Source organism: Bubalus bubalis, chromosome X (assembly GCF_019923935.1).
Source record: "Bubalus bubalis isolate 160015118507 breed Murrah chromosome X, NDDB_SH_1, whole genome shotgun sequence".
NCBI classification, from domain to species: Eukaryota; Metazoa; Chordata; class Mammalia; order Artiodactyla; family Bovidae; genus Bubalus; species Bubalus bubalis.
In genome coordinates this window covers 89,599,607-89,671,695 of record NC_059181.1, presented here as the reverse complement: position 1 = coordinate 89,671,695, position 72,089 = coordinate 89,599,607, and the positions used below count along the sequence as shown (strand labels likewise).

Here is a 72,089-nt window from a genome sequence, read left to right as displayed (position 1 = left end):
TTGGCTTGAGCTGGCAGATGGCTTTCTCCAGAGCCCAACTGAGCTGACAGAGTTCTGCCCAGAGCCAAGCCCCTAACCTTTTAGAACGCAATTCCCAAGATTCTGAGTGCAAAACACCCAGCTCTTGATTCTGCCTTAAGATCCATGTGGAACTGTTAGTGGTAGTGTTCCCTATCCATGTGGAACACCCACTCCACAGTTCCCATTTGTTGAGATCTGCTTGGTCAATGCTTTCCCCAGTCCAAGGTTTCACAGGAAGCATTGGTGTTGTACCTAGGACCCTCTCTTGGCCAAGACCCAGTAACATCTCTCAGTTACTGCCAATACATTGAGGTGCACATGTTTGTCTTGTTCTGTGTAAATTTATCAGAGATGGGATTTTTCATTTCTAAGGAGTCAAGTTCACCACCTTCTGGCACACCTTATTTTATGACTAAGAACTATATTCTCAGAAGCTATAAATACCTACCAAAACAGCAAGACCTTACTAAAAACAACCTAACATTATAATTACCATTATAGGGATTGTTCCCAGTTCAACAAGATCATTCATTAAAAAGTACACTTGAAAGTAAGGGCTCTGAATTACACAAACAGAATGGGTTACCTATGCAAAAGCTTCCAAAAGGCTTCAGGATTCCAAAAATAGATTCATTGAAAGACCTGTTACAAAAGGCTAGTGAAAAATTAAAAACACAAGGGGTGCCGAAGACAAAAGACAATAAGACTGATATGGCTCCTACTGCTCCCCTCTAGCCACCTTTTCCTTCATATTCACATTTCACTAATTTTATACCTGAACTGCCTTTCCTCTCTGAAGAGACTATTAAAATCACCTTATAAAACTGCCCAAGGTTGCAGATAAACCTTCTCAGGTACCTTTCATTCCTTGGTCCAAAACTGAACTAAGGGCAATAGTTAGAGAATTCCCGAAACATAGGGAGGATCCCCAAAACATTTTTGAAGGATTTAACAATCATACTGGGGACTATGACCCCAGGATGCCAGATCTTTATCAGCTTGTTCACATGTTGGTAGGACCTGAAGAAGCCCCAAAGTGTATTCAGGAAACAAAATGGAAAATCTTGAAGGATAATATTTGACATCTTCAACCAGAGAAAGTTCACAAAATGGCAACTGACCTTTTACAAGCCATCTTTAGTCTTCCTTACTTGCACTGATTGGCCAATCCTTCAAACATGAAAACAAAAGAAGGATGAATATGTGGCTGATGTTAAAGCCCATTCAGAAACCCTCTTCTTTTGATAACCTGCCCTGGGGCTTCCCTGACAGCTTAATGGTAAAAGAATCTGCCTGCCAATGCAGGAGACACAGGTTCAATCCCTGGGTTGGGAAGATCCCCTGGAGAAGTAAATGGCAACCCACTGTAGTATTCTCACCAGGGAAATGTCATGGACAGAGGAGCCTGGCATGCTATAATCCATGGGGTCACAAGAGTCAGACACAATTTAGTGACTAAATGACCTGCTCTAACTGCCCAATTTGTAAAGGGATTATCTCCTGAGGTTAGCAGGTTGATATAAAGGCAGAAAATATGGTGGGAGGTCACCAGTTTGCCTGAACTTGTAACCATAGAGGAGAACTTTGAAAGGAAGATCCATTAAACTTATAACCTGCCTTCACTGATCAGGCTGCTTTAACTGTTACTACAAAAACTTGCATGTCCTCCAAGTATCATACAGCCTGAAAAAATAAGAGGTTTACTTATATCGATTTTCAAGAACTTGGAGTCAGCTATCAAACTGCTTAAGACTGGCTATGATCACCAATACTCCAACTGGGCATGCAACAGTATCCACTGAGTGACCTCTTGACACCAGAAGGCCAAAAATTCTACTTGCCAGGTCGCACAGTGGTAAAGAATCTGCCTGTCAATGCAGAAGACACAAGAGACACGAGTTAGATCCATGGGTCAGGAAGATCCCCTGGAAGAGGACATGGCAACCCACTCCAGTATTCTTCCCAAGAAAATTCCATGGAGAGAGGAGCCTGGTGGGCTCCAGTCCATGGGGTTGCAAAGAGTTGGACATGACTGAGTGACATGCACACAAATTTCTAAACATGCAGCCCATGAAGAAACCTGCAGTTTAGCTTGAGCAGAATGATTATCTGACCTTTTCCTTATTTCCAATCACCTTTCCCCACACTCTCCAGACTTCACCTTTATCACATAAATATTCCAAGCTCTTCTACTTGAAAGACACAGACTTGAGATTCATTCTCCCATCTCTTCACTTTGCTGAATAAACCCTATCTCTGCTGCAAACCTCAGTGTCTCAGCATTTGGCTGGCTGTACTTCTAGCAAATGGATCTGTTTCTGGAACACTTGGAGCAAGATGGTAAACAAAAATCTGCCTAGGCATTGGCTTTTCAGCTACAAGAGCTCCTAGGCTACAGACTTAAAATAACACCTGAGTCCCCCACAGGGCAGTATTCTAGGGGACCACTATGAAAACAATGACCCAAACATCAATGTTTCATTTGTAATCAACTGGGACACTTGATAAAATATTATTCTTAATGATCCTAAGTAAATTCCTCAGCTCAAGTGCCCCTATCCCTACCCACAAGGGGCCTATATGGAGCCCCTGTCAGAGCTGACAGGACTTGAAGGGATTCTCAGGTAAACTGACGCTAGCAATTTTCTTAAATAGCCAAGGGGAAATTAAAACTTGTTTTTAAATTACCTTGCCAAATTCTCTTTCAATTCTGATTTCCTTGGGATGTATGCCCAGCAGAGGGATTGCTGGGTTGTATGGTAGTTCTATTCCCAGTTTTTTAAGGAATCTCCACACTGTTCTTCATAGTGGCTGTACCAGTTTGCATTCGTGTAAGAGGGTTCCCTTTTCTCCACATCCTCTCCAACATTTGTCTGTAGACTTTTCGAAGATGACCATTCTGACCAGAGTGAGATGATACCTCATTGTGGTTGATTTGCCTTTCTCTAATAATGAGTGATATTGAGCATCTTTTCATGTGTTTATTAGTCATATGTATGTCTTCTTTGGAGAATTGTCTGTTTAAGTCTTCTGCCCAATTTTTGATTGGGTTTTTGTTTCTCTGGTATTGAGCTGCATGAGCTGCTTGTATATGTTGGAGCTTAATTCTTTGTCAGTTGTTTCATTTGCTATTATTTTCTCCCATTCTGAGGGTTGTCTTTTCACCTTGATTATAGTTTCCTTCATTGTGCAAAAGCTTTTAAGTAGGGCACCCAAGGCCAAATTTGCTGGTTACTCCAGGTATTTCTTGACATCCTACTTTTGTATTCCAGTCCCCTATGATGAAAAGGACATTTTTTTTGGTGTTAGTTCTAAAAGGACTTGTAGGTCTTCATAGTACTGTTCAACTTCAGCTTCTTCAGCTTTACTGGGCAGGGCATAAACTTGGATTACCGTGATACTGAAGGAGAGATAAGAAAGCCTTCCTCAGAGATCAGTGCAAAGATATAGAAGAAAACAATAGAATAGGAAAGACTAGAGATCACTTAAAGAAAATTAAAGATACCAAGGGAACATTTTATGCAAAGATGGGCTCAATAAAGGACAGAAATGGTATGGACCTAGCAGAAGCAGAAGATATTAAGAAGAGGTGGCAAGAATACACAGAACTGTACAAAAAAGATCTTCACGATCCAGATAATCATGATGGTGTAACCACACACCTAGAGCCAGACATCCTGGAATGTGAAGTCAAGTGAGCCTTAGGAAGCACTACTACAAACAAAGCTAGTGGAGGCGATGGAATTCTAGTTGAGCTATTTCAAATCCTGAACGATGATGCTGTAAAGTGCTGCACTCAATATGCCAGCAAATTTGGAAAACTCAGCAGTGGCCACAGGACTAGAAAAGGTCAGTTTTCATTCCAATCCCAAAGAAAGACAATGCCAAAGAATGCTCAAACTACTGCGCAATTGCACTCATCTCACACGCTAGTAAAGTAATGCTCAAAATTCTCCAAGCCAGGCTTCAGCAATACATGAACTGTGAACTTCAAGCCATTCAAGCTGGTTTTAGAAAAGGCAGAGGAACCAGAGATCAAATTTCCAACATTCACTGGATCATTTAAAAAGCAAGAGCGTTCCAGAAAAACATCTATTTCTGCTTTATTGACTATGCCAAAGCTTTTGCCTGTATGGATCACAATAAACTGTGGAAAATTCTGAAAGAGATGGGCATACCAGACCACCTGACCTGCCTCTTGAGAAACCTGTATGCAGGTCAGGAAGCAACAGTTAGAACTGGACATGGAACAACAGACTGGTTCCAAATAGGAAAAGGAGTACGTCAAGGCTGTATATTGTCACCCTACTTATTAAACTTATATGCAGAGTACATCATGAGAAACGCTGGACTGGAGGAAGCACAAGATGGAATCAAGATTGCGAGGAGAAATATCAATAACCTCAGATATGCAGATGAAACCACCCTATGCAGAAAGTGAAGAAGAACTAAAGAGCCTCTTGATGAAAGTGAAAGAGGAGAGTGAAAAAGTTGGCTTAAAGCTCAACATTCAGAAAACGAAGATCATGGCATCTGGTCCCATTACTTTATGGCCAATAGATGGGGAAACAGTGGAAACAGTGTCAGACTTTATTTTTTGGCTCCAAAATCACTGCAGATGGTGATTGCAGCCATGAAATTAAAAGACGCTTACACCTTGGAAGGAAATTTATGACCAACCCAGACACCATATTAAAAAGCAGAGACATTACTTTGTCAACAAAGGTCCATCTAGTCAAAGCTATGGTTTTTCCAGTAGTTATGTATGGATGTGAGAGTTGAACTATAAAGAAAGCTGAACACAGAAGAATTGATGCTTTTGAACTGTGGTGTTGGAGAAGAAACTTGTGAGTCCCTTGGACTGCAAGGAGAACCAACCAGTCCATCCTAAAGGAGATCAGTCCTGGGTGTTCATTGGAAGGACTGATGTTGAAGCTGAAACTCCAGTATTTGCGCCACCTGATGCGAAGAGCTGACTCACTTGAAAAGACTCTGATGCTGGAAAAAATTGAGGGCAGGAGGAGAAGGGGACGACAGAGGATGAGATGGCTGGATGGCATCACCGACTCAATGGACATGAGTTTGTGTAAACTCCAGGAGTTCGTGATGGACAGGGAAGTCTGGCGTGCTGTGGTTTATGGGGTTACAAAGAGTTGGACAAGACTGAGCGACTGAACTGAACTGATACATATATATGTATGTTGTTGATGTATACTATTTTCCACCTCCAGATGGTATTATTAAAATTAATTTGTAAAGAAACTTATTTAATTAACAAGCATTTATATAAATTTAGGATTCACAAAAATTCTTAAAAATATAATCAAAATGCCAAATGACTTTCAGGTTCACATAATCTAGGAAAATAATTGGCATTAAATATATTTTAAGCTTCCTGTTTGATAAAAACAGGTATGTTTTAAAGTTAGTAATTTTCAAACAGCATGCTGCTGGAGCGGCCATGAAGAGATAACCCACGTCCAAGGTCAGAGAAAGTCCAGTAATACAGTAGGCGCTGGAGCAGCTGTGAGGGGATTCCCCACAATGAAGGGCAAAGGAGAAGCCCCAGCAAGATGACAGGAGGGGCGAATTTGCATTTAGAATCAAACCCCATTCCTGCCAGAGACGTTCAAAGGGCTCAAACAAACCTAGTGCATACCACAACCCAGAGACCCCACAGAGACTGAGACAGAACTGTGTCTGACCATCTCCTATAGAGGTACGGATCAGCAGTGGACTACCACAGGGACAGGGGTTCTGGGTGCAGCAGACTCGGGTATGGCACAAGCCCTCTTGGAAGATGTCACCATTAACCCCATCACAGAGCTGCCAGAACATACACAGGACTGGGAAATAGATTCTTGGAGGGCACAAACAGAACCCTGTGCACCAGGACACAGGAGAAAGGAGCAGTGACCCCACAAACTGACCCAAACTTGCCTATGAGTGTCCAGGAGTCTCCAGCACAGGCATGGGTCAGTCAATGGTGGCCTGCTAGAGGGCTGGGGGCACTGAGTGTAGCAGTGGATGCATAGGATGTTTTGAAGGAGGTCACCATTATCTTTATTACCTCCACCATAGTTTGGCCCCAGGTAAATAGCAGGGACGGAACACAGCTCCACCCATCAACAGAAAATTGGATACAAGATTTACTGAGCCTGGCCCCATCCATCAGAACAAAACCGAGTTTCCCTCTCAGTCAGTCTCTCCCATCAGGAAGCTTCCATAAACCTCTTATCCTTCTCCATCAGAGGGCAGACAGACTGAAAACCACACAGAAAACTAACCAATCTGATCACATGGACCACAGCCTTGTCTAACTCATTGAAACTATGAGCCATACTGTGTAGGGCCACTCAAGACAGATGGGTCATGGTGGAGAGTTCTGACAAAATGTGGTCCACTGGAGAAGGGAATGGCAAACCACTTCAGTATTCTTGCCTTGAGAACCCCATGAACAGTATGAAAAGGCAAAAAGATGGGACACTGAAAGATGAACTCCTCAGGTTGGTAGGTGCCCAATATGTTACTGGAGATCAGTGGAGAAATAACTGCAGAAAGAATGAAGAGACAGAGCTAAAGCAAAAACAACACCCAGATGTGGACATGACTGGTGATGGACGTAAAGTCGGTTGCTGTAAAGAGCAATATTATATAAGAACCTGAAATGTTAGGTCCATGAATCAAGGCAAATTGGAAGTGGTCAAACAGGAGATGGCAAGAGTGAACGTTGACATTCTAGGAATCAGTGAACTAAAATGGACTGGAATGGGTGAATTTAACTCAGAAGACCATTTTATCTACTACTGTGGGCAGGAATCCCTTAGAAGACATGGAGTAGCCATCATGGTCAACAAAATAGTCCAAAATGCAGTACCAGGATGCAATCTCAAAAATGACAGAATGATCTCTGTTCATTTCCAATGCAAATCACTCAGTATCACGGTAATCCAAGTCTATGCCCTAACCAGTAATGCTGAAGAAGCTGAAGTTGAACGGTTCTATGAAGACCTACAAGACCTTTTAGAACTAACACCCAAAAAAGATGTCCTTTTCATTACAGGGACTGGAAAAAAAAGCAGGAAGTCAAGAAACACCTGGAGTAACAGGCAAACTTGGCCTTGGAGTACAGAATGAAGTAGGATAAAGGCCATAAGAGTTTTGCCAAGAGAACGCACTGGTCATTGCAAATGCCCTCTTCCAACAACATAAGAGAAGACTCTACACATGGACATCAACAGATGGTCGACGTCAAAATCAGATTGATTATATTCTTTGCAGCCAAAGATGGAGAAGCTCTATACAGTCAGCAAAAACAAGACGGGGAGCTGACTGTGGCTCAGATCATGAACTCCTTATTGCCAAATTCAGACGTAAATTGAAGAAAGTAGGGAAAACCACTAGACCATTCAGGTATGACCTGAATCAAATCCCTTACGATAATATACAGTGGAAGTGAAAAATAGATTTAAGGGACTGGATCAGATAGATAGAGTGCCTCATGAACTATGGATGGAGGTCGTGACATTGTACAGGAGACAGGGATCAAGACCATCACCAAGAAAAAGAAATGCAAACAAGCAAAATGGCTGTCTGGGGAGGCCTTACAAATAGCTGTGAAAGGAAGAGAAGTGAAAAGCAAAGGAGAAAAAGAAAGATATACCCATTTGTGCAGAGTTCCAAAGAATAGCAAGGAGAGAAAAGAAAGCCTTCCTCAGTGATCAGTGCAAAGAGATATGAAAAATAGAATACACCTCCCAGAATATTGGAAATAAAAGCAAAAATAAACAAATGGGACCTAATTAAACTTAAAAGCTTCTGCACATCAAAGGAAACTATTAGCAAGGTGAAAAGACAGCCTTCAGAATGGGAGAAGATAATAGCAAATGAAGCAACTGACAAACAACTAATCTCGAGAATATACAAGCAACTCCTACAGCTCAACTCCAGAAAAATAAATGACCCAATCAAAAAATGGGCCAAAGAACTAAATAGACATTTCTCCAAAGAAGACATACAGATGGCTAACAAACACATGAAAAGATGCTCAACATCACTCATTATCAGAGAAATGCAAATCAAAACCACTATGAGGTACCATTTCACACCAGTCAGAATGGCTGTGATCCAAAAGTCTACAAGTAATAAATGCTGGAGAGGGTGTGGAGCAAAGGGAACCCTCTTACACTGTTGGTGGGAATGCAAACTAGTACAGCCAGTATGGAGAACAGTGTGGAGATTCCTTAAAAAACTGGAAATAGAACTGCCTTATGATCCAGCAATCCCACTGCTGGGCATACACACTGAGGAAACCAGAAGGGAAAGAGACACATGTACCCCAATGTTCATCGCAGCACTGTTTATAATAGCCAGGACATGGAAGCAACCTAGATGTCCGTCAGCAGATGAATGGATAAGAAAGCTGTGGTACATATACACAATGGAGTATTATTCAGCCATTAAAAAGAATACATTTGAATCAGTTCTAATGAGGTGGATGAAACTGGAGCCTATTATACAGAGTGAAGTAAGCCAGAAAGAAAAACACCAATACAGTATACTAACGCATATATATGGAATTTAGAAAGATGGTAACAATAACCCTGTGTACGAGACAGCAAAAGAGACACTGATGTATAGAACAGTCTTATGGACTCTGTGGGAGAGGGAGAGGGTGGGAAGATTTGGGAGAATGGCATTGAAACATGTAAAATATCATGTATGAAATGAGTTGCCAGTCCAGGTTCGATGCACGATACTGGATGCTTGGGGCTAGTGCACTGGGACGACCCAGAGGGATGGAATGGGGAGGGAGGAGGGAGGAGGGTTCAGGATGGGGAACACATGTATACCTGTGGTGGATTCATTTTGATATTTGGCAAAACTAATACAGTTATGTAAAGTTTAAAAATAAAATAAAATTAAAAAAAAAAAAGAATGTAAAAGACTAGAGATCTCTTCAAGAAAATTAGAGATACCAAGGGAACATTTCATGCAAAGATGGGCTCAATAAAAGGACAGAAATGGTATGGACCTAGCAGAACCAGAAGATATTAAGAAGCGGTGGCAAGAACAAATATACAGAAGAACAATCAGAAAAGATCTTCATGACCCAGATAATCACCATGGTGTGATTACTCACCTAGAGACAGAAATCCTGGGATGCAAAGTCAAGTGGGCCTTAGGAAGCAGCACTACGGACAAAGCTAGTGGAGGTGATGGAATTCCAGTTGAGCTATTTCAAATCCTAAAAGATGATATTGTGAAAGTGCTGTACTCAATATGCCAGCAAATTTGGAAAACTCAGCAGTGGCCACAAGACTGAAAAAGGTCAGTTTTCATTCCAATCCCAAAGAAAGGCAATGCCAAAGAATGCTCAAACAACCGCACAATTGCACTCATCTCACATGCTAGTAAAGTAATGCTCAAAATTCTCCAAGCCAGGCTTCAGCAGTTTGTGAACTGTGAACTTCCAGATGTTCAATCTGGTTTTAGAGAAGGCAGAGGAGCCAGAGATCAAATTGCCAACATCTGTTGGATCATTGAAAAAATCAAGAGAATTCCAGAAAAACATCCACTTCTGCTTTATTGACTGTGCCAAAGGCTTTGACTGTATGAATCACAATAAACTGTGGAAAGTTCTTCAAGAGATGGGAATACCAGACCACCTGACCTGCCTCTTTATAAATTTGTATGCAGGTCAGGAAGCAACAGTTAGAACTGGACATGGTGAAGGTATCTTTGGGCCTAGAAAAGAAAACAATTGTCTCAAAGGCCCTTGATGAATCATCTAACTTCAGAGAAAACAAAACTAAACTTTAGGTCCCACCCTGATGTTCCAGGCCAGTTGCATCTACCTGGGACTTATCACCCCCTGTCTAGAAACCTTCCACCCACTCCATCTGCCAGGGACTTACCACCCCCTGCTCAGAGGACTTATCATCCCCTGCCCAAAACCTCCCATCCCCTGTTCAACTACAAATGCCATCTCAAGTAAAGAACACCCAAAACATCCCGCCTGACTAACTTTCCCTTATCGCTTCCACAAACTTCCCTTTAAATATGAAGCCTCCCTGATCCCTCTTGCACTCAGCCTGGTCGTCAGGCCGACTGTCGCCCCTCCTTGCCTGAATAAAGGTAACCTACCTCCATTGAGGTCGTCTCTCCTTTTTGCCTCAGCCCAAACTATACCTTACACATGGAAGAACAGACTTGTTCCAAATAGGAAAAGGAGTACGTCAAGGCTGTATATTGTCACCCTGCTTATGTAACCTATATGCAGAGTACATCATGAGAAACGCTGGGTTGGATGAAGCACAAGCTGGAATAAGGATTGCCAGGAGAAATATCAGTAACTTCAGATATGCAGATGATACCACCCTTATGGCAGAAAGCTAAGAAGATCTTAAGAACCTCTTAATGAAAGTGAAAGAGGAGAGTGAAAAAGGTGACTTAAAGCTCAACATTCAGAAAACTAAGATCATGGCATCTGGTCCCATCACTTCATGGTAAATAGACGGGGAAAGAGTGGAAACAGTGGCAGAGTTTATTTTGGGGGGCTCAAAAATCACTCCAGATGGTGAAAGCAGCCATGAAATTAAAAGACACTTACTCCTTGGAAGGAAATTTATGACCAACCTAGACAGCATATTAAAAAGCAGAGACGTTACTTTGCCAGCAAAGGTCCATCTAGTCAAAGCTATGTTTTTCCAGTAGCCATGTATGGATGTGAGAGTTGGAGTACATGTATACCTGTGGCGGATTCATTTTGATATTTGGCAAAACTAATACAGTTATGTAAAGTTTAAAAATAAAATAAAATTAAAAAAAATAAAGAAAGAAAGAAAGCTGAGTGCCAAAGAATTGATGCTTTTGAACTGTGGTTTTGGAGAAGACTCTTAAGAGTCCCTGGGACTGCAAGGAGACCCAACCAGTCCATCCTAAAGGAAATCAGTCCTGAATATACATTGGAAGGACTGATGTTAAAGCTAAAACTCCAATACTTTGGCCACCTGATGCAAAGAACTGACTCATTTGACAAGACCCTGATGCTGGGAAATATTGACAGCTGGAGGAGAAGGGGACAACAGAGGATGAGATGGTTGGATGGCATCACCGAATCAATGGACATGAGTTTGAGTAAACTCTGGGAGTTGGTGATAGACAGGGAGGCCTGGAGTGCTGCAGTCCATGGGGTTGCAAAGAATTGGACATGACTGGGAGACTGAACTGAACTGAACTGAAAGTTAGTAACACTGAATATAATGCAAACCTAAAACTTTTATTCTATCTGATGAAAAATTTTGTGTGTAGTCAAGATTGGCTAAGATTAGAATGAATTTAATTCAGTACATGAGTTTTGTCAAAAATAAGCTGCTGCAAAATTAGAATTTGATTTTTCTCTCTGGTATCAAAACAAACTTTTTTTGGACTATTGATCTTCTATGATGATAAACAATTGTTAAAGGTTTCTCTTTACCTCTTAAGTAATCTGTCTAGAAATAACAAAGATCTTGTCTCTTGTCAAAATAACCACCTATGGGGCTTCACTGGTGATTCAGTGGTTAAGAATCCAACTGCCAATGTAGAGGACACAGGTTTAACCCCTGGTCAGGGAAGATCCCACATGTCATGGAACAACTAAGCCCATGCGCCACAACTACTGAGCCTGTACTCTGGAGCCCACAAGCTTCAGTGACTGAAGCCCCTGTGACCTACCGCCTGTGCTCTGCAACAAGAGACGCCACTGCAATGAGAAGCCCATGTACCACAACTAGAGAAAGCTCATTCACAGAAACCAAGACCTAGCACAGACAAAAATAAATAATCACCTATGTTCTATGTTGTCTCTATAAGGCCTTTGATTATTTAAATCTGATACTCTCAATATTAAAAGAGCTAATTTTGCTCAAAACTGTGTGATTCTAGTTATTACCTTAAAATATTGTGCTACTGCTGCTGCTGCTGCTAAGTCGCTTCAGTTGTATCCAACTCTGTGCGGCCCCATAGACGGCAGCCCACCAGGCTCCCCCGTCCCTGGGATTCTCCAGGCAAGAACACTGGAGTGGGTTGCCACTGCCTTCTTCAATACATGAAAGTGAAAAGTGAAAATGAAGTCGCTCAGTCGTGTCCGACTCTTAGCGACCCCATGGACTGCAGCCCACCAGGCTCCTCCGTCCATGGGATTTTCCAGGCAAGAGTACTGGAGTGGGGTGCCATTGCCTTCTCCTATTGTGCTATAGAAATAACCAAATTTCTCTGTCAGTTCCATTAGTGAATTCTCATCAGATCTTTAACAATGGGCATTTTTAAAGTCACTTATCATTTACACTGAGTTGTATTTTGATGCTTATGTAAAACTATTCCTACAAAATGCTTCATTCTCCAGAACGTTTATATGAAGAGCTTTTGACAATTACAGGTCATTGATCAGAGAATTACTGACACCTTTAAGATCATAAAACTGAACTGGGTAAGAATTTCTAGAACTAATGGAAAAATTATATTTAAGAAGAATGACTTTTAGTCACATGGGGCTGAATAAACTGAGGAGGTAAAACAGTTCCTTATTATTTTGTTTGTCCAGATTTAAGGAAATCCTTTTTTTCCTCTTTTATCTTAAAGCTGACAGCCTTTTGGTCAAATATACTTTGGTATACAAGGATGAGCATTTACTTTTTCTCCTTACCCAGGCCCTCCAAAATTTTAAAACTCTTGAGTATTCTTTTCTTGGCAATCTAGTTAGTTATTTGCCTAAGTTCAACACTAATCTGTCCACCTTGTAACAGAATGCAATTGGAAACATTGGCTATATTACCAAGGCTTTGACTGGAATATCATAATTGAAGAGGCAGAGACTCAGATATGACCAGACAGCTTAAAGGAACTGTTTGAAATTTGGCTTGGCTTCTTGGCCTCAGGGGGTTTTTAAGAGTCTAGTTTGAGATTTCTTATAAACAGTTCCAGCAAAACAATCCTAGAAAGAGTTTATCTGGTCAATCACTATTCTCACTGAATTTATGTAAATAATCAAACCAAATTTTATGCAAATTTTTACCATGATTATCCTTGAGGGGAAAATAGGGATAATCTTAGAAAGAAAAACTATTGTACACATGAGTTTGAGTAGCTATTACTCAAACCTTTATATAACTCTCCAAATTAACATTTTCAATTTTCTCCCACCCTTCTGACTTTGAATCACTAAGAACAAAATCTGCCCTTTAGTCTCCTTAGAAAGGACTATACCAGGTCCTTCTCACTACCCAGATGGCAGCAGAACTTCAGAGATTTGAGCCTTGGGTACACGTCTCACAGCTAAAGAAAGCTCCACCTGACATCTGTTCCTATAGAAGTGCTGAAACCCTCCAAATCAAATTGAGTAGGAAGAGAAGTAATTGACCTGGAGACAATTTTCCCAAGATACCAGATCAAGACTTCACATAGCAAAATGGTAAAGAATTCACCTGCCAATGAATGAGACGAAGGAGATACGGGCTTGATCCCTGGGTCAGAAGGATCCCCTAGAGAAGGGAATGGCAACCCACCCCAGTATTCTTACCTGGAGAATCCCATGGACAGAGGAGCCTGGCAGTCTTCAGTCCAGGTGGTCACAAAGAGTCAGACACAACTGAGTGACTGAGCTAGAGCTAGACATATATACAAATACATACAAATGAGTACATGAAAAACTAGTGAAATCTGAATAAGATTGATGGATTATATCAATATCAATTTCCTGGCTATACTATATACTATGTTATTATACTACAGTTTTAGAAGATATCTTTGGGGGAAACAGGATAAAGGATATACTGGATCTCACTCTATTAGTTCTTAGAACTGCATATGACTATAGTTATCTCAAAAATAAAAGTTTAAAAGAAACTATTAATGTCTTTCTTCTAAAATGAGCATAAACCAATGTAAACTGCATAAACCAATGTAAACTGTATACAGTAAGGCTCCTTCTGCATGTAGGCGATCTTATATTTTATAAAAGACCAAAGACAATTTTTAAAATGTATTCTTAAGATTTTGAATTTAAACTTTAATCACTACTTATAGTCCATGTAGTTTGTGGGCTAGGTTCTCACTTCCAACTGAATACCAGAGATATGTTTTAAAAACCTGTTAACTATCATGCCACTCACATATCAGTAGATACAGAGAAGTGCCTCCATAAAAATCCAGAATTCATGGTCACCCAGATCTGGGTTTAAACTCCTTCTCTGCAACCTCACTTACTAGCTTTGTGATAATGACCAAGTCATTGACCCTCATTATACCTGGTTTGTTATGACACTGAAATAAAAAGACATTGGTGGGAAAATGTAGAGCATTTTAGTTGGCAAGTATGTCTCTTCTACCATTCCTTGCACATACACACTGAGTCCAAAAACATTTCTCATTCATGCAAATAGAATTTAATCAAATGTACATGAAACAATGAAGAAAATATTCTCTATGGACCGCACACTCATCAAGGGAAGTAAATTATTTTAAGAAAAGTGACATGTCAATTTCCTGGTTCTGAAACTACAGTTGTGGTTATTTCCTGGTTCTGAAAGACAGAACCACTGGGGGACAGTGGGTAAAGGGCACATGAAACTTCTCTGTACTATTTTTGTAATATTATATGAATCTTTAATTATTCCAAAGTAAAAAAGTTTTTAAAAAGAAGGAGATAAAAAAGAAGGAGATGTGTCATGGTTCTGAGGTTATTGAACAATTCATATTCGTTGCCATTTAAAACTCTTCAAAATTTGATTCTTTCCCTCCAAACAGATACTTTAAAATTTTTTTTCTTTAAATTTCAACATTGAGTGGGACCTTAGAGGTTATAAAAATTTGCTGATACACAACTGCCTTGCACAATTTCCCTAAGATGTTATTATTTAATTTGAATACCTCCATTGACAGGAAACTCACTCCCTACCAAAGGAACCCTAGCTATTTAGAAGCAGATCTAATACTTTGAAAACTTTCCTTACATTGACCTCAAATCTGCCTCCATCTAATTTTCACCCTCAGTTCATATTTTTCCCTACTCCTCATTTCCAAGGAACTAATAAAGCTTTTTTTGTGGATTTTTAGTATATTAAATAAATCATTCAATTTCCATGTGGATGATGGAATAAGACAGGTAGGTGGTACCTCTCCCTTTCATCACTGAAGGCAGATATTTGCTATCATTTCCTGTAGAAATATCAGGCCAATAATCAGCAGAATTTAACAAATTCAAAAACATATAGTGATAATAATAGGAAATGACAAGATTGTGCCTTGAATTTACATAACACCTTTTCTCTGAATGGCAACTAATGATAAGGTTGATGCCAGTGCCTCTTCTGAGAAGCAAGGAGCTTCTTGCAAACACCTTGTCTTTGTTTTAACTTATGTCATTTGGATGGGAAATTTCCAAATTTGTGCTTTTTATTATACATTGCATTATGGAAAGCTAAAGGAGAAAAAACAGTTTCTCAGAGCAGCATCCATGTGTAAAGAATTAATACTCCTTTGGATTTGCTGGAAATTTACATGTGGAATCCTCATTAATGCTAATGTGAGTTTTGGAACTGTGTAAATCTCCCATATCAACGAAAAAACATACTATCTGGAGGACTTCAATTGACATTCTATTAACTCTCTGTGATTCCTAACCATTTGATTTTCCTTTTAATCACTGCCTTGTCCCCACTGCTGCCCCCAAAATGGAAAAAATGTATTTTTCATTATGAAAAATCAATGCAGTTCTCTTTCTCCTTGACCAAGCTCAGAATTGGAACTCTAAGTGTGACTTGACCCTTTAAAACCTTCTCTTGCAGCCAAATCCTCCCCTCTCTCTCATTCCCATGTGACAGCAAGGGCTTCTGGCCCCTGGGGCACTAAGCGCTCATAAAAAAATTTCCTTCTTAGTAATTATTGTTATTATTTTCCATTTGGTTAAGTGGCTATATTATCCATCTAGACTAAAAGGCCACATCCTATGTCCTCCTCCCAAGAGCTCATGAAATCGTGCTGATACTGCTGCAAAATATAAACCTCTGTTCTTTGTTGTTTGGGGTAGCGGCTGGGCAGTGGAAGTGGGGAAAGGTCTGCTAGATTGTTAGCTTTGGGAAGTGTATATGGCAGTTGGTCATGAGTGTAAAAGTGGAGTCAGGATCAGGCATGCTGAGGAAGTCCCAGGTCAGAGGAAAGGGAATTAGCACAAGAGTGAAGAAGCCCTGGGGAAGTACTCAGGACCCAGTGCCCAAGGCAGAGGTTGGTGTGAGCAGTCCAAAGTTGAAGTGAAGGTGAGGAGCCAGAAACAAGAGGTCAAAGGAAAGCAGCCAGTCAGAACCAAAAAGCCAAATGGAGTCAGATCTCAAAGGCCAGTATTAGGCAGAGTGTTCAGGAAGTCAGAAGTTCAGTAGATAGATTAGCATCAGGAAGTCATAAACATCAAGGGCAACAGCAAGGTGGAAAGATGAAAATCCAAATAAATAGGCTGACCCAAGGAGGACTACAGAAAGAAAACATGGGTAGGAGGTAAGGCAACAGAATTGGAAAGAGCCTAGGCAACTGAAATATTATACCTTGTCTCTCCCCAGGGCTCAGCAGTAAAAGAATCTGCCTACAATGCAGGAGACACAACAGGAGCAGCAGTTTTGATCTCTGGGTTGGAAAAATCCCCTGGAGAAGGAAATGGCTACCTACTCCAGTATTCTTGCCTGGAAAATCCCATGGCAGAGGAGCCTGGCGGGCTATACAGTGCATAAGGTCGCAAAAGAGTCAGACACAACTTAGCGACCAAACAACAACAACAAAAATGCAAAGGGTTTACATGATTCTAGTAAAATCCTAAAACAATATTTGTATACCCAACTCTAGCTGAAAACATGATTGAGAATTTGTGACTGAGACAAGCATCACCTTGTAGCAGACAGATCCTGGCTTGAACATAAATAGATGCTGAGTAAAAATCTGAGGAGACAGAAAATCCTGCAATGTGAAGGTCAAATGTCATATGCTATTATTTTGGATTCTGCAGGGGCAAGAAGACTTTAACTTCAACTATCTTTAGTCCAACAAATCTACAGATTTCTGAAGTGGCTACTGGAGGTAGAATAAATAAACCACATCATTCTAAAGTAGTGTTGGGCAACCAAGAGTAGAGGTGGGGTGGGAGGGTAGCATTAGAATTTCTAGGGATACTATACATACCTCAGCCCCAGTTCTGGGTACCTTTTAGTGGCTGTATCTGTGTGTATTGTGTGTGCTTTATTCTCAGGTAAAGATACTTGAATTAATCATATCCCTTGGTTCATGATATAGTACCAAAGTTGTTCACTAACTTTATTTATTTACATATTTCCTTTTATCCCCATTCCCACTCCCTTTCTCCATAGCCAAGGATTTCAACGTTACTTTAAAATGTGTTTTAGCAATATGTGTACTGTTGTGTACATCCATTTTCCTTCACTTTTATTGAATTCTTCCCTCACCATCCTATGTAAAATCGCAACCTTATACTGAATATGTTCTATTTACCTCCAGACTCTTCATTCTTCTTCATCCTGTCCTCTATTTCTCTCTCCAGGACTGACCAGGTAGACTATCTCAATGGGCTCCCTCACCCTTCTGGCTTCCTATTATGTTTGGCCAGTGGGAAGACCAGGAAGAGACCTGAGAAAAGAAGAGTTGGGCTATTTATTCACTCAGCTCCCTCCCTGCCATCTACTGCTGGCTGAATCCCTTGGTCTAAGGTCACTATGTTCGTTGTGTTGTGCTGTGCTTAGTCGCTCAGTCGTGTCCAACTTTTTGTGACCCCCCAAGGACTGTCCATGGGGCTCCTCTGTCCATGGGGATACTCCAGGCAAGAATACTGGAATGGGTTGCCATGCCCTGCTGCAGGGGATCTTTCCAACCAAGGGATTGAACCCAGGTCTCCTACATTGCAGGCAGATTCTTTACCATTTGAGCCACCAGGGAAGCCCAAAGATACTGGAGTGGGTAGCCTATCCCTTCTCCAGGGGAACTTCCTGACCCAGAAAATGAACTGGGGTCTCCTCCATTGCAGGCGGGTTCTTTGCCAGCTAAGCTACCAGTTCATTAGAAGGCATATAATCTCAGTCTCTCCTCCTTCTAGTGACTTCTCTGTTTTTTAACCCTTCAAGACCTTGGGGTGATAGTTGAGTCCCACTGTACACTATCCTTTATGGTTTAACCTGTATCTTGCCTACACCTTTGTACATAGCTCTTCAAAGTATCCTACCTGAGTGTCCCATCTGCCAAGACCTTGATTGATTTGAATTGCCGCCTCCTACCAATATTCTTCTTTTCTGCCTTATTTTTATCTGTGGTACTTACTCTGATAATCTATTATATATTTAACTTTTATTCTTGCTTATTATTTGCCTCTCTCAACCAAAATGTCAGGGCATGGATTTTGATCAGTTTTATTCAACATGAACATGGTAAAAGTTTATAAATACCTGTTGAATGATTAAATAAACACATGACTATACAGGCAGGCAGAAGTTATATCATGTAAGGCCTTGAAGGCAGTAGTTGGGAGTCTACATCTTATTCTGTGCACAATGGGAACCATTTAAGAAGAATTTCATATAAGAGATGGACTGGATCTGATTTAAGTTTTAAGATCCCTCTAAGTACGATGGAAAATGGAAGTTGAGAGATCAGTTAAATGTCCCTTGCAACTGTTCAAGTAAAAGCCTACAATAAAAAAGGAAGAGTGATACTATGAGGAAGACTTTTCCCGGAGTCTTCTCAAGCTATAGGCCATAAATAAAACTTGTTCAATAGTCAGAGCTGGGTTGGTTTGGCTGAGGATGTTCTCAGCACCCCAAGCAATGATCTCAGAAGGATATGCCCAGCTTTGAAATCTTTCAGACATATGTGCTGAACCTTAGCAATTAAGAACATGTGGATTAAGTTTGAAGGAAAACCCCATTGGGATGATACTAGACATGAGATTTTCAAAAGGGCATAAAAACCCTACACTCCTTATACTCAAAACTAAGATGTCAGGACTTCCCTGGTGGTTCAGCAGCTAATGTAAGGGGCCTGTGTTCAATACCTGGTCAGGGAACTAGATCCCACATGCTACAACTAAGAGTTCATATGCCACAGCTTAAAAAAAAAAGAAAAAGAAAAGGAAAAAGATCCTGCATGCTGTAACAAAGACCCAGCACAGCCAAATAAATGAATATATTTTTTAAAAAACTATGATGTCAAAAGCATCATACGAACTTCTGAATAACACGATTTTAAAATATGAATCCAAGCACGTAAGAACAATACATTACACTATACAAACCATTAATCCCAATGGTAATCTACCTATGCCATGCAGCCAACAGATTAGTCTTTTTCTTCCCTCTCCAGAAAATGCCCCATGATTCCATTAGCAGATAATATGCTTCAAAAAAGTGATTTTGTACGTAGACAAATTCCAACTCAGTAGCAAGTAATTGTATATCAATGTTTCTGAAATGGAATTAAAGTTTAAAAAATGATAGGAGCCCTTCTCTTGTCAGAGTAGATATTCAGAATATTTTTCCCTAGGAGCTTCCTCAATACATTATCCATTACAGGAAAATAGAATTTTACCTCATCTATTATGCCAGGCAGGTTCAAAGGGCTTTCAGAAGATATTAAAGCTTTAAAGTCCCCATTCTTGGTGGATTAAGTTATTTTCCTAATAGCTTCTATAATTCCTAGTCTTTTGGCATTTGAAATAGGAATAATACACCATGTTATGCTCTGGGTCTTTAGAGTAGGTGAAAGACACAAACTTGCTGACTTAATGTTAAGTGTTCCTGTGATCCCTACAATGATGTCAAACCCCAGAAAAACCTAAATTGGTTGAGACCTATCTACTCTTGGAGATATTGCTTACATTTTCATTTCTGTAGGATCTATGGGATAAAATGTTATTCTCAGGAATTACTGCTTAAAATAACAATCCTATAAGAGAGTTAGAAAAAGTCTGGAAGGGAAGGATGTGGGACTCTCACCTTGAACAACCAAAGAATACCACTAAAGCCAAAACAGTGGTTCCCAAGGGCTTGTTTGTAAACTCAAGCCAGTCCATGATAATTTTACCTGACCATGGTGAAACGAGAAAAACATGGACATCATGTGTGTTTTCAAAACACTAAAATCAGTTAATATTTTTATTGTAATATTATCTCCCATTTCCTTTTATAAAATAATAATGTAAACAGGTAGTAGGTGAGTTTTCTTTTTATAATGTCCTCACTCGGCAAGATAAAATGTTAGTGATTCTGTATCAGTCCATCCATTTGGTATGATAGGGGTTATTTTGTTAATTGGTAAAATCTAAATTTGGTTATCATTAGCCTAGGTGACTTTTCAGCTTCACAAAATATTGAATGATCCAGGTCCTGGACATAAACCGTACTGCCCTTTCTTTGAGTTTTCATAGCATATGACCTGGACAGGTATATTATGGCACTGAAAATCTTTGCCCTCCCTCTAGCTTCTATGAATGTGAGGTTAAAGGATAAACGGGTACTCTTCTTATCTTTTCCAGTGTGGCTCTACAGCTGATCCTGCCTGTGCAATGGCCATGAATGCAATTCAGGAGTTCCCCACCACAGAAGGGACACCTATGCATCTAACCAGTGTGAAAGGAAGTTGGCTGCCTGTGAAGCTAGCCAAACTAATACTTTGCAAGGCCATTCATTCCACTGTTGGGCAGCCCAAGTGGTTGAAAGTGTTTCACTATACTGAGCTGAAATATTCCATCCTGTAATTTTCACTTATTGGTCTTACCTCTGTATACCGGGCAACATAGAGTCAGGGGAATTCTTCCCTTGAAAAAGAGGAAAACTAGCATATCTACTTCCCTCAAAGTATTTCTTTCTCCAAAAACTGCTTCTCAGAACACAATTTTCAAGCTTTTCTGAATTCTGAAATTAGCCTTCTTCAAGGGAAACTTCTCAACACTCTCTTCATGGCCAGATATGAACCCAGGTGGGGTCTGGCCAATTCCTGCTTTGATATGGACACTTGCTTGAATATTTTCTTGATTATAAATATTTTTCTGAATGTATCAGTTATATTAGGATCATATACATACATCTGGAATCACTACAATGATCTATTCATTTGTTCATTATTTCAGGGAATACTACAGACTTCCTGTATGCATGGCACTGTGGGCACAGAGGGAGTGTATTAGTCAGAGTTCATAGAAACAGAACCAACGGGATATAAAAAAAGTTTTATTCTGAAGAATTGGCTCATGCAGTTATGGAGGTCAAGAAGTCTCACAATTTGCTGTCTGCAAGCTGGAAACCCAGGAAAGCTACTGGTTTAATTCAGTCTAAGTCTAAAGGTCTGAGAACCAAGGGAAGCCAAAGATTTAAATCCTAGTTCAAGGACAGGAGAAAATGAGATGTCCCAGCTCAAGACATTAGGCAGGAAAAAAGAAGGTGAATTCCCTCTTTCTCTGCTTTTTTGTTCTATTCAGGCCCTCAATGGATTGGATCATGCCCACCCTCATTGGGGAGGAAAATCTACTTTAAATAGTCCACCAATTCAAATGTTAATCTCATCCAGAAATACTTTCACAGACATAGACAAAAGTAAAATTTAACTAGATAACTAGATATCCCCTGAACTAGTCAAGTTTATACATAAAATTATCACAGTTCAGTTCAGTTCAGTTCAGTCGCTCAGTCGTGTCTGACTCTTTGTGACCCCATGAATTGCAGCACGCCAGGCCTCCCTGTCCATTGCCAACTCCCAGAGTTCACTCAGACTCACGTCCATTGAGTCGGTGATGCCATCCAGCACAAGGGGTATGTGAAGATTTAGACCATACTTCTTATCCTTAAAGAGCCATAAAATAATTCAGAAATGAGAAATATCCAAAAACATAGTAACAAAACAGCCTGCATTCATATAACACTATTGGCCAATAGGTGCTAAATGCTGTACCATCTTAAAATTTTTAATTGTCACAATCCTATAATGGAATTGCTATTATTATCATCTCCATTTTGGAGATGAGGAAGCTGAGACATGAAGAAGTAAATTACTCCAAATCACACTACTATTACAAGGCAGAGCTAGTATCAAACCCTGACAATATTACTTCACATCTGAAGCTATTAATCACTGTGCTATAGTGCAGAATATAAGTATATAAAACATATCATTAAAGTTAGAATACTACTTAAATGCCAAGAAATACAAATCAATGTAGAATGATATTAAGGGATAGGGGGTATGGATGTAGGGAGGGCTGTGGGTGTGTTTGGAGAGGTAAGTTGAACAGAGAAGTTTTCTAAGAATAAATCAGTCTTGTGCTAGGCCTTAAATGAAAAGAAACACAGTTGATTGTCAAACTTGCTGTTCCTAACCTCAGTCATTTTAATACAGAAAAGACCTTAATAGGATTTAAAACAATTATCCCATGATAAGGTTGTCTGGTTCTTGGCCTCACATATAAATCTGAAGCAATGCTGGCACAAGCATTCTACAGGGAGACATAATTAAAAGGAAGTAAAGGCTGATTTACACGACTTTATGAAATGGACCATAAACTTCAGAAATTGGCCATAGCAGTTGGAGATGTAGTTAATCTTGTAGGACTGAAGAGTGAGTTAGCTATTCAGAAGAAAGCACTGATAGAGAAATCAATACATATAAGACCCTGGGATAAGAATGGTGGGAAAGTTGGAGAGGAAGGATGGGGCATAAAGCAAATTCCTTACAACAGCAAATGTATTGGGCATTAATCACCCCCAAATATTATTTAATATATTGTGGAAAATCACTAAAAAGTTTTTCCCTTCAAAGAAAATGAATCATTTAAAGTTGATGAAGCTTATCTAGTTTTATCGTCATTTTGATGGCCTTTATCCCAGTTTATATTTTTCAATCACTAAATGGCATTACTTTCTTTCTACCCTCTGTTTGCAAATTTCTATACTACATGTGAGAAATTTTAAAGAAAAAAATAGGAATGACTATCTTTAAAATATAGTTCCATTTCCTTTCAGAACCATGATACTTCTGTATGTTGTTTGTACAAATAATCACAAACAATTGCTTTTCAGCAAACCATGGTTTTGATCTTGGAGCTTTTCACTTCTTTTCAGCCAGCTTAGGCTAAAATTAACTATGAAAACTAAAATCATAGTCACTTTATGAACCTATTCCTGGTATCTCCTTTCATCTATTATTAGCACATGAAAAAATAACTGATTCAGCAAAGAATTCCTTTTAAAAAAAAAACCATCAGGTTTTTTGTCTCTTTGGGGCTAATTTATGCATTGAAGATATTTAGGAAATCTTGGTTAACATTCTACTAGCACAGCATGGCTACATTTTACGACAACAACAAAGATTACAATAAAAGTGAAAATTTTCCATTACCCAGGGTGTTTCAAATAGCCAGATTGCTTATAGACTTTAGTAGCACATTTTCGCTATAATCTTTACTACCTGAGTTTTTCCTGATCATCCTTGTTCATCAAGCACTTGGAATATGTGATAAGTTGTACTGTTCCTCATGACTGCATGACCACATCTTACATTCCACCTCTTAAAAGGCAGAGACTGTATCTCTATATTGCATCACCAGAGTCTAGTATAAAGTTTATCTCAGTAGATGCTGATGGTTGAGAATGTGAGTGTATGAATGTGTCTGTCCTTCAAGGCTCTCAGAAATCAACGTGCATGCCTGCTTAGTCGCTTCAGTCGTGTACGACTGTTTGTGACCCTATGGACTGTAGCCCACTAGGATCAGGCTCCTCTGTCCATGGGATTCTCCAGGCATGAATACTGGAGAGGGTTGCCATTTCCTTCTCCAGGGGACCTTCCCAACCCACAGACCAAACCCAGGTCTCTTATGTCTCCTGCATTGGTGGGTAGGTTCTTTACCACTGAGCCACTGGGGAAGCTCCCAGAGATTAAAAAAAAAAATGAGAACAAAATCAACCCAATAAAAATTTACATTTCCACAGATTTGTATACAGGATTGTACATTCAGGCATTTTCTTTAGCTATGTTCTGAAAATATCACTGATTAAAAAAAAAAAAAACATGTAACCAGAATATATAAAGTCCAACCAAGTTCCCATTACCATTGAAGATTCAGAGCTTCAGAACAATACAAACAAACATCCAAGGAACAAACTTTTACTGAGATTCTGTTACATTTCGAGTCCTGTGCTGGGTACTGGGGTTAAGAAAAAGAACCAAAACATGATCCATTTTCTCAAAGTGCTTTCAAACCAGTAAAGAGACAGACAAGTAAATGAGCAATTCTTGACCATCTCTCATGGAGCCAGTCATATGAAAGCTTTATTGCAGAAGAATGCCAAAGTACACAGCCCTAAGCTGCTAAGTCACTTCAGTTGTGTCTGACTCTGTGTGACCCCATAGACGTCAGCCCACCAGGCTCCCCTGTCCCTGGGATTCTCCAGGCAAGAACACTGGAGTGGGTTGCCATTTCCTTCTCCAGTGCACGAAAGTGAGAAGCGAGAGTGAAGTCGCTCAGTCGTGTCCGACTTTTACCGACCCCATGGACCGCAGTCTACCAGGCTCCTCCGTCCATGGGATTTTCCAGGCAAGAGTACTGGAGTGGGGTGCCACTGCCTTCTCCGACACAGCCCTAATAGGAGTAAATCCAATCCCAGTCTGCTTTGACCTAAACATACCTGCCACTGCACTATGTGAACATTCTTCAAAAAAAGAGAAAATCCCCATGCGGGAAGACAGTTCCAACTTAGTTACGCCCATGAGGTAAACCAGGTAAGCAATTTTGTAAAAGTTGAGGTAGAGAATGAAGACAACAGAAGCAGACTGAGAATGCCCTTTTTATCACTTCTCTGCTGTATATGATGAAGATGGAATTGTGTAAGTCATGTCAGACTCCTCAAAACAGTTGCTGGAGTTGATGGATCTAATTGTTAGAAATTCTCTGCACTGACATTATGTTCAGATGATGTTTTTCAATCTATATTTCAATTAGAAGTTAACCACACTCCAGGAGAAGTGAACTTAAGAACTTTGGTTTTTGAAAAATCTCTTTATCTATCAGCTTCTGGACCAGGCTTCTTAGATTCCCTGTTGAGCTCACCTTCAGCCTATGAAAAGTGCTGCCACCTGCTGATAAGAACGAAAAATAAACCCCTTCCCCACCCTGACACAAGTAACAATAATAGTAACAGATAAAATGCCCCCAAAGGTTCAAATTTACCATGCTGAAGATTGTAGTCAGTTATTTTCCTTATTTATTTTCAGTTATTTAATTTATGGTATCCCCATTTCATTCTCCATGGAATTTTTCTTAGGGAGAAGGTTTTGGTTTGGTTTGGCTTTAGGGGTTAAATTAAGCAAAAAAAAAAGAGGCTCAGCTGATTATTTGTTTTTCCTGTCATTGCTGAGGAGAGAGTGAGCACAGGTAAAACAGAGAGCTGTAACTTTCAATTTTTAGTCTTTTTAAATAGAAAAAATAAGTATAGAAAGAAAGCAGCAATAGGAGTCTTCAAAAGATCTGAGGATTAGGAGGGGCTTAGATAAGGGATTAAGTTCCACCTCTGCCACCTTGCCATTCACTAAACAACTAGGAACAACAGACACCTACTATGTACCTTGGGCTATTGTAAACCTGAGGTACTGATGAAATGAACAAAATCTCTGCCCTCATGACCTCTCCATACTAGCATGGCAGAAAGACAACAAACAAGGAAGCAAACATGTAAAAAAAATCATTTCAGATGATTAAGTGGTAAAGACTTTGAGGAGAAAATAGCTGGGAAGCCTCTAAGAAGGCCTGTGAGTAGTTACATGACAAGTAGCAAGTCACTAATTGCTGAAGGTCAGTTTTCTCATCTATAAAATAGGGATAAAATAGTCTTACCTCTTAAGATTGCAATGAGAGTGAGAAACAATACATAAAAAGGATCTAGCATATCCTTTGTCATATTACAGGCACAAAATGAATCATAAACATTATCTTCATTGTCATTTTGTTCTTGTAAAAAAACTATGATGAACAGTAGTGGATACTAAGGAACTTAGTGGATACTAAGGTGACTGAGTAGTAAAGAATCTGCCTGCCAATGCAGGAGACATGAGTTTGATCCCTGGGTCAGGAAGATCCCCTGGAGAAGGAAATGGCACCCTACTCCAGTGCTCTTGCCTGGAGAATCCCATGGACAGAGAAGCCTGGTGGGCTGCAGTCCATGGGGTTGCAAAAGAGTCTGACACAACTTACTGACCAAACAACAAATGGATATTAAATGTCCTGTGAATCAAAGAACATTTTCCCCTGGAATGAATATTGAGCTTTTTATCTTTCAAAAACACTGTTTGGATACACTAATGCGATTTCTTCTAGGACAAAATACTTTTAATGTACTTCACGCCTCTAACCCCATGATGCTCCTCTGAGGTCCTGGAAACTTTATTCCTTTTCCACAATGGCCAATTGCCATGAATGACTATTTTCTCAGTAGGAAAATTCTGGTTAATTTTCCTGAAGAGTGGATTTCATCTGAGTGTTCTAGCTGAAAATGGGAGCTCTTGTGTCTATAGTTCTGAGGATGGTTAGTATTGTACTCTTTCAGACTCATGCATGATGCACTCTGATTTCGACCCCCATTCCAATGTTATTCTGTCAAGCAAGAAAAGGCAAGCCATAAGATCAACAAGAGCCAGCTCACTCTCAAACTTGCCCTTCTTCTTTGTTCCTCTGACCCTGACCTGCCAGTCCACTTGCTAGTTTGTTAGGTCCCTTTGGTATATGTAGAGGTCAGCTCTCTGCCTCCTTTCCTGAGCCTGAATTTGTATTAATATTCACTTTCCTTTTACTTGGAGCCTTTCCTGTTTTTTACCTCTACTGCTGCCTAGCATTTTAGGCCCTATTTTCAAAGAAAATTTACTTCACATCTTCTCACAACAATTTAAACAGGTGGGTATGGCGACTATTATTAGTCAGTTTTCAACGTGGAAATGAGGGCTTGGGAGGTCAGGTGAACAACGATCACACAGCAAGTCCGTGGTGGAACAGATTATGGCTTCTAAACTGGTTGAAGAACTTCTAAACCCAGGCATGTTTCCATATGGGCAACATGAACTAGGAGTCCAAAATCCTAGGCTAAAAAAAAACTGTTTTTATTTTCCTCTCTGACAGCATCAAGGAGGCAGTATATTATAGAGGTGAAGAGCTTTGATAACGGAGCTGAACTCCCAAGATGCTGAAATCATAAATCATAGCACTGTCATTTACTAGCTGTGTGACCCTGAGCAAATGATTTAACCTCTCTGTGCATCAGTTTTCTCTATAAACTGGAGGAAATAACTGTACCACCACTCTGCATTGTGGTGAGCGTTACATGAGTAATACCTACTTGCTTATATCAATGCCTGGAACACACTAAGAGCGCCATAATGCTAGCTATTATTATTATTGCGGGGTCTAAGGCCCTAATATTTCCACTATGGATTCAGTTCTGTCAAGGCAGATTCTATGTAGGTGGGGGATCTGAGGCACAGAAAGTTAGCTCATCTAGTAAGTGGTAGAACTAGGCCTTGGTCTCAAGTTTTCTGATTCTAAATGATTTGCTTCTCTCTAGCCCCAGGTTGGCTCTATTAAGTACACAATCTAAGGAAAAAGGATGGCAGGGCTTCAAAAGAGATATAAAGTAACTCTCCATTCCACCACAATTTGAACAGAATCATCAGTGTGCTAATATTCCTGAATATAGATACAATTGACAGTATAAGGGTTGTGACATTGCTGTTCTTCACTTATATGGGCCAGTTAATAATGTGCCAGGATTATACAGAAATTCAAAATATGAACAATTGGTATAGATTTAACCAAAATTCTTTTTTCTTTCTTATGACATCAGAAAGCATATTAGTCATTGTAGTAGACATGTTGCTGCTGCTGCTAAGTCGCTTCAGTCGTGTCCGTCTCTGTGCAACCCCATAGATGGCAGCCCACCAGGCTCCACCAGGGATTCTCCAGGCAAGAACACTGGAGTGGGTTGCCTTTTCCTTCTCCAATGCATGAAAGTGAAAAGTGAAAGTGAAGTCGCTCAGTCGTGTCCAACTCTAGCTGGCAATAATTAGTGTACATTCGTATTTCCAAAATAAGCTGTTTTGAGGTTATCCTTAGTTATTGACTTACCCTCATTTTTAATTATTATGTGTTGAAAAATATGGTTTTATAAAAAATGTTGCTGTGTAGATGTGTGACTAGAAAGATCAATTTGCATACACTTGGAAATTTTTATCCTCTGGTTTTTGGGCATAATCTCTTTTGCAGGACTTAAAAAAATGTACTGAGATCCTATTATGTGCTGGCAATTGGACTAGCTTCCTGGTATATTTTCTCAGTCGTAACTTTGACCACAGTCATTTTGAGACGCTATTGCCAGAGTGCCTAATCCCATTTCTGTACTGTCTCCCACCTCCCAGCTAGTTATTCCTGTGTCTCTTTTGCTCAGCCAGATATAATTTCCCTCTTTGCTACTAGCTGAAGACATAACTGGTGTATTTTTTCTGTGATAGAAAGTACATAAGAGTATCTGGTTCAAGCCAGGTGCCTCAAAGAATGATTTTTTGTATGGACTTCTCCCATTTACTCCACTCAAACACATGACTCCACTGCCTGCTCTGAATTCCGATGTCTGTATCTTTATCTCTGCATAATCTCCTTGGCTTCCTGAATTTTCAGTTGTGCTAACTACTAGTATGGTCTTAGCAAACTTCACAGTCCCATCATTTATCTGGCCCCAGCATTACTGTTACTCAAAGTCCTAGCATGACATTTTATGGAAAACAAGGCTTTCTATTCACGATTACTTCACACCAGGTTGAAATAGCTGCTTCTGCTACCACTAGCTAAACTGCATCATCTGACATCATGATCAGTAAGTATTGTACTAATTGGCAAGGAAAAAATGCATTAGCAGCACTACTATAAAATCAAGTTCAAATAGATTAAATAAAATATATGTCTTATGCTGCCCTTTGTGGGGGAAAAAACAAGAGAGATCATTTCTGGTCCTTGGTTCAGGTCAACTTAGCTCACCAGAGTGTAACTGTAGTCATGCATCTTTGTTCACTGGTGAACACTCCACTGGTTGTTCTGTCCATATCAATAAATCTATATGAAAGCCTCCTGACAGCTTACAATGACGTCAGCTGTGCACAGCATAGCAAAACACAATAAAGAAGCGATGCTGGTGACCTAGCAATAACTCTCTAGTGAATATTGAACTGGGGAAGGCCTTTGAGGTGATGGTCACTGGGGCAGCAGTTCATGGAACAGCTATCAGCAATGATGGGCAGGTGCCAACCTAGCTACCAGCTGCAAAATCTCTGCCCATGCCCTGAGCACCAACACATTTACTTGGATGCTGTGTCTGCCAGAGATAGAAGACTCTGGGTACTCACAGGTAATGTAATATCACTTCACTTTAGATGTGTGTTTGTTTATGTTAGTCAGTCATGTGTGACTTTTTCTGAGACCATGGACTGTAGCCCTCCAGACTCCTCTGTCCATGGAATTCTCCAGGCAAGAATACTGGAGTGGGTTGTCATTCCCTTCCCCAGAGGATCTTCCCGACCCGGGGATCAAACCTGGGTCTCTAGCACTGCAGGCAGATGCTTTACCATTTGAGCCATCAGAGACACAGGTCAAATCCTGTTGCCCAAAACATAACAAATCCAGGCAAAACTTCCTATTACAGATTTAGAGTCCGACAGGAATGTTGATCCTGTTCTCAACCCCAATGTTATGAAGATAGCCCAAGAACTGAAAGAACAGGACTCTCCAAATCCAATTCCAGAGCTTCAACCTGCTTCAAGTACACTTACACAGTAGGAAAACATTCTGTATGCCTCTCAGAAGGAAAATACTAGCAACATTTTACCATGATGGGAATTTGTCTCCATGGTGCCTTTATGCCAGATGAACTTCCAGAGGGAATTGCAGCTGTGGTACCCAGAGAGGTACATCTGCAAGAAATTTACTAGGCAGAAGGAAAAAAAATCTTCATGACATTCTCCCCAAAGGGAAATTTCTGTAACCTTTTTCTGACAGGCAAGTAATAAGTATTCACACAGGAGCATATTGCTTATATTCCCCTGACAGGCAAGAACGTTTTTTTACCCTGGCAAAAATTATGGAGGATAAACTCTGGGTATATTTCTTGTGCTAATCCAGGTGAAAGATTTCATTGCTTGAGTGAAGCCAAAGGCAAAGAGTCAATAAAGTACTCACAACTATAATAGAAGGAAAAAGTAGATCTTGAGGTGAAGACAAAAGGGCTCCTGGTTACGTAAGTTGGCTTCAGTCTCTAGAAAACAGATGAACCTTTTACCTCTCTGCTTTTCTCAAACCTAGGAATATGTGCCTATAAATCATGGCTACTATCCATCAATGAGTAGCATTATAGTGGCATCCTCTTCTTGTAATGATATTCTATTCTTATATTTTTAAAAATGGATGGATGCATGGATAGAAGATAGATAGAAACAGCAGCAATAATACTAAAAATTAGCCTTGAGAACTAAAACGGAAATAATACCCAAGTTCATTGGCCAGGCTCAGGGAACCTTATTGAGTTGTCAGTATTCCCTGACAATGGTAACCATAAGTTAAAAGGAATTCTAACAAGAAAAGAAATGTCAGCATAAATTTCATGGTGACTGACATTAGTGAGGAATGTACTTTTATCTCTGACTGCATTTGATCATGCCTGTAGTCTTAGATATTCACTGAAAGCATATACTGACTGTATCTGAATTGCTTATCTAGGCACTGCCATGTCCTGCCCTGTGAGGCTAATGGTATGAGTTTTAGTGATCACCTAGCTGGTGGCAATGGCACCCCACTCCAGTACTCTTGCCTGGAAAATCCCATGGATGGAGGAGCCTGGAGGGCTGCAGTCCATGGGGTCGCTAAGAGTCAGACACGACTGAGCGACTTCACTTTCACTTTTCACTTTCATGCACTGGAGAAGGAAATGGCAACCCACTCCAGTGTTCTTGCCTGGAGAATCCCAGGGACAGGGGAGCCTGGTGGGCTGCCGTCTATGGGGTGGCACAGAGTCAGACACGACTGATGCGACTTAGCAGCAGCAGCTGGTGGCAAGATGGCTACAGCAAAGGCTCAAGACAGATATCAAGAAGCTAACAAATGATAATATTAAATATCTGCATGACATGTGGGTCTAACAAGACTGGGTAAGGCAGTGAGGGTAGGAGCTGCCTGATGTGAGGGCAAGGAGTAGCAAGTATGCCTTTATTATTTCTGTTATTCTGTTATTCTCTCCAGTGATTCTTTCCAGAGATGTGGCTTGATATGTTGACATGTCATTTTTCAAATCCTTGTTCTTGCTCCCCATTTTAAACGTCTCCTTCCTTCTCTATTCTCTATTTCCATATGTCCCATTTCAAATTCCATTTCTTACTTTAGCTGTCCACCATTTCTGGTTCTCTGGAGAACACACTCTCTCTGAAGCTCCTCAAGATGGAGTGCAGGCTGCACCTTCCCCAAGTTGCCAGGGGTCTCACTTGGCCCCAGAGACTCTGAGGAGTTTTCCATTCAGTAAAGCAGAGAGTGCTCCATTTATTCAGCTTTTTCTGTCCTGCATATCATTCTATTTATGTCCTATTTTTATGCAATGTTGATAAGCTAATTTTTGTTGGTAGGTAATGGGTTACTCTAGCTCTTGCGCATGCATGTTAAATCCCTTCAGTTGTATCCAATGCTTTGCGACCCCAGGGACTGTAGCCCGCCAGGCTCCTTTGTCCATGGGATGCTCCAGGCAAGAATACTGGAGTGGGTTGCCATGCCCTTCTCCAGGGGATATTCCCAACCCAGGGATCAAACCCGCATCTCTTATGTCGCCTGCATCGGCAGGCAGTTTCTGTACCACTAGTACCACCAAGGAAGTCCTTAGCCATACTAATTGATTACATTTTACTTGGAAACTCTTTGGAGATAATGTTGTAGCCCCCAGACCTATTTCAATAGTGAAAATATCAGACACTTTGTCAGGCCAGGGAGAGATCCTTCTGGTCAGGGGAAAATTTGGGGATAGGGCAGGGGCCTCCAGATCATACATCCATCAGCATCCAATAACAAGATTGGTCCAGATCACAAGTCCATTGCATGTTAGGAGTCATCCAGATTCTGCTGTATCCATCCATGAAAAAAAAAAATAGGGCAGTGTGAGAAGGTACCAGGCAAGGCGAACTCTGAAATTCACAGGGCTGAATATCACCTGTCCCACTGAAAGAACGTCAGTGTTTTCTACTTTAAAAAATGATTAATAAATATAAGTGATAAATTCTGTGAAAAACTTACATAAGTCACCCATTACTAAGAACAATTAAGCAACCCATTAATTATGGGCATTCAAATTGCAAGACCCTCACAAGTTTCTAAGTCAACTGCTAATATCTTTTCAGCTCACTCCTATGGAGTAGGAGCAGAAGTATCATTATATCAAGCTGTTTTTCACCAAGTGCTTGAGAAGGTGCTTGAGTTTAATTGCAGCCAACCAACCTACTTCCTAGGAGTGGTTAGGCAGGTGTGGAGCAGGGGAAAGGCAGGATGTGGGTGTGATATGAATTAAGTCCTTCCCAATGCGTGCTAATATGCTTTCAGCTACCTTTGCCTTATCTGAGAAGGCTTTAAAGGGTCCAAGGAAATTGAACCCCCCTATTTCAGTGAAATGTTTGTTTTCAAATCCATTCATGCTTGGCCAAGGGATTTAGGGTTAAAGGAATGTCCAGCTAAGAGCCCAGATAATTAAATGTCACATAGAAATATATACAAGGCATTTTGAAAGTGTCTATATGATTCTTGAGACAATTTACCTAGATGACTGCATATACATCTAGTGTCCATGCATTAATTCTGGGTAATGGTGAGTCTGAAAAACATTCCTAAGAAGAATGATGATGATCACTACCAGAAATTATCTGCCTCAGTTAGCCTGGTCCCCTCAATGTTAACGTTACAGTAAAAGCTCTAACAGACAATCCCTGAAATCTCAGGAGCTTAACACAATAGAAATCTTACTCAAGCAAAGTCCAAAACAGATGTTCCTTATGGGTAAGGGGTATTCAGAGTTATTTTGGCACCCACATTGGTGGAATCTGTACCACTTCCACCTTGTTGATTCCAAGGTTGCCCAAGGTATCAACATCAAGCCAGTGGATAGAAGAGAAACAGTACAAGATCACATGGGTGGGTTTTATGGGCCAGGACTAAAAATGACACACAACGTAAATCCACATTCCACCGGCCAGAACTCAGTTAAATGGTCATGAATCACTGCGTGAAGGCTAGGAAATGTAGTCCATGGGTCTAGGAAGAAAACAGAAATGGTGACTAACTAGCCAGTCTCTGCAACATATTCCATTCTCATCCCCACCTCTGGTACCCCTTTTCTGAATCTCCTCCCACCACGAATTCTTCAAATTCAGCCCAACCCTCAAGGCTCCAGTCAAACCTTTCCTGGTCACCCCCAGCCTTTACATGTCTCCCCATTTTTCACAGATACTTTTATCCCACTGCTTCCAAACTATAGCTTAGGCACCCCCAGCAGCAGAAGAGCCTAGGCATCTTGATAAAATGCAGATTACTGAGTATCACCCATGCCCTAAAGAATCAAACTGTCTGAAGTTCAGGAATTTGTGTGTTCAACAAAGATCTCAGGTGATTCTAAAGCACACTAACATATGAGATCACTAATCTAGAGGGCTTGCCATCTCTGCATTTGATTGTGTGAAATGTATAACGCTTCTCTAGATTTGTCGATCTCCAAGTAAACTCCAACAAAATCTCAGGCTTTCTATAGGCTGAGGTGATGTCTGTTCCTTCTATTATTTCCCCAACAGTGTCTGAGGTTCTGTTGGGCCCATAACAAAAGCTAAAAATGCATTGCCACATTGATTGTGGATTGATCAATGAAATGGAGAGCTACCAAGTAAAATACACTGGATAAAGAGAATTTTTCAAACTGGAAAGATAAAGGCTGAGAAGCAACATGATGAGAGCACAGAAAACCATGAAAGGCCAAATTGGAGGGAATAAGAACTAGGTCATTTCTTCCTGGTAATATTAGAATTTTGCCCCTCATCCAATAAAAACAAAAAACAGCCAATCACATTCAACAAACGGTGAAAACAAACAAAAGGAAGGACAACTTTGCACCATTTTTAATGAACTCAAAGAGTTTGTTCCCCTCAAAAGAGAAATTTATGTATAATAAAACTCAAAATATAAATAATTTGCAAATTGTACATGCAATACAGGGCACTAATAGAAACTGGGAAGTTGGAGGACACCCCTAACCCATGAGGGTTTTGATGTCATTGACAGAGAAGATACCTGCCCTTTAATTATGCCCTTGTATCCTTTTGAAAATGGAATGTTTGAACTATGGGGAAGACCCTGTGTCTTTGCAGGAGTGGAGTTTTGGCAAAATTGGATAAATGCTGTGCAACCAACCATGAACATTTAGACTAGGTTACTATCTCATGTCCAATGTTGCTGCAAGTTCATAAAATAACCCACAGGTACTCTGACCCTATTTCAGTATTTAACTCTGTTCCCTCTGCTGACGTTGCTAAGTTGCTGCAGTTATGTCTGACTCTTGGTGACCTCATGGACTGCAGTCCACCAGGCTTCTCTGTCCGTGGGATTCTCCAAGCAAGAATACTAGAGTGGGTTGCCATGCCCTCGTCCAGGGGATCCTCCTGACCCAGGGATCATACTGCATCTCTTGTGCCTCCTGCATTGGCAGGCGAGTTCTTTACCACTAGAGCCATCTGGGATGTGGCCATGAGTTCATAAAATAAGCCACAGGTACTCTGACCCTATTTTAGTGTTTAACATCTTCCTTCTATTCTTGCTCCTGCTCCGCTGCTCCAAACAAATTCTTCCCTGCTTCTGAGTCTTTGTTTTTATCTCCTATTTTTGGTTCTACTCTCACTCTCTGTACTTAAAAAAATGAGCCTTGGTTTTTATTTTCATTTTTGGCTTTCAATAAGTATAAGACTCCCACTTCTTGTCATTTTGGACATAAAACTTTGCCAGACCCAAACCAAGCCCTCTGGCCTAGGTCCTGGCACCCAGACTGGGCCCACCTCAGCCCCTAAGAAGGAGGAATCAATCAATTGTATAACACTGGGAAATTTTCAGAGATAATGCCCTCCCTATTCTAAAATCACAAAATGAATATTGCTATGAGGCAATATATCATTCTTCCTTGAACTCATCTGAACTAAACAGGGGAGTAGACAGGGAAAGAACGTTTAGTTCTTTATCATGGGAAAAATCTCTTCTGTCAGTTCCCTGATCAGGAGCCTATATAATCAGGGACTTCATAAGTACCATCTGTATTACATATATACTATATATATATATAAAAAATATGTATGTATGTATATATCATAAATGTATAGTATCTTACATTTATAGAGTGTTTATTTTGAGCCAAGCATCATGCTCAGTTCAGTTCAGTTGCTCAGTCATGTCTGACTCTTTGCAACCCCATGGACTGCAGCATGCCAGGCTTCCCTGTCTATCACCAACTCCCAGAGCTTGCTCAAACTCATGTCCATTGAGTTGATGATGCCATCCAACCATCTCATACTCTGTCATCCCCTTCTCCTGCCTTCAATCTTGCCCAGCATCAGGGTCTTTTCCAGTGACTCAGTTCTTCAAATCAGGTGGCCAAAGTATTGGAGTTTCAGCTTCAGCATCAGTCCTTCCAATGAATATTCAGGACTGAGTTCCTTTAGGACTGACTGATTTGACCTCCTTGCAGTTCAAGGGAGTCTCAGGAGTCTTCTCCAATACCACAGTTCAAAAGCATCAATTCTTCGGTGCTCAGCTTTCTTTATAGTCCAACTCTCATATCCATACATGACTACTAGAAAAACCATAGCTTTGACTAGATGGATCTTTGTCAGCAAGGTAATGTCTCTGCTTTTAATATGTTGTCTAGGTTTGTCATAGCTTTTCTTCCAAGGAGCAAGTGTCTTTTAATTTCATGGCTGCAGTCACCATCTGCAGTGATTTTGGAGCCCAAGAAATTAAAGCCTGTCACTGTTTCCATTGTTTCTCCATCTATTTGCCATGGAGTGATGTGACCAGATGCCATAATCTTAGTTTTTTGAATGTTGAGTTTTAAGACAGCTTTTTAACTCTCCTCTTTTACTTTCATCAAGCATTCTGTTACTTTAGATTTATTATTTAATTTCATCCAGAAGATGATCTATGAGGTAGGCAGTATCATCATTCTTTACAAAAGAGGAAACTGAGGCCAAAGAAATTAGATAACTTGCCCAAAGTCATGCAACTGGGAAGTAGCTGATTTGAACTTCAGCACAGACTTGTCTGATTCCAGAGCCCATACAATAACCAGACTTAACTTCTAAATGATACATCATAGGTATCATGGGAGGCAGTTCACATTGAAAAATTCCAAGGAGGCATTAGAAGTACGTCTGTTTTGCCATGACATTGTCTGTCAATGGATATGTTTCCTGAAGGCAGGGACCACATGCCATCTGTACATGAGAATTCAGAAATTAATAATACAAAGTTCCAGCAAGTACAAAATACTGGGAAAGGTGTTTGCTGCCTAAAATAACTCAAGTTCCAGATTCTGACTGATATTCCATTATTCTGAAGGATAAAGTGGACAGTGAAGTTTGTATGGAGGGGAAGGTGAAAAGAAAAAAGATTTAAAAACTATATCCAGAATAGGCTTAATCTTAAGATTCGGAGAAAGTATCTTCTCTGAAAGATTTCACATGCACTGAAACCAGATATAGCAGTATTGGATGCAACTATCATAGCTTTGTCTTTTAATACGTGGAAAGTGGGGGGAAAGCCAGAGAAGAGAATAGAACTGACATATCATGAAGGCTCTTAATTGGGATGATATAAAACCTACATTATCAAAGATGGGGCCACAGCTTTAAAAATCATCCTTAACAACTCCAATGAGTCAAGCTCTTAAAATTTCACGAGCTCAACAATAGGAGTATTACAGTATTTGCTCCTAAAAATGTGTCTCCAATTGCTTTAAGAAATTCTTTTAGTCCTGAAGTGACTGGGTAATAGCTATCACTGTATCTGTATATTATGACACTGATTCTAGATGAGAAATATTCTTAGCCCCCAGCAAAGATAGTTTAAAGGTCAGAGCCATTTTCTGGAGAGTGAAATAAAATGCCATATAAGTGAAATCAACTGACTGGTTAGAAATAAAGACATAAATAAAGCTTATAAATTTATTTCATTTTAATTAACGTTCTCAGTATCCTAATACATGGATAAAGAAGCAAAAGAACAGAAATATTTGTTAATTTCCCATCATTACTCAAGCAAAGTAGAATGGATTCTTATATAACACCTTCTGGATAAATTGCCAGTTTACATTTTTCAAATGTCCTTGGATCTTAACTTATCATGTACAAATGAAATTTCACAAGATATATTTATTCTATTTTTGTATCTCCTGGAGAATGTAAAATGTTAGAAGATGCTTGGTTTTAAAACAACTTAAGCCACTGATGCCTTATTAGAACAGATTAATAACTTACTGGAGAAGGGAATGGCAAATCACTTTAGTATTCTTGCTTTGAGAACCCCATGAACAGTATGAAAAGGCAAAAAGATAGGACACTGAAAGATGAACTCCCCAGGTCAGTAGGAGCCCAATATGCTACTGGAGATCAGTGGAGAAATAACTCCAGAAAGAATGAAGGGATGGAGCCAAAGCAAAAACAACACCCAGTAGTGGATGGGACTGGTGATAGAAACAAGGTCCAATGCTGTAAAGAGCAATATTGCATAGGAACCTGGAATGTTAGGGCCATGAATCAAGGCAAATTGGAAGAATTCAAACAGGAGATGGCAAGAGTGAATGTCAACATTCTAGGAATCAGTGAACTAAGATGGACTGGAATGGGTGAATTTAACTCAGATGACCATTATATCTACTACTATGGGCAGGAATCCCTTAAAAGAAATGGAGTAGCCATCATAGTCAACGAAAGAGTCCAAAATGCAGTATTTGGATGCAATCTCAAAACGACAGAATGATCTCTATTCATTTCCAAGTCAAACCATTCAATATCACGGTAATCCAAGCCTATGCCCAGACCAGTAACGCTGAAAAAGCTGAAGTTGAATGGTTCTATGAAGACGTACAAGACCTTCAAGAACTAACACCCAAAAAGATGTCCTTTTCGTTATAAGGGACTGGAATGCAAAAGTAAGAAGTCAAGAAACACCTGGAGTAACAGGCAAATTTGGCCTTGGAATACAGAATGAAGCAGGGAAAAGGCTAATAGAGTTTTGCCAAGAGAACGCAGTGGTCATTGCAAACACCCTCTTCCAACAACACAAGAGAAGACTCTACACATGGACATCACCAGATGGTCAACACTGAAATCAGATTGATTATATTCTTTGCAGCCAAAGATGGAGAAGCTCTATACAGTCTGCAAAAACAAGACCAGGAGCTCACTGTGGCTCTGGTCATGAACTCGTTATTGCCAAATTCAGACTTAAATTGAAGAAAGTGGGGAAAACCACTAGACCATTCAGGTATGACCTAAATCAAATCCCTTATGATTATACAGTGGAAGTGAGAAATAGATTTAAGGGCCTAGATCTGACAGTCATAATGCCTGATGAATTATGGACGGAGGTTCGTGACATTGTATAGGAGACAGGGATCAAGACCATCCTCAAGAAAAAGAAATTCAAAAAAGCAAAATGGCTGTCTGAGGAGGCGTTACAAATAGCTGTGAAAACAAGAGAAGCAAAAAGCAAAGGAGAAAAGGAACAATATGCCCATTTGAATGCAGAGTTCCAAAGAATAGCAAGAAGAATAAGAAAGTCTTCCTCAGCAATCAGTGCAAAGAAATAGAGGAAAACAATAGAATAGGAAAGACTAGAGAACTCTTCAAGAAAATTAGAGATACCAAGGGAACATTTCATGCAAAGATGGGCACAATAAAGGACAGAAATGGTATGAACCTAACAGAAGCAGATGGTATTAAGAAGAGGTGGCAAGAATACACAGAAGAACTGTACAAAAAAGATCTTCATGACCCAGATAATCACAATGGTGTGATCATTCATCTAGGGCCAGACATCCTGGAATGTGAAGTCAAGTGGGCCTTAGGAAGTATCACTATGAACAAAGCTAGTGGAGGTGATGGAATTCCAGTGGAGCTATTTCAAATCCTGAACGATGATGCTGTACAGTGCTGCACTCAATATGCCAGCAAATTTGGAAAACTCAGCAGTGGCCACAGGACTGGAAAAGGTCAGTTTTCATTCCAATCCCTAAGAAAGGCAATGCCAAAGAATGCTCAAACTACCACACCATTGCACTCATCTCACATGCTAGTAAAGTAATGCTCAAAATTCTCCAAGCCAGGCTTCAGCAATACATGAACCGTGAACTTCCAGATGGTTAAGCTGGTTTTAGAGAAGGCAGAGGAACCAGAGATCAAATTGCCAACATCCCCTGGATCATCAAAAAAGCAAGAGAGTTCCATAAAAACATCTATTTCTGCTTTATTGACTATGCCAAAGCCTTTGACTGTGTGGATCACAATAAACTGAGGAAAATTCTGAAAGAGATGGGAATACCAGACCACCTGACCTGCCTCTTGAGAAACCTGTCTGCAGGTCAGGAAGCAACAGTTAGAACTGGACATGGAACAACAGACTGGTTCCAAATAGGAAAAGGAGTACATCAAGGCTGTATATTGTCACCCTGCTTATTTAACTTCTATGCAGAGTACATCATTAGAAAAGCTGGGCTGGAGGAAGCACAAGCTGGAATCAAGATCGCTGGGAGAAATATCAATAACCTCAGATATGCAGATGACACCACCCTATGGCAGAAAATGAAGAAGAACTAAAGAGCCTCTTGATGAAAGTGAAAGAGGAGAGTGTAAAAGTTGGCCTAAATCTCAACATTCAGAAAACCAAGATCATGGCATCCAGTCCCATCACTTCATGGCAAATAGATGGGGAAACAGTGGAAACAGTGGCTGACTTTATTTTTGGGGGCTCCAAAATCACTGCAGAAGGTGATTGCAGCCAGGAAATTCAAAGACACTTACTCCTTGGAAAGAAAGTTATGACCAACCTGCTGCTGCTGCTGCTAAATCACTTCAGTCGTGTCCGACTCTGTGCGACCCCATAGACGGCAGCCCACCAGGCTCCCCCATCCCTGGGATTCTCCAGGCAAGAACACTAGAGTGGGCTGCCATTTCCTTCTCCAATGCATGAAAGTGAAAAGTGAAAGTGGTGTCGCTCATTCGTGTCCAACTCTTAGTGACCCCATGGACTGCAGCCTACCAGGTTCCGCCATCCATGGGATTTTCCAGGCAAGAGTACTGGAGTGGGGAGCCATTGCCTTATCCAAATGACCAACCTAGACAGCATATTAAAAAGCAGAGACATTACTTTGTCAACAAAGGTCCATCTAGTCAAGGCTATGTTTTTCCAGTGGGCATGTATGGATATGAGAGTTGGACTATAAAGAGGGCTGAGTGCAGAAGAATTGATGCTTTTGAACTGTGGTGTTGGAGAAGACTCTTGCGAGTCCCTTGGACTGCAAGGAGATCCAACCAGTCCATCATAAGGGAGATCAGTCCTGGGTGTTCATTGGAAGGACTGATGTTAAAGGTGAAACTCCAGTACTCTGGCTACCTGATGTGAAGAGCTGACTCATTTGAAAAGACCCTGATGTTGGGAAAGATTGAAGGCAGGAGGAGAAGGGGACAACAGAAGTGAGATGGTTAGATGGCATCACCGACCTAATGGACATGAGTTTGGGTAAACTCTGGGAGTTGGTGATGGACAGGGAGGCCTGGCATGCTGTGGTTCATGGGGTTGCAAAGAGTCAGACACGACTGAGCAACTGAACTGAACTGTATAACTTAATGAGTGAACATCTAAGCAACTTCTTTAGTGGCAAATAATACTGGAATCATGATCACAGCAGTCCTCAGCAGAAATATCAATTCAGTTCAAAGGGGAAATGCCCAAGAAAAGCTTCTAATTACTTTTTCAATCATAATCATCATCATCATAACCATCCTGTGTGTGTATATGTGTGCATATCAGAGTGAGAGAAAGCATATAAGACAGCGAGAGGCACAGAAAGATAACACTCTGTAGGGCACAAAATGTATTTTTTGTGTCATCATAAAGAATTTGAACAAGTTTGGTTAGAAAACATTTGACATGTAACAGAAAGACAATGAAACAAAAGGAATCCCCAGTTTAATACAGCAACAGATTTTCCAACTATATATCTTTTTTTCTGAAAGCCCCATTTGAAAAAAAATTATCAAAGGGGGATAGGCCACTAACCCCTTACTGCAAACTTAGCAGATATGCTTTAGTCATCAAGAGTGGTGGAAACTGACTGGTTATCGTTCAAACCCATTTTCCTTCCATCCTAAACACACAGCTAAAGTCTACTTACTATCCTCCGTTGAAGTCAGGTGTGGCCATGGACTGTGAGCACAAGATACACATCCAGTCCTGGATCATAAAAGCCTCACATGCATGATTCTCCATGCCTTTCTTTCTTCTGCCCACTTGACACAGAAGAGAATGGCAACCTTGGGATAGACATAGCAAAGATGATGGAGCCACAGGTGAAAGTAGCATGAGTCCTTAGAGTAGGAACCTCCAGCCGAACAGGAGCACCCATTTTGGAATTTTTAAAAATATTTATTTATTTGGCAGCATCACATCTTAGTTGCAGCAAGTGGGATCTAGTTCCCTGACCAGGGACTGAACCCAAGCCCCCTGCATTGGGAGCATGGAGCCTTAACCACTGGACCACCAGGGAAGTCCCTGATTTTTTTTTTTTTTTTTGCATTAAAAATCAACTATTATGTCAGATCACTGAGAGTTAGCAGTTTAATTGTTACTGTAGCTCCATTGCCCTAACTAACGTTCCAGCAAAGCCTCTAGGGGAAAAAATAGAGGACAGATGAACCTTTGATGTCAGAGAGAAGAACTGGCATTGACTGGGTCCTACAGCAGTGGGCAGCCAAAGGCAGCTCAGGAGCTTGGAATTCTGGGAGGTAAAACTGCAGGAAAGACAAACCTCTCCACTTTGCCATTTTGCCTGAGGAGAGCACTTGTTAAAGTAATAAACCTGAAGCCACAAGATGAATCACATCAGCATGATGCTATTTATACCTCTGATCCCTACTCATGTTTCTGTTCAAAGGGCACAGATTTATAATTTTAATTATCTAAAAGTTGTAAAGATTTAAACATCTGTTTAAAGTGTTCAATAAGTACTAGAAAAGCAATCCATTTTTCTTTAAGCCCAGTCATGATTTACAGTTTTCTGCGGCTTGCACAACTCATTGCAGTCAATGTCTAAGGGGAGCTTGAGAGAGAAGCAGGGAGCACTTTAATTAGCCCACAATTAATTGCATTTAAGCTGCCTCCATGAAATGTAACCACCCTAAAGAACAGTAAATCATTCAATTACTGATTTTAATATGTTATTCAGCCCCAAAGCCAAAAGCAATAGTATTGATATTGAGTGTTCTCAGCATTGAATTTAGAGGCAATCCAATGGCACCTATTCATTCTGAGGACTACTTAGGAGGCATTTTACTAATTCAGAAGCTGTTACCCAGTGCATAGTGTGAAGGCTTAATCTTAGTCTTCATAATTTGATTCAGGAGACAAGCTTGGTGTGGCATCTCCTCCATGAATAGTAGATTAAAAGAGGACACACATGTATACCTGTGGCGGATTCATTTGGATATTTGGCAAAACTAATAAAATTATGTAAAGTTTAAAAATAAAATAAAACTAAAAAAAAAAAAAAGAAAAGAAAAAATAAATAAATAAAAGAGGACAGAGCGGGGAGAGTCCGTGGTGGCCCAGTGGTTAAGAATCCATCTTGCAATGCAGGGGACATGGGTTCCATCCCTGCTCTAGGAAGATCCCACTTTCCGCAGGCAACTAAGCCTGTGCGCCACAACTGCTGAGTGCACATACCTCAACTACTGAAGCCCACACCCTACAGCCCATGCTCTGCAGCAAGTAAGCCACCGCAATGAGAAGCCTACATACCACAACCAGAGAGTAGCCCCTGGCCACAACTACTACAGAAATGCCTGTGCAAAGCATCAAAGATCCAGCACAGCCAAAATAAATAAAGAAATAAATCTTACAAAAAGGACTGGGTGCATTATCCTAACAGGAAAACACTAGAGACTTTAAAGAGATCATTTCTAGAAGCAAAGAGCTCTCTCTTGGATTGCCCTTAATTAGTATACCATCTAGGGCTTCCCAGATGTCTCAGCAATAAAGAATCTTCCTGCAACACAGGTGATGTGGGTTCAGGAAGATCCCCTGGAGAAGGAAGTGGCAACCCACTCCAGTACTCTTGCCTGAATTTCCCATGAACAGAGGAGCCTGGCTTCCAAAGGGTCGCAAAGAGTTGGACAGGACTGAGTGACTGAGCACACACACAATATACCACCTATCTCTTTATAGACAAGAACCACATGGAAAGAAAATGTAACCAGGATCAGGTAATTTAAGATCAGTTTTGCTGAACCCAAGAAAGATATAATCCTCCACTTCAAAAGACAAATCTGGTCATACTACTCTACTGCTCAAAACTTTCCAATTACTTCACACTACTTTTAAAATGAAATCCCAAACCATCAGGCTCCTGTCTACTCCCCCAGCCCCATCTACGTGTTCCACTCACATTTGTTTTCTCTATATCTCTCGAAAGAAGGGTTGGACCCTTCTTCCCACCTGTGGGCTTTTGAATAGGCTGTCAGAAAGGCCTTTCACCGTTACCCTTCTTCATCTGAATAATCCCTAATCATCCTTCAGATTTTTGTTCAAAATGTCCCTTCCCCAGCCAGACCTTCCATGTGCCCTCAGATCAGGATAAGACCATCATTATACACTTTCATAGCACTCCCTCTATTTCTTGAATTCACAAACTTCTATAATGTAATCATCTTATTTTTAAATAAAAATAAATTTAAAAAAACTATCACTACCAACACAGGATACATTACTATATCATATCAGCTATTGGATACAGCTGTTTGGTTTCCTTGGAGTGGGAGGACTAAAGGACAAAGGCACTTTTAGAGACGTCAGTGCTGAGGGAGCAGCACCAAGTAGAGACAAGGGGAAGCATGAGGAATGAAGGCCTTGAATAGGCATCTGGAAAAAAGGGATAGAGATGGGGAGGGAAAGGAGACTAAGACCAACCTCCTGATTTTGCTGCTTATCTATTCTAGTCCTCAATTTAATGTGCAAAATAAGGTCACAGATGAGATGGAGATGAAGGAGGAGTCATGGATCATACATAACAAACATATCTTGCATGGATAAACATATCTTGCAGTTGCTCTGCATTTAACCAATAATCTCAAGGTTATAGGATGTGCTCATCTCAAAAAAAGCCATAGAGCATTCCTATCAGAGCATCTGGGAATTCACCTGCTTTCTGAAAGTCCTGCTTCTCAAATTTTTCTAGAGTTCTTTTAGAGTTACAATTTACTTTTAATGATCAATTTCATTGCTTGATAATAAAATTTTCATTTTTCCATCCTAAAAATCTTGAAGATGGCCACCTCTGATATTTATAGGTTTCTTAAGTATACAAAATTTACCTGATCAGATATCTATTAGACAATGTGATGGGAAAAGCAGGTGAAGTGCAACATGATCTTTTCTTTTCCTTTCCAGACTGAGCAGTTCCTGCAGAAATCTTGCTATATATACAGATATTTCATATGAGTACATTTCTCTGTAATGATTTTTAAAACAGGCCCAGAGGCTTACCCAATTCTAACAGGCTTTTAAAAAAATCTTTATCATTTTCATTGATGATTAAAGGACTCATAAAATTTTAAAACTATAGAATAAAGTACTAATAAGAGCTGATATTGACTAATCAATTACTAAGGTACTATGTCAACTATTATACACCTGTAGGACTCCTATTATCATTACCATTTCACAGACGAGGACATTGAAGCTTATCCTTCCTGAGGTTAGGAAGGATATTATTGCATCCTTGCTGAGGTCACATGGCTAGTAAGTGATAGAGCTAGAACTTTGACCCAAGCAGTCTGTACTAAGCTGGCTCAACCACAGCTCCACAATGTTAAGTAGTAAAGTATATGATGAACATCTCTCAGCCTGGGGTAGGGGTTAGGCTGCCTCAAGGGTCAGTCAAGGATGTTTCTTGTGAATATTATTGACGATTAAAAATAAACAGTGTTTTTGTAGTTTGGCAGGGCTCTCCTGATGCCAGCTATTTCAAGATGGCTGTGAAAAATGGCCAGTTTCTGAATTCAACATAAAAGCCCTTAGAGAAAAGGGTCCTGAGAACAGATGAAAAAACCTAACAGTATGCCAGTGCCCTGGTTCCCTGCTAGACCTAGAGTGGTTCTCCATTTGCTTTTCAGGTAAGACTGTCATTATACTGATCAAATCGCCACAACTAATTAATCCAGGAGAGCCCAAAGGAGAACGGGATTAAAGGAGATGAGATCTAGCTACAATCCAAGACTTCCTGCCTGTTCAATGTGAAGGAGACTAAACAGAGCAGGGCTGCTGCTTGAATGGCATATAAGTTGGCTCACTCCTGTTCTTTTCTCTCCCTCCCTCTGATCCATCACACCCTGGATGGCCTTTCCAAAGATAAGAGGATTTCATTTCCCACCATTAAGCCAGTAAATACTCTCAGGCATTTAACTCCTCAACAACTTATTTGAAGTGATTGTACTGAAAGCAGCAGCTGACTGGGCCCCTTGAGGCTCAGCTTTGTGTGAAACACACACAGCAGGCCAGGTTCTGCTTCTAGCCATTCACAGAGCTCTCTCTACAGCTCTCTGACATCTCCAGGCTGGTAGAGGAGAGCTGTCAGACCTCCAGGCCTTTTAGAGGGGATTATTTTCAAAAACTTTTTTCATCTAACCCTGCTCTAACTAGAGTTCCAAAGTGAACTGTTGGACAGCATCAAAGAAGAAATTTTCTAGACTGGGTGAGAGTCTATCATCTGAGTTAGAGATTTTCTTTTTAAAAAAGAATCAGGTCTCCATGCTGGTTCAGAGGTTAAGACTCTGCACTTCAAATGCAGGGGGTATGGGCTCAATCCCTGGGCAAGGAAGCTCCACATGATGTGGCTCCAGAAAAAAAAAATATCAATGATTGTCTTAATTAGTCTTGTATAGGCTACCCACTCCAGTATTCTTGGGCTTCCCTGGTGGCTCCGATGATAAAGAATCCACCTGCAATGTGGGAGCCCTGGGTTCGATCCCTGGGTTGGGAAGATCCCCTGGAGGAGGGCATGGCAACCCAGTCTAGTATTCTTGCCCGGAGAATCGCTATGGACAGAGGAGCCTGGAAGGCTACAGTCCACGGGCTCACAAAGTGTCGGACATGACTGAGTAAATAAGCACAGCACAGTACACACACACTCACACACCCACAGAGAGAGAGAGATCATTATATGAAAACAGAGAAGAATGAGGAAAAGAAACCTTAGGTATACGGGAACTGAAATCAATTGTGAAAGGTGGATACTGCTTCTCTGGCAGCACTCTGAAGTGGTAGATGATTATTTTCTCACACCCCAAGCATCCCAGGACTAGAAATCACCCTTGCTCCTCATTGTTATTTCTACTGCTCTTTACTCTTGTAAATCTCTCTTTGGCTTATGTCATCTGACTATACCAACCACTCTTCCTCCTTTCTGTAGCTGTCAACAATTTTTTTTACTTATCAGATCTTGGCATCATCTCCTGAAACCCAAGCCTTGCTATCTTGTCATCTTTATTTATTTAGTATCTTTTTTGTTTGTTTTTTTAAATTTTTACAATGTTGTGTTGGTTTCTGCCATACAACACGAGTCAGCCATAATTATAAATATATTCCTCCCTCTTGAGCCTCCCTCCCCTCCCTGCAGCCCACCCCTCCAGGTCATCATAGAGCACCAGAAAGGGTTCCTTTTGTTATACAACAACTTCTTTCTTAGTGATATCAACATTCATATAGATGGTTCATCCAACAGCTTCTAATAGTTCACTGACTTCCAAAATCTCACTGGCTTGGCCTACACCCCACCAATCTCTAAGATTCTTGAATCTGTTTCACCTTCCATTTCACTAACTCCAGTATTCTACTATCTGTCCAAAATGACTTCTCTTTCTGCTTTTCATATTCAAGTTCATTGAATTCTTCACTTTCTCCTAATCCATCAACCAGTTTTTCTTTACCTCACTTTTTATACTGCTTCAGTCCCTCAGTTCATCTTTTCTATAATTCTTGTCAATATCATAAACTTTCTTGCCATTCTCACATTTCATTACACCCATCTGGCAAAACTTTAATCAAGGATGAACACTATTGTCCACTTTAATCAGGTCTCTATCATAGTGACCCATAAGTGCTAGGCAAAGTCACACATGAGGAAGACCTAGAAAATACTGTGTTCAAGACCTCCAGCCTCATATATGTTCCCAATACCACCTGTAACCCTAAGATGTGTCTTTGGTTCAATTTCATTTCCCACTCTTTACAGAGTGCTTTGAATTGTCCTATTATCTTCAAAGCTCTATCCCTTGATTCCATCCTCTTTCTTCTGTCTTAGCAAATTACAAGGAGAAATTAAACCATTAGACATAACTGTTCTACTCTTCTTGATTATAAACATAAAGGCTGGCCTACACTTGTATGTGTTCTTTCACCATTAAGGGAAAGCTCTACCACTCACTAGCTGTATGAACTTTATCAAATCACATAGCTTTTCTTTTTTTTTTTTTTTTTAATTTTTTTATTTTTTAAATTTTATTTTTAAACTTTACATAACTGTATTAGTTTTGCCAAATATCAAAAGCTTTTCTGTGCTTTTTGTTTTCTATAAAAATTTTGACAATAGCAATAACTGATTATTAATTAATAGGTTTGAAAAGTTAATGAGTTAATATGTGTAAAGTGTTTGGAATACTGTGTGGCACATGATAAGCCCTATTTAACAATTTGCTATTTTGAGTGTTACTATTATCCTTCCTTCTAAAATAAAGGCAGTAGCATTCCTTCTAGAAATGCTAAATTCTTCCAACTCTTCTTAATATCCCATCTTTTCTATTTATACTAGGAATCTCTCATCATTCAACAAACATTTGTTAACTGTCCACTATGTGCCAAACACTTTTCCTAGGCTTTGAGTAGACAGGCAGCTGTGAACTTATAGAATTCGAAGTCTATCAGTGGTAGAGCAGAATCAGAAAGTCATATGAGATGGGAGAGGTAGCTGGACCATAACATAGAAAGACTTATATGACTAATGTTTGCTAAAATCTCATTGACGGCCATTGTGTCTCAAGATTATGGACAAAGCCATAAATTGAACTTTGTATAGGACTTGATAGCAGATATTAGTGAACTAGTCAAATGGGTTAACTTCTTCAGAAGGTGCTATGGAATATTGGGATCCACCTCAAAATCAAGTTGTCTAATATAACTCACTTAATGATTAAAAGAGGCTAACTCAAGAACCCACCTGTGGACTTCTCAAACCCATCTACTGCCACGCATCCCTGTTAGTTGTGACTTACATGGTGGCCTCTCAATGATCCATTCTTCATCTTCATAGTTTATACCATCTCCTTGCTTTGGGATTTTCCTGCTTGCCTCACATAGTGTGGAAAGCATTTTATGGAGTAATGGACAAGAGAACTGGCTCCACCATTTATTAAACAGACAACTTTTGTGTGTCTGTTTCCTCATCTATAAGGTCAGGATAACAATAGGAGCTATGGCATAGCACTGTTGTGAGGCTTCAATGGTATAGTATATGTAAAGTTCTTAGAACAGTGTTTAAAAGTGAAAGTGAAATCACTCAGTCATGTCCGACTCTTTGCGACCCCATGGACAGTAGCCTACCAGGCTCCATGGTCCATGGGATTTTCCAGGTAAGAATATTGGAGTGGGCTGCTATTTCCTTGTCCAGGGGATCTTCCCAACCCAGGGATCGAACCCGGGTCTCCTGCATTGCAGACAGACAGTGTTTGGTCAGTAGTAAATGGTTAAATACCTTGGCCACCTCATGTGAAGAGTTGACTCATTGGAAAAGACTGTGATGCTGGGAGGGATTGGGGGCAGGAGGAGAAGGGGACGACAGAGGATGAGATGGCTGGATGGCATCACCAACTCGATGGACATGAGTCTGGGTGAACTCCAGGAGTTGGTGATGGACAGGGAGGCCTGGCGTGCTGCAATTCATGGGGTCGCAAAGAGTCCGACACGACTGAGCGACTGAACTGAACTAAACTGAACTGAAATGGTTAAAGGGTAAGCTCTGGAGACAAGTTGGCCTGAGTATTATTCCCAGCTCTACATCTTACTATCCATGTGCTCTCAGGCAAGCTAATTTACCTAAGTTTCTACTGGGGCTTCCCTGGTGGCTCAGTGGTAGAGTCCACCTACCAATGCAGGAGATGCAGGTTCAATCCCTGGGTTGGGAAGATCCCTTGGAGAAGGAAATGGCAACCCACTCCAGTATTCTTGACTGGGAAATGCCATAGACAGAGGAGCCTGGCGGGCTACAGTCCATGGGGTTACAAAGAGTTGATTCAAATACAACTTAGTGACTAAACCACACACCACCACAAGCCTCTATTATTTCATTTGTAAAATAGGGATAACATCAGAACCTGCCTTACAAGTTGTTGTGAAGATAAAATGAAATATAGTGCAGGCAAAGTGCTTAGCACATAGTAGCTACTCTTGTTATTATGATTAAAGTCTCAAACTTTGTATTTAAAAAGCCAGATTTCCTGTGACCCCTTTCCACATAAAACAGCATTGTTTGCTGCCATGTATTTCCTTTTTCACCTCTTGGCCGCATTCCCAAATCCTAATTATCTTTCCAAAGCAAATGTTCCTACCCAGAATCTCACAGTCTACCTAACATTATATGTACCTTCTGTCACACAAAACCAAGACCTCAGACAGGAGCAAACACATTTCAGCTGTCACTTGTTCTATCTTTATCCCATTTATTTTCACAGGTGATTACCACATTTTGGAATTCATCTGCAAGTCAGAGTAGTTCCTTGGCAGCAAGACGGAGCAGGCCTGAGAAGGTGCTGGAAGCTGACCATGGAAAACTCATCACACTAAAGATGACAAAGGAGATACAGTCAAGCACACAATGCCTGGAGTCCAAAGCAAAATCACATCAATCACTAGAAGGGCCTGTGCTTGGGACTGACGGATAGGGGATGCTCGGTAGCAAGGGTTCTAGGGACAAGGAAACTAGGGAGAGTGAGGGAGCAGTAGTCTGGAATGAAGAAATATTAAAATGACTTCATCTCTTCCTCAGTGACTTGAGGCAAATCCATGATGATTTTAGAATTTTTTTTTTCCTTTTATAAGGGAGTTAAAATCCTCTCTACAAGGTATGTCCCCCTATGCCATGTAACTAGAAACTTTCACAGTCATAGATTCAATTCTTTAGGTTGAATGAGTATCCCTAAGATAACCTTTAGAAATGTTTGTATTCCTGGGAACGATATATATGATTCCATTAGTATGAACTAGATGAGCAACTATTCTGTCACCTTGTTGTTGTTCAGCCATTCAGTCATGTCCAACTTTTTGGGACGCCATGGACTGCAGCACGCCAGGCTTCTCTGTCCTTCACCATCTCCCAGAGCTTGCTCAAACTCATGTCCCCTGAATCAGTGATGCCATCCAACCATCTCATCCTTGGTCCTCCCCTTCTCCTCCTGCCTTCAGTCTTTCCCAGCATCAGGGTCTTTTCTAATGTCAGCGCTTCCCATCAGGTGGCCATAGTATTGGAGCTTTGACTTCAGCATCAGTCTTTCCAATGAATATTCAGGGTTGATTTCCTTTAAGATTGACTGATTTGATCTCCTTGCTGTCCAAGGGGCTCTCAAGAGCCTTCTCCAATACCACAGTTCAAAAGCATCAATTCTTCAACGTTCAGACTTTTTTTTTTAATTTCAGCCTTTAATATCTTTTCTACTAAAAATCAAGCTGTCAAGACAGGAAAATATTATTGGTTTTGTTATGACAAAACAAGTGAGAATTTTTAATTCACAGAGGATGAAAACACAAGACATTGATCTCACTGTACATACAATATTACAATAAGCTGATTAGCCATGGACTATTAAAACATTTAAGACTTCACATACACACATGTGTACTTTGGAACAAGAAACACAGGACAATTTTAATCTTTGATATGTTTTAACTACCAAGAGAAAGAACGTCACTGATTCGCATCTAATTGTTTTCCTGGCATACAGTCACTGCACAGGCCAGGCCGAGGGCATACTATATATTGTTATGAACATCTTTAAGCAAATATAAACATTCTAATTTAGGGGATTTTTCTCCCTGCCCAAGATAATCTGCTTTCCCATTGCTGTTAAATAGCTTAGTTTGTTATCAATTTAATAAGATCACAACAAACAATGCTTTTACCACAAAACTCAGGCGAGAGGTTTTTAGACAGGTCATACAAAAAATATTTGTTCCCAAGAAAACGTAAATTGTAAATGCAATCCTAAGACAAAGAGTCTTGGTTACAAACCATTCACTTTCAAATACTGATAAAGAAACAGAGTAGAGGGGGTGGGGGTGGGGATGGCACTGGTGTGGTAGAGAGCAGAAAAGGTGTTGAAATGAGGGAGACATATTTGCCACAGGATATATCAGATTCACTTGATTTTATTAAAATGAGGTATTATAAAAATGTGCCAGTAAATGTAAAACGAAAACAAAATTAAAAACCAAAATGCACAATTTCCAACATAAAAAAATCTCTAAACCTCTTATAGTTTTCTTTATTCCGATTAGACATTTCATTTATTGCACTTAATCTAGAAAAATACAATTTAAAAAATCTTCAGCAGACCATGCTCTCTGTAATAAAACCTTCCAAACCTTGTTTTACTATACAAACCGATCTACATTAGTAATGTAAAAAAGAAATTCTCAGATTTAGCAACGTCATTTTCGATCTGACCTCCATCTAATTTATATATAGGTTTCCACTATTCATACTGCAGAGCTTGAATTCTGTAATACATTTTTCTAATGTATTCTGTACATATTAAATAATCTGAAAGTTTCCTCTTGTAGTTCATTTATCATTTATCAAGTCTATTCAGCATTTTTCCAGTACCATTTGCATTACAGTGATTGCTGTAAATGTAATTAAAATCTAAAAGTGCACACAGTTAACTTCCTCAAATAACGGCCTATTTCTGGAGGAAACCTAATATTCATGGAGAAGAATTACCAGTATCGTGATTAGAAACAAGAGGTTAGAATGTACTCTGAGACTATACAACACAATTATATACATAAGCTAAAAGACAGTCTTCAGCCTGAACTTGCATAAAAGAAAGTTCGTTTCTCCACAGGGTCATACCAAGAACTTAATATGGCACTAGAGAGAATTAGGATTGCTAGCTACAAGTCAGTGTAGTATAGACAGCCCCCAAAAACCCTGAACTGGCTTAAACTAAATTCAACTCTAGTATATCACAGTGTTTTAAGTACTATTAGTGTGCTGCTGTGTTACACAGTGAAGACAGCCAGCCTTCATCAAGGGATGCTGTCTGGGTTGTAATGGGTCCTAGCACTCAGACTGCCACTGCATGCAGAAATCCTGGAAAAGATATACACAGGTTTCGAAACAGACATACTTCACTTTGTTTTAAATGCCCAGGAGCATTTTAAAAATAACTGATTGTAAGTATTGTTCTATCAAGTAATGAATCTATCAAATTTTGAGAAGAAATTCTTCGTTATCCAGTTTGAGGAGAAAAAAACATGTATTCCTACCAAATTACCCAGTGTATATGACTGGTTAGAATTGCAAGTTTTGATTTTTTTTTACTGAAAGTCAGAGTGTGAAATGCAAACATTCAGGATAAAATTAATTCAAAAGTACCCACAGGTTTATCAACTTGCAACAAAGCAGCAAATAACACACATCTGGACCCTTCTGTTCCCTTCTGATCCCTCAGAAAAGTCCAAAAGAAAAGAGTCACTGCTTGGTCCAAACATAAAATACTTCAGGCATGAGGATCTGGAATCTGATGAAATCCAGCTTCTATTCCACAGGTTGTCTTCAGTAAGTGTCAGCATCCAAAGACGGAATTTTTCTCGAGAAGAATTAATTCTATGATTTGATTCTGGTAGATGGTGTGGACCACTATGTTACCAGTCTCCTTCTCTGGTTTGAGCAGAGTGGGACCAAAAACAATCACTATGCTCTGATAGATCATTCGGTTTTTCCCTCCATTTTCTATAACTCTTTTGAGATGTCTGAACAGAATCTGCATTGTGTCCTGATTTGACTTTGGCAACTGCTTGATCAGGTCCTTCACAGCAGAGACACGCTGTCATGGTTCTTGTTTAATTGCATTAACAAAATCATTAAAATGATTAAGTGTAAAGAGAGGTTCTGGTAATTCTCAAAAAAAACATTTTGAGGGCTCCAGTGATGACATGAAAATCTTCCCATTTACTATCCTTCAAGTCCAATTTCTCATCATGCTTGACTGCAAACCTCAGCTTCTGGATCACTGCTAGGTTGCCACTACTCTGTAAATCCCATCAACATCCAGCCCATATTTCTCAACATGTTCAATATGCATAATTTCACAAATTTTGGCACTGTACTATTCTCTCTCTGACACAGATCAGCAAGACTGGCTCCAAATACCTGATCTTTAATATAACCTTTTTCATGAACAGCTTGCAAAGTGGAGCATTGTGTAAGAAACTTCTTTAAGTTTTTCTTGTTTTTCTTCTGTTCTGAAGAATCTATAATAGATACTTTCATGGAGTGCAATTTCTTTGGTTCCTTCTGGTCCTTTTCTTTATCATGCTTTTCAATTCCTGGTGAATCTGGTATCTCCTGTTTGATTGCTTCATTGGGTTCTACTGTCTGATTAGTAATAGTACTACTGAGAACATTAAACCAATCATTTATAACAGTGTCACTGTCAGACTGAATCAGCAATTCTGTTCCTTGATGGGTTTTCAGCTCAAATACATTCTTTTAGCTGGATTTATCTTTTGAAGCCATCTCGATGGTCACTCCCTTAAGGTCCACTATAAACTCTGGTTTGGACGGATTACTCCCAAACCAACTTGTGCTACTTCCTTGCATTTTGGTGAAGAGAAAAGATGAACCCTGCAAAATGGCCTAAGAAGACAACCCGTCTTTTGAACATTTTTCCCATTTTCAGTAATTTTTGTTACATTTAATAATCCATATCTCTCTCTCTCAATGACAAGTGTTAAGAGAAATATGGATTATTAAATGTAATGTTCAGTCTTCTTTATGGTCCAAATTCTCACATCCATACATGACTACTGGAAAAACCATAGCTTTCACTTATATGGACCTTTGTCAGCAAAGTGAGGAGTCCTAAAGGAACTGGACCCAGGGCTGAAAAGTTTTAGTTGGGAGTTTAGTTTTCAGTTCAGTTCATTTCAGTCACTCAGTTGTGTCTGACTCTTTGTGACCCCATGAACTGCAGCACACCAAGCCTCCCTGTTCACCACCAACTCCCGGAGCCTGCTCAAACTCATGTCAGTTTTGCCATCCAACCATCTCATCCTCTGTCACCCCCTTCTCCTCCCACCTTCAATCTCTCCCAGCATCAGGATCTTTTCAAATGAGTCAGTTCTTCGCATAAGGTGGCCAAAGTATTGGAGTTTCCGCTTCAGCATCAGTCCTTCCAGTGAATGTTCAGGACTGATTTCCCTTAGGATGGATAGGTTGGACATCCTTGCTGTCCAAGGGACTCTCAAGAGTCTTCTACAACACTATAGTTCAAATGCATTAATTCTTCAGCACTCAGCTTTCTTTATAGTCCAACTCTCACATCCATACATGACCACTGGAAAAACTGTAGCTTTGACTAGACGGACCTTTGGTGGCAAAGTAACGTCTCTGCTTTTTAATATCCTGTCCTTTTCTTCCAAGGAGCAAGTGTCTTTTAATTTCATGGCTGCAGCCACCATCTGAAGTGATTTTGGAGCCCCCCCAAAAATGAAGTCTGTCACTGTTTCCATTGTTTCCCCATTTATTTGCCATGAAGTGATGGGACCAGATGTCATGATCTTAGTTTTCTCAATGTTGAGTTTTAAGCCAACTTTTTCACTCTCCTCTTTCACTTTCATTAAGAGGCTCTTTAGTTCTTCTTTGCTTTCTGCCATAAGTGTGGTGTCATCTGCATATCTGAGATTACTTATATTTCTCCTGGAAATCTTTATTTCAGCCTGTGCTTCATCTAGTCCAGCACTTCTCATGATGTACTCTGCATATAAGTTACATAAACAGAGTGACAATATACATCCTCGATGTACTCCTTTTCCTATTTGGAACCAGTCTGTTGTTCCATATCCAGTTCTGACTGTTGCTTCCTGACCTGTATACAGGTTTCTCAAGAGGCAGGTCAGGTGGTCTGATATTCCCATCTCTTTCAGAATTTTCCACAGTTTATTGTGATCCACACAAAGGCTTTGGCATAGGCAATAAATCAGAAATAGATGTTTTTCTGGAATTCTCTTGCTTTTTTGATGACCCAACGAATTTTGGCAATTTGATCTCTGGTTCCTCTGCCTTTTCTAAATCCAGCTTGACCATCTGGAAGTTCATAGTTCACGTACTGTTGAAGCCTGGCTTGCAGAAGTTTGAGCATTACTTTGCTAGCGTGTGAGATGAGTGCAATTGTGCAGCAGTTTGAGTATTCTTTGACATTGCCTTTCTTTGGGATTGGAATGAAAATTGATCTTTTCCCGTTCTGTGGCCACTGCTGAGTTTTCCAAATTTGCTGGTATATTGAATACAGCACTTTCACAGCATCATCTTTCAGGATTTGGAATAGCTCAACTGGAATTCCATCACCTCCACTAGCTTTGTTCGTAGTGATGCTTCCTAAGGCCCAGTTGACTTTGCATCCCAGGATTTCTGTCTCTAGGTGAGTGATTATCTGTGTCGTGAAGATCTGGATTGGTTTTAGGAAAGGTCAAAACAAGAAGGCAGGCTCAACTTGTAGAACTTCTATGAGGGCTTAGAACATGCAAAGTAAACATAAAGGAAGAATAAGAGAGTGAATGGACCATTGGATACAGAGCACCAGAGATCCATTGACTTCCTAATCTCCCCATTCAGTGGACATGTATTACTTATTCTCTTACTTCACTTCATCATGGAAATGACTTGGTTGACCTCTTCTCTCATTCACAAAACTCTTTTCCCTGGAGAGTTACCTTTGACCTCTCCTTCTCCTTTATCTTCTCTATCAAAATAAACATGATGTTCTATTGAGTCTCTCTCAGAACTCTTTTTTTCAAATCTCTCCCCTCCATTCCATTGCTTCTTTCACTGTCTTAATGTCATCCCTCATCACTTAGCACCAGAACACTACCATAATCCCTTCTTAACTACTACTTCTGCAAAATTCCTATCCCATTTCTACACTAACACCAGAGTATCTGAAGTCTTAAATCTAACCAAGTCTTTCCACTGCTGAAAATCCTTCTAGTACCTAAATGTCTTGGCCTTTGTCAATCACCGAATACAAATAAGCCCACATTAATATACTCTTACCAAAGTCACAATAGCTCTCAGCTTCTACCTGTTTGAATGTAGAAAGTTCTGCCTTTTACAGAATATTTCTAGAAACCCCCACGGTGCCTATAGGCATCCATAAATCCTTCCTAGTCATCTCTTATTGATGCAGATGACTGAGCCAGGATTCTGCAACCTGAGATCTATAAGGTGCCTAGGAAAAAGCACATCAACCTGAAGTTTGTGCTGGCTGAAGTCACTATCACCTAGGGGCTCTGACCCTTAGAAACTACTATGTGAGCTATGTGGCATATTATTTGAACACCCACTAGTAGAATGTGGCTACTACCACAGTTTCTGTCAAGCTAATTCCCAACATACACAGGTCAATAATAAAAGATGTCAGAAACAGGGGACCGCTGCTGTTCATTCCATAGTTTTCAGTCTATGACAGGGGAAGTGACTACCCAGCCTTCCAAGCAGATATGACTACCCTCTGAGGCACTTTCACTGCAAACACCCACCCCAGAGGATCATCAGCCAGGCATTCCTTCTACCCTGTGAAATCAAATATGAATGAGGAAAACCCTCGGGCCAAATTCCCCTCTTCCCACCTCACAGAGAAACTCATCTCAGGAATATCTCTTCCCACTCTGCTCATCTTCTAGGATGTGCATATTGTCCTGAGAACTGGGAAAAGTGCCAGAAGAATAGGGATGCTTTGGCTAAGAATTCACTCAGGGTATCTATATACCACAATGACATCCACAATGGCTCAGTGGTAAAGAATCTGTCTGCCAGTGTAGGAGATGCAGGAGACATGGGTTTGATCCCTGGGTCAGGAAAATCCCCTGGAGAAGAAAATGGCAACCCACTCCAGTATTCTTGCCTGGGAAATTCCAAGGGCAGAGGAGCCCTGTGGGCTATAGCTCATGGGGTCACAAAAAGTAAGACACGACTTAGCAACTGAGTATGCACACATCTATATACCACATGCAGCTAGCCAAAGATGGAAACAAATTTAAGAACACCTACATACAACATAATATTTACCAGACACTGCTTTAAGCATTTTAGTACCATGTAAGATAGAATATAGTGATAGAGAAGAGTGGAAAAGTTAGAGGAGAGATAAAATAGAGAAGAGTGAAAAAGTTGCCTTAAAACTTAACATTCAGGGTGGCGGTCCTAAGATGGCAGAGGAATAGGATGGGGAGACCACTTTATCCCCTACAAATTCATCGAAAGATCATTTGAACGCTGAACAATTAACACAAAACAACTTCTGAACGCTGGTGGAGGACACCAGGCACCCAAAAAGGCAGCCCATTGTCTTCAAGAGGAGGTAGGACAAAATATAAAAGATAAAAAGAGAGGCAAAAGAGTAAGGAATGGAGACCAGTCCCAGGGAGGGAGTTGTAAAAGAGGAGAATCTTCCAAACACCTGGAAACCCTCTCACCAGTGGGTCTGTGGGGAGCTCTGGAATCTCAGAGGGCAATATAACCGAGAGGAAAAAATAAACAAATAAAGCCCACAGATTACATGCCTAACCGCAACTATCAGCGGAGAAGTAGCCCAGATGCTTGTGTTGGCCAACAGCAAGTGGGGGCTGAACAGGGAGGTGCGGGCTGCATTGCTTAGGGTAAGAACCAGGCCTGAATGCCCTGAGGGCAATCTGAGGGAGCTAATGTGAGATAGCAACCCAAACTGTGGGATAGCCAGAGAGAGGAAAAAAAGAGGAAAGAGACACAGAGAGAGAACTTTCCCACAAGAAGCTCTAACCTAAGGCACTGCAGGGCCGCTCACAGAAAAAAGGACTGAGCGAATACCAGAGGAGACCTAGCTGAAGATCAGCCCATCCCCCGCCAGAGGCAGGGAGGCAAGTGGGCAACAGCCAGAGCTGGAAGGCGAGGGGCAAACCTGGCCCCAGAGATGGCATCCTCTACCAAACTGCGAGCAGGCTCCCAGTTGCTAACCAAGTCTTCCTGGGATCCTGGATGGTTGACATCCACCAGGAGGGTTGCAGCCAGAGATCATCTCCCCAGAAGAGACGCACAGCACACCTGAGACGGCACTCCCGCTGCACACTTGGGAAACCGAGCGGCTGGGATGGGGGAGGTGATAAGATGCACTGTCCCACCTGGGGAGAGTGCACTACTCACCAAGCACCTGGTCACCTGAACTGCTCGGACCTGGGAAGGGCACAAAATGCAGGCCCAAATGAGTCTGTGCCTTTGTGGAGTACCCGAGAACCTGAACCTGAGTGCCTTAGACCTGGGAAGTGCACGCAACCCAGGGACGGCCTTAGACAGTTTCCCTGCAGAGCAACCTGGAACCTGAACAGTGTAGACCAGGAAAGCACACACACTGTGAGCGGGGGCAAACCCAGTGTGGCCCAGATATAGAAAGCACTCTGCACATGCCAGTGATATTTGTTTGCAGTGTTCCTCCCTCCCAGCAGCACAAGTAAACAAGAGAGCCTAAATAAATGACCACCTTTGCTCCCTTGTGTCAGGGAAGAAGTTAGATACTGAAGAGACTTGCAAACAGAGGAAGCCATAATAAACAAAGAAGACGGAACCGCTTTGGAAGTGACAGGTATAACAGATTAAAACACTGTAGTTAGCATTGGCTACATTGGAAGGGACCTATAGACCTCGCGAAGAGGTAAAAGCTGGAACAAGGAATTATCTGAAAATGAACTGACCCCACACTGGCCTCAGCAGCTCCAGGGAAATTCGTAGATATATGATACTATTATCATTTTTTATTTTTTTTATTTTTAAGTTCTTTATTACTCCTTTAATTTTCATTTTTAAAACCTACTATTATATAGCAAAAAAAACAGTTTTTAAAGCAAGTTTCTTATATACATATTTATATAATTTTTGCGATTTTGTTTTGTTTTTTTTTTAATATTGTACTTTTGAGAGTATAACCTCTACTGTAGATTTTTAATCTTTGGTTTTTGGTATTTGTTATCAATTCTGTATTTTTAAGAATCCAATCTTCAGTACCCATTTTTACTTAGGAGTGTGACTACTGGCTTCACTGCTCTCTCCCATTTTGATTCTCCTTTTTCTTCCCCAGGTCACCTCTATCTCCTCCCTCCCCCTTCTCTTCTCTACTTAACTCTGTGAATGTCTTTGGGTGTTCCGGGCTGTGGAGAACACTTAGGGAACTGATCACAGGCTAGATTGGCCTCTCTCTTTTTGACTCACCCTCCTCTCCTCCTGGTCACTTCTATCTTCTTCCTCCTTCTCTTCTCTATGGAACTCTGTGAATCTCTCTAGATGTTCCAGACTGTGGAGAGCAAATAGGGAATTAATTACTGGCTAGATTGTTCTATCCCCTTTTGATTCCCTCTCTTCTCCTTCTGGTCACCTCTATCTCCATCCTCCCTCTTCTCTTCTCCATGTAATTCTGTGAATCTCTCTGGTTGTCCCCTACTATGGAGAATCTTTTCACCATTAACCTAGATGTTTTATCATCGGTGCTGTATGGATGAAGAAGTCTTGAGGCTACTGTAAGAAAAAGACTGAAAGCCAGAGGCAGGAGGCCTAAATCCAAAACTTGAGAACACCAGAAAATTCCTGACTCCAGGGACCATTAATTGACAAGAGCTCATCCAAAGCCTCCATATCTACACTGAAACCAAGCTCCACCCAAGAGCCAACAAGTTTCAGAGCAAGGCATACCAAGCTAATTCTCCAACAATGCAGGAACATAACCCCAGGCACAAAAATACAGGTAGCCAAAAGTCACACCAAACCCATAGACACCTCAAAACTCACTACTGGACACTTCATTGCACTCCAGAGAGAAGATATCCAGCTCCACCCCCCAGAACACCGATGCAAGCTTTCCTAACCAGGAAACCTTGACAAGCCACTCGTCCAATCCCACCCACAGGGAGGAAACTCCACAATAAAGAGGAACCACAAACTTCTAGCATACAGAAAGACCACCCCAAACACAGCAACCTAAACAAGATGAAAAGGCAGAGAAATATTCAGCAGGTAAAGGAACATGATAAAAGCCCACCAAACCAAACAAAAGAGGAAGAGATAGGGAGTCTACCTGAAAAAGAATTCAGAATAATGATAGTAAAAATAATCCAAAATCTTGAAAACCAAATTGAGTTACAGATAAATAGTCTGGAGACAAGGATTGAGATGATGCAAGAAAAGTTTAACAAGGACCTAGAAGAAATAAAAAAGAGTAAATCAATAATGAATACTGCAGTAACTGAGATCAAAAGCACTCTGGAGGTAAACAACAGTAGAATAACAGAGGCAAAAGGTAGGATAAGTGAGGGGGAAGATAGAATGGTAGAAATAAATAAAGCAGAGAAGAAAAAAGAAAAAAGAATTAAAAGAAATGAGGACAACCTCAGAGAATTCTGGGACAATGTGAAACGCCCCAACATTCAAATCATAGGACTCCCAGAAGAAGAAGACAAAAAGAAAGGCCATGAGAAAATACTTGAGGAGATAATAGTTGAAAACTTAGGGACCCTAAAATCAGGAAGGAAATAGCCACCCGACTCCAAGAGACCCAGAGAGTCCCAAACAGGATAAACCCAAGGTGAAACACCCCAAGACACATATTTATCAAATTAACAAAGATCAAACACAAAGAACAAATATTAAAAGCAGCAAGGCAAAAGCAACAAATAACTCATAAGGGGATCCCCATAAGGATAACAGTTGATCTTTCAATAGAAACTCTTCAAGCCAGAAGGGAATGGCATGACATATTTAAAGTGATGAAAAAGAAAAACCTACAACCCAGATTACTGTACCCAGCAAAGATCTCATTCAAATATGAAGAAATCAAAAGCATTACAGAAAAGCAAAATCTCAGAGAATTCAGCACTCCCAAACCAGCTCTTCAACAAATGCTACAAGATCTTCTCTAGACAGGAAACACAAAAAAAGGTTTATAAACTCAAACCCAAAACAACAAAGTAAATGGCAATGGGACCATATTTATCAATAATTACCTTAAATGTCAATGGGTTGAATGCCCCAACAAAAAGACAAAGACTGGCTGAATGGATACAAAAATAAGACCCCTATATATGCTGCCAACAAGAGATCCACCTCAAACCTAGGGACACATACAGACTGAAAGTGAAGGGCTGGAAAAAAATTATTTCATGCAAATGGAGCCCAAAAGAAAGCAGGAGTATCAATACTCATATCAGATAAAATAGACTTTGAAATAAAGGCCAGGAAAGGAGACAAAGAAGGACACTACATAATGATCAAAGGATCAATCCAAGAAGAAGATATAACAATTATAAATATATATGCACCCAACATAGAAGCACCTCAATACATAAGGCAAATGCTAACAAGTATGAAAGGGAAAATTAACAGTAACACAATAATAGTGGGAGAATTTAATACCCCACTCACACCTATGGATAGATCAACTAAACAGAAAATTAGCAAGGAAACACAAACTTTAAATGATACAATTTACAGTTAGACCTAATTGATATCTATAGGACATTTCACCCTAAAACAATGAATTTCACCTTTTTCTGAAGTGCACATGGAACCTTCTCCAGGATAGATCACATCCTGGGCCATAAATGTAGCCTTGGTGAATTCAAAAAAATTGAAATCATCTCAAGCATCTTTTCTAATCACAATGTGGTGAGATTAGATGTAAACTACAGGAAAAAAAAAACTATTAAGAATACAAACCTGAAGGCTAAACAACAAATATCTGAGTAACCAACAAATCACAGAAGAAATAAAAAAAAAATCAAAATATGCATAGAAACAAATGAAAATGAAAATATAACAACCCAAAACCTATGGGATTCAGTAAAAGCAGTGCTAAGGGGAAGGTTCATAGCATACAAGCCTACCTCAACAAACAGGAGAGAAAGCAAAAAAATAACCTAACTCTACACCTAAAGCAACTAGAAAAAAGAAGAAATGAAGCACCCCATGGTTAGCAGAAGGAAAGAAATCTTAAAAATTAGAGCAGAAATAACTGCAAAAGAAACAAAGGAGACCACAGCCAAAATCAACAAAGCCAAAAACTGGTTTTTTGAAAAGATAAATAAAATAGACAAATCATTAGCCAGACTTATCAAGAAACAAAGGGAGAGGAATCAAATCAACAAAATTCGAAATAAAAATGGAGAAATCACAACAGACAACAGAGAAAAACAAAAGATCATAAGAGACTATGATCAGCAACTATATGCCAATAAAATGGACAACTTGGAACAAATGGACAAATTCTTAGAAAAGTATAACTTTCCATAACTGAACCAGGAAGAAATAGAAAATCTTAAAAAACCCATCACAAGCACAGAAATCGAAACCTTAATCAGAAATCTTTCAACAAACAAACCTGATGGCTTCACAGGTGAATTCTACCAAAAATTTAAAGAAGAGCTAACACCTATCCTACTCAAACTCTTCCAGAAAATTGCAGAGGAAGGTCAACTTCCAAACTCATTCTATGAGGCCACCAACACCCTACTACCAAAACCAGACAAATATGCCACATAAAAAGAAAACTACAGGCCAATATCACTGATGAACATAGATGAAAAATTCTTAACAAAATTATAGCAAACAGAATCCAACAACATATTAAAAAGATCATACATCATGACCAAGTGGGCTTTATCCCAGGGATGCAAGGACTCTTCAATGTTCACAAATCAATCAATGTGATACTCCACATTAACAAATTGAAAGATAAAAACCATATGATTATCTCAATAGATGCAGAGAAAGCCTTTGACAGAATTCAACATCCATTTATGATAAAAAAAAAAAAACCCTCCAGAAAGCAGGCATAGAAGGACCATAACTCAACATAATACAAGCTATATGATAAACCCACAGCAAATATTATCCTCAATGGTGAAAAATTGAAAGCATTTCCCCTAAAGTCAGGAACAAGACATGGATGCCCACTCTCACCACTACTATTTAACATAGTTTTGGAAGTTTTAGCCACAGCTATCAGAGAAGAAAAAGAAATAAAAGGAATCCAGATTTTAAAAGAAGTAAAACTCTGTTTGCAGATGACATGATCCTCTACATAGAAAACCCTAAAGACTCCACCAGAAAATTACTAGAGCTAATCAATGAATACAGTAAAGTTGCAGGATATAAAATTAACACACATAAATCCCTTACATTCCTATACATTAACAATGAGAAAACAGAGAAATTAAGGAAACAATTCCATTCACCACTGCAACAAAAAGAATAAAATACTTAGAAATAAATCTACCTAAAGCAGTAAAAGACCTATATATGTGAAAGTGAAAGTGAAATCTCTCAGTTGTGTCCGACTCTTTGTCAACCCCATGCACCAGGCTCCTCCGTCCATGGGATTCTCCAGGAAAGAGTACTGGAGTGGGTTGCCATTTTAAAACACTGATGAAAGAAATCAAAGATGACACAAATAGATGGAGAAATATATCATGTTCATGGATTGGAAGAATCAATATAGTGAAAATGAGTATACTACCCAAAGCAATCCATAGATTCAATGTAATCCCTATCAAGCTACCAACGGTATTTTTCAGAGAACAGAACAAACAATTTCACAATTTGTATGGAAATACAAAAAACCTCGAATAGCCAAAGCAATCTTGAGAAAGAAGAATGGAACTGGAGGAATCAACTTGCCTGACTTCAGGCTATACTACAAATCTACAGTCATCAAGTCAGTATGGTACTGGCACAAAGACAGAAACATAGTCAATGGAACAAAACAGAAAGCCCAGGGATAAATCCACACACCTATGGACACCTTATCTTTGACAAAGGAGGCAAGAATATACAATGGAGAAAAGACAATCTCTTTAACAAGTGATGCTGGGAAAACAGGTCAACCTCTTGTAAAAGAATGAAACTAGAACACTTTCTAACACCATACACAAAAATAAACTCAAAATGGATTAAAGATCTAAATGTAAGACCAGAAAACTATAAAACTCCTAGAGGAAAGCATAGGCAAAACGCTCTCTGACATAAATCATAGCAGGATCCTCTAAGATCCACCTCCCAGAGTAATGGAAATAAAACCAAAAATAAATCAATGGGATCTAATTAAACTTAAAAGCTTTTGCACAACGAAGGAAACTATAAGCAATGTGAAAAGACAGCCTTCAGAATGGGAGAGAATAATAGGAAATGAAGCAACTGACAAAGAATTAATCTCAAAAATATACAAGCACCTCCTGCAGCTCAATTTCAGAAAAACAAGCGACCCAATCAAAATGGGCCAAAGAACTAAACAGACATTTCTCCAAAGAAAATATACAGATGGCTAACAAACACATGAAAAGATGCTCAACATCACTCATTATCAGAGAAATGCAAATCAAACCCACAATGAGGTGCCATCTCATGCCAGTCAGAATGGCTGCTATCAAAAAGTCTACAAACAATAAAAGCTGGAGAGGGTGCAGAGAAAAAGGAAGCTTCTTACACTGTTGGTGGGAGTGCAAACTAGTACAGTCACTATGGAGAACAGTGTGGAGATTCCTTAAAAAACTGGAAATAGAACTGCCATATGACCCAGCAATCCCACTGCTAGGCATACACACCGAGGAAACCAGAATTGAAAGAGACACATTTACCCCAATGTTCATTGTAGCACTGTTTACAATAGCCAGGACATGGAAGCAACCTAGATGTCCATCGGCAGACGAATGGATAAGAAAGCTGTGGTACACAATGGAATATTACTCAGCTGTTAAATAGAATGCATTTAAATCAGTTCTAATGAGGTGGATGAAACTGGATCCTATTATACAGAGTGAAGTAAGTCAGAAAGAAAAACACCAATACAGTATATTAATGCATATATGTGGAATTTAGAAAGATGGTAACGATGACCCTATATGCGAGACAGCGAAACAGACACAGATGTAAAGAACAGACTTTTGGACTCTGTGGGAGAAGGCGAGGGTGGGATGATTTGAGAATAGCATTGAAACATGCATATTATCATATGTGAAACAGATTGCCAGTCCAGGTTCGATGCATGAGACAGGGTGCTCAGGGCTGGTGCACTGGGATGACCCTGAGGGATGGGATGGGGAGGGGGGTGGGAGGGAGGTTAAGGATGGGGAACACATGTACACCCATGGCTGATTCATGTGAATGTATGGCAAAAACCACTACAATATTGTAAAGTAATTGGCCTCCAATTAAAATAAATTTTAAAAAATATAAAAACAAACAACTTAACATTCAGAAAATGAAGATCATGGCATCCAGTCCCATCCCTTCATGGCAAATAGATGAGGAAACAGTGGAAACAGTGACAGACTTTATTTTGGGGGACTCCAAAATCACTGCAGATGGTGACTGCATCCATGAAATTAAAAGATGCTTGCTTCTTGGAAGAAAAGTTATGACCAACCTAGTCCACATATTAAAAAGCAGAGACATTACTTTGCCAACAAAGGTATCTCTAGTCAAAGCTATGGATTTTCCAGTAGTCATGTATGAATGTGAGAGTTGGACTATAAAAAAAGCTGAGCACTGAAGAATTGTTGCTTTTGAACTGTGGTGTTCGAGAAGACTTTTGAGAGTCCCTTGGACAGCAAGGAGATCCAACCAGTCCATCCTAAAGGAAATCAGTCCTTAATGTTCATTTGAAGGACTGATACTGAAGCTGAAACTCCAATACTTTGGACACCTGATCGAAGAACTCACTGATTTGAACAACCTTGATGCTGGGAAAGATTGCAGGTTGGAGAAGGTGAGAGAAGAGGATGAGATGGTTGGATGGCATCACCAACTCAATGGACATGAGTTTGAGCAGGCTCCAGGAGCTTGAGAGGGTAACGTGCAGGAAGGCCAGGGGTCTCCAAACGGAGGAAATAGGCTGCAAGTGTCAGACATTTTTATCTCTCTTAAGCAGCATGAGGAAACAAACTAGTGATATATATTTTTTTCCCCTTCTCTATACAAATTTAAAAGGAGGTTTCTCTTAAAATACTGTGTCACCACAATGACACCTGGTTCCACCTGAAGTTAACTCAAACCTTGAGTTAACCAATACATTCTTCTTATGGAAATGTTTGTCTGAAGCTATGTTGATGTACTATGCATTTACCCCAGACTCTGTCTTCACATTGGTTCTGCCTAATGGCTCAGAACCTACTTGACAAACCATTATGTTATACTCAGATATTGTTCCCCTAATCTATGTAAATGAAACTATTTGTATGGTAATCTGCCCTTCTACAAGATTCAAGTCAATAATTTTATGGCCCAAGATGACTTATCTGGTGCCAATATTATCCCAAAATACATCTTATGGATGAGGGGCCTGGTGCCATTCTGAGTTTTAAGACATTCCTTTCTTTCATTAACAAACTGCTAGTGACTATACAACATCCAGCTGAAGACTAGCAGGGGGGCACTCTTTCTGCTCCCTTCTGATGCCTATGTCAGAAGCTTTCTCTATCTCCTTTATACTTTAATAAAACTTTATTACACAAAAGCTCTGAGCGATCAAGCCTCGTCTCTGGCCCCAGATTGAATACTTCTCCTCCAGAAGCCAAGAATCCCAGTGTCTTTTCATGGTTCAGCAACAACCTTTCAAGCTGGTGATGGACAGGGAGGCCTGGAGTGCTGCAGTCCATGGGGTCACAAAGAGTTGGACACGACTGAGTGACTGAACTGAACTGAACTTATGATACAATAAATATCATCCCCATTTTACAAATAAGAAAACTGAGAAACGGAGAAAGCAACTTGCTCAAGGTTATAGAGCTAACAAATTGTAGAACCAGGATTAAAACCCAGAGAGTCTGGTTCAAAGCTCTATGTACTCAGACTTCCCTGGTGGCCCAGTGGTTAAGAATCTGACTGCCAATGCAAGGCACATGAGTTCAATCCCTTGTCCAGGAAGATGCCACGTGTTGCAGAGCAACAAAGCCCATGCAACACAACTACTAAAGCCCATGCTCCACAATGAGAGAAGCCACCACAATGAGAAGCATGCACACCGCAAAGAAGAGTAGCCCCCACTCGCTGAAACTAGAGAAGGCTGGAGTATGGCAACAAGGACACAGCCCAGCCAAAAACTAAAAAATAAATAAAAAAGTAAAGTGGCCCTTAATTGCTGCCTAAAAACAAAAAATAATAAATATAAAATAATAACAAAAAATACTCTGTATTAAACCACTCATCTTATTGGAGCTGTGCTCAATTACATTCAACTCTTTGTGACCCCATGGACTATAGCCCACCAGGCTCCTCTGTCCATGGAATTTTCCAGGCAAGAATACTAGAGTGGGTAGCCATTTCTTTCTCCAGGGGATCTTCCCAACCCAGGGATCGAACCCATGACTCTTATGTCTCCTGCATTGGCAGGTGGATTCTTTACCACTAGCACCACCTGGGAAGTCCATAGCTCTGAGAAGCAGTGATAATTTTGCCTGTTATGTATGTGTCCTCCTTCCCTTCCCCTCCCCTTACCACCCACTACCACCCCACCTCACTGAAAGGCTATTCAAACCTTCCAGTTACACCATATCCATAGTGTTAAACAAGCCTGTCCCCAACATGTGTGTGGAATGGGGACAAGTGTACAAATGAAGGTCTATATGCCATGTGTCCAAATAAGTCTAACAAACTGTTAAATAAAATATGTTTTATCTTCCTACATTGATAAATATTCCTACATAACAACCTGGAAGTCTAGGTATGAAGAATTCTTGAGCTCCTTAGAACTCTTCATAAACATTTGGCAACACAAGGAAATCTGGCCTACCTCCCTTCTCTTCCCACTCCTGTCTGCATAGTACACTATCCTGTCTGGTACATATGAGTGGAAACTATAGGCTAAGTGTGAAAGATTCACTCACACATCCCACAATATCATTCTGGGGCCTAGATGTATACACACTAACAGTATAGTCTGCCTTTGGGAGACCAGACCCTAGAAAGAGACCTATGAAAGCTCTAGAAATCGATTCCAAGCCACTTGAGAGATTGAGACAGAAAGAGGTTACAACAGTACCTGGTACACAGTAAGAGCAATAGAAATCATAGCTATGATTAATCCTCTCATAAAAAACACAGACATCATGTGTGCAAATGAGGCAGAGTCCCACCTCTAAAAAACAGCATAGCAACTACTGACTGCCCATGCACAGAATCGAACATATTTTGGTGACAGTGAGTTTCTGAGCTGCAGAAACACAATCTTCTGTCCCAAACCTCCTCAGTTTCCATGAGTAAATTTAAACACATTTTTTGAAAAGTACAGAGAATCACATTGTACACAAATTCTTAATATGCTGGTAAAGAAAATTAAATAAAAACATATCCTCAAGCTCTTTGTGATGAACCTGGCTATTCTTCAACACAAATGCAGAGGTTATTAGTTTTTTCTATCATATAAAGTTCAAAGAGTTGGAAAAAAGACATGCAATGTGTGAAAATTAAATAAGTGAAGTACAGTGTTGCCTAAACAGTGTGAAGATAAAACTGAAAGTTGCTCTACTCAAAGTTAATTTCCCCCAAGTACCAGAAATTTCACCAAGTGAAACTCATTTCTTTGGGCATCTTACCCAAGAACCACACTCTGGTATGCAATTATGAGCTGAAAGTTCTTTTATTAGCCCATTTTTAGCCTGAAAGTATTAGTGTGAAATTTATCACCAGATAACCAAGAGCTGAGAGCAAGGTCTTAGGGTCTAGATTCCCCAAGGTCTTCACTGGGCCTTCACTGAAAAAAAAACAGAGGTGAGGGAGCTACTCCACCCCAGTGTTCCGGGGACAGAGCCAGAAAAGCAGAGAACACCTAGAATGTTTTTGCTTCAGTGGTTGTACATTTCCAACTCAACAATAATAACAAAGTACAAACAACCTAATTTAAAATAAGCAAATAACTTGAATAGACATTTCACTAAAGAAGATACACAGATGGCCAAAAGTCACAAGAAAAAGTGCTCAACATCAACAAATCATTAGGGAATTACAAATCAAAACCAAATGAACTATTACATCATACCTACTTAGATGATTAACAAAAACAGAACATAACAAGCAAGTGTTGGCAAAAATGTGGAGAAATTGAAGGCCCTGTGCACTATTGATGGGAGGGTAAAATGGAGCTGCTGCTCCTGCTGTGGAAAACACCATGGTAGCTCCTTACAAAATTAAATAGAATCACTATGAAATCCAGCAACTCTACTTCTGGGTATATATCTAAGAGAACCAAAAATAGGGTCTCAAATATATTTTGTACAACCATGTTCATATCAAAATTATTCACAATAGCCAAAGGGTGGAAAGAACCCAAATGCTCATCAATAGATGAATTAATTTTTTTAAATGTGGTATATTCACAAAAAATATTATTCTTTCTTTAAAAGGAGGAAAATTATGATACATGCTACCACGTGAATGAATTTTGAAAATATGATGATAAGTGAAATAAGCCAGTTTCAAGAGGACAAATATTGTATGGTTGAATTATATAAGAAATCTAGAATAGGCAAATTCTAGGTTTAGACAGAAAGTAGAAAAGTGGTTGTCAGGGGCTGGGAAGCAAGGAGTTATTGTTTAATGGGTGTAGAGCTTCTGTTCAGTTCCGTTCAGTCACTCAGTCATGTCCGACTTTTTGCAACCCCATGGACTGCAGCACGCCAGGCCTCTCTGTCCATCACCAACTCCTGGAGCTTGCTCAAACTCATGTCCATTGAGTCAGTGATGCCATCCAACCATCTCATCCTCCGTCATCCCCTTCTCCTCTCGCCTTCAATCTTTCCCAGCATCAGGATCTTTCCAAGTGAGTTCATTCTTCACATCAGGTGGCCAAAGTATTGAAGTTTCAGCTTCAACATCAGTCCTTCCAATGAATATTCAGGACTGGTTTCCTTTAGGACTGACTGATCTCCTTGCAGCCCAAGGGACTCTCAAGAATCTTCTCTAACACCACAGTTCAAAAGCATCAATTCTTCAGCACTCAGCTTTCTTTATAGTACAACTCTTACATCCATATATGACTACTGGAAAAACCGTAGCTTTGACTAGACAGACATTTGTTGGTAAAGTAATGTCTCTGCTTTTTAATATGCTGTCTAGTTTGGTCATAGCTTTTCTTTTTTTAATTAATTTATTTTAGTTGGAGGCTAATTACTTTACAATATTGTAGTGGTTTTTGCCATACATACACATGAATCAGCCATGGGTGTACATGTGTTCCCCATCCTGAACCCCCCTTCAACCTCCCTCCCCATCCCATCCCTCAGGGTCATCCCAGTGCACCAGCCCTGAGCAACCTGTCTCATTCATCGAACCTGGACTGGCAATCTGTTTCACGTATGATAATATGCATGTTTCAATGCTATTCTCTCAGATCATCCCATGCTTGCCTTTTCCCACAGAGTCCAAAAGACTGTTTTTTACATCTGTGTTTCTTTTGCTGTCTCACATAACTTTTCTTCAAAGGAGCAAGTGTTCTTAATTTTATGGCTGCAGTCACCATCTGAAGTGATTTTGGAGCTCAAGAAAATAAAGCCTGTCACTGTTTCCATTGTTCCCCATCTATTTGCCATGAAGTGATGGGACTGGATGCCATGATCTTTGTTTTCTGAATGTTGAGTTTTAAGCCAATTTTTTAACTCTCCTCTTTCACTTTCATTAAGAGGCTCTTTAGTTCTTCTTCAGTTACTGCTGTAAGGGTGGTGTTATCTGCCTATCTGAGGTTATTTATATTTCTCCCAGCAATCTTAATTCCAGCTTGTGCTTCATCCAGTCCAGCATTTCACATGATGTACTCTGCATATAAGTTACATAAGCAGGGTGAGAATATACAGCCTTGACATAATCCTTTCCCAGTTTGGAACCAATCTGTTGTTCCATGTCCAGTTTTAACTGCTGCTTCTTGATCTCCATACAGATTTCTCAAGAGGCAGGTCAGGTGGTCTGGTATTCCCATCTCTTTGAAGAATTTTCCAGTTTGTTGTGATCCACACAGTCAAAGGCTTTGGTGTAGTCAATAAACAGAAGAAAGTAGAAGTAGATGTTTTTCTGGAACTCCACAGGGACAGAGTCCCAGAGCTTCAGTTAGGGGAGATGAAAAAGTTCTGGCAATGGATGGTGGTGAGGGCTTCAGAACAATGAGTGTGGGCTTAATGTTACTGAACTGTACACTTAAAAATGGTTAAATGTTAAATTTTACTTTGAATATATTTCACCATATTAAAAAAGTATTACTACCTGCCCACCATAATACTTTTCACTCTCATGAGAATACTATGTGGTTAAAATTTATAAACTTTTTATAAGACTTGTATCTTAAAATGTTTGGAATTCCAGACCATAGTATAT

At 40.1% G+C, this 72,089-nt stretch overlaps 1 pseudogene; it reads right to left on the bottom strand.

Annotated features, from left to right (window-relative positions):
* Nucleotides 1-53,257: 53,257 nt before the first annotated feature.
* LOC102398134 lies at nucleotides 53,258-56,479 on the bottom strand (annotated as a pseudogene).
* Between the last annotated feature and the right edge of the window lie 15,610 nt (nucleotides 56,480-72,089).